Source organism: Prenolepis imparis, unplaced genomic scaffold (genome assembly GCF_030444845.1).
Source record: "Prenolepis imparis isolate NDT839.2.m4 unplaced genomic scaffold, iyPreImpa1.0 SCAF_154, whole genome shotgun sequence".
NCBI lineage: Eukaryota > Metazoa > Arthropoda > Insecta > Hymenoptera > Formicidae > Prenolepis > Prenolepis imparis.
This window is the reverse complement of record NW_028141312.1, coordinates 1-72,089: the sequence shown is the minus strand read 5'-3', so window position 1 is coordinate 72,089 and position 72,089 is coordinate 1. Positions and strand designations below refer to the sequence as shown.

The 72,089-nt window shown below is 31.2% G+C and overlaps 1 long non-coding RNA gene and 2 pseudogenes across 2 annotated transcripts; 1 reads left to right on the top strand and 2 right to left on the bottom strand.

Moving 5' to 3' along the window:
• Window positions 1–34,364: 34,364 nt before the first annotated feature.
• Window positions 34,365–39,182, bottom strand: LOC145947814 (uncharacterized). The gene is made up of 2 exons (XR_014427242.1): window positions 38,878–39,182; window positions 34,365–34,577 (listed from the first exon to the last, which is right to left on the bottom strand). It is a non-coding gene; the product is annotated as an uncharacterized LOC145947814 (long non-coding RNA).
• A 233-nt stretch (window positions 39,183–39,415) lies between these two features.
• On the top strand, window positions 39,416–45,822 carry LOC145947813 (uncharacterized; annotated as a pseudogene). Its single transcript, XR_014427241.1, has 9 exons — window positions 39,416–39,585; window positions 39,667–39,857; window positions 40,455–40,474; window positions 40,746–40,847; window positions 40,985–41,150; window positions 41,246–41,343; window positions 41,580–41,808; window positions 42,262–42,432; window positions 42,806–45,822. The product of XR_014427241.1 is annotated as an uncharacterized LOC145947813 (transcript).
• A 13,886-nt stretch (window positions 45,823–59,708) lies between these two features.
• Window positions 59,709–62,879, bottom strand: LOC145947815 (uncharacterized; annotated as a pseudogene).
• Between the last annotated feature and the right edge of the window lie 9,210 nt (window positions 62,880–72,089).

The window sequence follows — 72,089 nt, the reverse complement described above, 5'->3', positions numbered from 1 at the left end:
CAACGTAATTTTAGTAAACCAACAAGTTTTCAAAATAAAGAAAAAGATTTACAGTTAAAAAAGGGGTAAAATCGATGTTTTTTACTTTAAAAATTAAAAGTTTTGGAATTAATTTATAAGTTCTTGTTATTTATTTATGTTATATATATATATATATATATATTCTATTCTGCCATTTAAATTTCCAGAAAATAGAAAACACTGATATAGATTTAATTTCTACTACGACAAATATTGAAAAAGAAAATGAAATAAAGAAAGAAAATTGTTTTGTAGGAAAATTAGATTTTATTAAACAATCTATTTTATCTATAAAAGAAATTCTTTCAAAACAAAAATTAGGTTTAAGAATTATTACAGCTTATGAAGAACGAAATAACTTTACTGAAGCTGAAAGAAATAAAAAATATATGTGATATAATACTTACTTATATTGACGAAAGATTTTCAGAGTAAGTTTGTGCAACTCATTTTATTTTATTTATTTTATTTTATTTTATTTATTTTATTTATTTAATATTGTTAATATAATGGTGATTATATAATACATACTTTCACAGATTTCCAAATGATATAGCAAAATATGTTGCTGAAAAAATTTGTGAAGATTTTCCGACTGAAGTTTTAAAAACTTATTATATTTCTCCAGTAAAAAAGAAAAATTCAGCAGATAACAAATCTAAAGCATCTAAAGGTAAATTGGTATCAATGTGGAGAAATAAGAGAAGCAGGAATAAAAGATTTGGCAACATTACAAAAACAATGGAAGAAGTTGCGAATGATGTTCCAGATGGTAGCATTTTGCTTTTATTTAGTTATATATATATATATATATATATATATATATATATATTATATAAATATTTAAATTTAGCTGTTGCAAATTTTTTAAATTTTTTATAGAAAAAGTTGAGAAGGTTTTAGAAAGTGTAAAATGGTTAGAGGCTAATGAAGCTCCTTGGACTGAGGTTTTATTACATTGGTCTGCAACATATGATTTAAGAAAAAAAGATTTATATAATAATAAAGATAAAGATTTATCCAATATTTTCTTAAAATGGACACATTACAAACATCCACAAGGCTATAATCTTTATAATGCAAGATTTCAATAAAATGTCTCTCGCAAATGTTGTATTAAGCGAATCAAATTTTACACGTTTTTTCAATATTATTCTTCAAAATTTTTCGATTAATCCTAAGAATGATGATGGATATCAAATGCTCAATAACATAAAAAAAGAAAATTTGAATAATGGTAATACTTATTTTTTATTATTATTTATATGTTATTACACGAATATTAACATATCAGATAAAAAAATTTATTATATGTTTTAGATAAAAAAATATTAACAATGTTTAAACTTTTACCTCATCTAATACTTCCAAAAACAATGAAAAAAATAGATGGAGTTTGTACAAGGGCTTCTCTTTATGCTGCCGAAAAATGCATGATAAGGATTGTGAAAATATGTATTTAAGAAAATTGAATTTTTTCTATTCTGTTTAAATTATATTTGGCTGTAAATTTTTTTTTATTTAATCACATATTAGTAGTTTTGTAGTAAACCGAATTTTGTATATTTTAATTATATTTATTTTTTCGACTTTAAATATCGGAATCGATCGATGGACATTGCATATACGTAGAGAGCTAGAGATTAGAAAAGACAGCGATCACGCAAAGATGTTTTCAGTTGATTGCATGTTTTCACTTAATGTGCTGACGTTGGATGTTGTATGCGTAAAGAGAAAAAAAAACTAAATAAAAAAATATAGCAGGATCTACATGAAATATATATGTTTGTGTCGATGACATTTTATATAAAACAAATAGTGCTTTAGAAGCTATCGATGTCTTTTTTTAAAGCATTTCAAGTTTTTCATGTAAAATATCCATCAGCTTGCAAACACTTATAGTTACTAATTCAAAAAGATATTTACATGTTTGATACTATACAGGGTGTCCCATTTTAATCTCCCCAGGCAAACATCTCGAAAAATATGGAAGATACGGAAAAATGTTTCAGACAAAAGTTGTAGGACTTGAAGGGGAACAGATGATGAAAATATGGATTTGACCTTGAGTGACCTATTGAAGGTCAGGTCAAGGTCATCGATGTTTTCTTAAATGAAACCCCTATTTTTTATTGCATATTCTTGTAGCCCTTGTCGAGATGTTTTCAAAACACTACCTATTGATGTCTCTTACGCAAGCACACACACACACACATATACACACATACACACACAAAGTCTGCCCTTTTTAGGGCCACTTGATGTACAAATTTGACTGAACAACCTCCCCGCGGTGTATGTACATTGGATAATGCGAATGCCGATGATATGTTAATTTTGAAGTTTGGTATCTTGGGAACGGCTTGCGTAAGAGACATCAATAGGTAGTGTTTTGAAAACGTCTCGACAAGGGCTACAAGAATATGCAATAAAAAATAGGGGGTTCCATTTAAGAAAACATCGATGACCTTGACCTGACCTTCAATAGGTCACTCAAGGCCAAGTCCATATTTTCATCATCTGTCCCCCTTCAAGTCCTACAACTTTTGTCTGAAACATTTTTCCGTATCTTCCATATTTTTCGAGATGTTTGCCTGGGGAGATTAAAATGGGACACCCTGTAGCTCTGTATATGATAGAGAAATACCTCATATACAAAATGTATTGAGCAAAATTCTTAAGCCCGATGAAAAGAACACAGATATTTCTGATGCCTATGAATTATCAGATTAATGTTGAATTTTTAGTTTTTACATAAAGTTCCTTTAATTTATCTATTATTATTTAGTACGTATAATACTTAATTTCTAAGTGTTTTAAAATCTGATTTTTATTTCCTCTTTCAAAATAAATTGTTTTTTTTTGCGAAAAAGAATTTATAACCATGGACCTTGTCATGCAACATATAAAGTTAAAACATAAGTTTATGTTAAATTCTACTGTTACGTGTTAGTTTGATGATTGTAATGATCAGTTTACTAATGTATATTATTTACGGAGACACGTCCTCAATAAGCATTATATATCAGAAACAAAATTGGCTTCAAGTATAACTTCAAAGCGAATAAATGATACTGCTTTTGACACAAACAATTTTAAATTTTCTGCGATTTCAACTTCAACTGTTCTTAATTTTAATTCGAACAAATCTAATGAGTGTCAAGAAAAAATTTATAACATAATTGAAACGAATGATCCTGTAAATGATGAAAAGTTCGACATTGACGTTTACCAATCAACTGTTTTTAAATCGGCTCTTTCTTCTGTAATAAAAATGTATGCTGAGTTAACATTAAGTAGAGCAACAATATTTAAAATTGTTAAAATTATAAGTGAAACTTATTTGACAACGTGTATACAACGTGTTTACAGCAGTGTAAAGCTTACAAAAACAACAATAATTTGGATATTTCGTTAAACGTGATAAAAAATGGTTTTGCATTCCTTAAATCAGAGACAAAAACTTTTAAGTATTTACAACAAATAAATTGTCTTTTTTGGCCTAAAAATATAGTTGTTCGGACATATTTAACTTTCGGAAAAATCAGGAAAGTTTCTCAAACCAAAGTTTATTGCAGTAAATTAAGTTTCATTCCCTTAAAAATTGTTTTAAAACGTTTTTTGGAACTCCCCAATGTGCTTGATGCAATAGATTCATTTATTGTAAAATGTAGAACAAATAAAGATTTGCAATCAATTTTTCCAAGGGCAATTTCGGAAATCCGTGTTAACCGATTTCCGATTAACCGAAACAAATGAATATATTCTTCCTTTAATAATTTATTTTGATGACTTTGAAATCAATAATCCGTTGGGTTCTCGAAAATGTAAAAATAAACTTGGAGCAGTGTATTATTATATTCTATGTTTGCCACCTGAATACGCTAGTAAGTTGGAAAATATATTTTTATTCCAATTGCATAAATATGAGAATCATAAATTTTTGGGCAATAACAAAAGAACAATGCTGAAAAAGGGCCAAAATTTGCCTGTAAGGGAAATGTATGAAATCGGTATATCTTTATGTTTTTGGACCTGCTGAACTCGAAAATAAAGCTTAAAATTGTCCAAACACTGGCGAAAATAGTGAAAATGCAATTTTTCTACAGAAAAGCCGCGTTTTACAGCAAATGTTTTAATGAATAAGTGGCAATTGTGAACAAAAATAGTCTTTTTTTGTTGATATCGGAAAAATAGTCTTTTTTTGTTGATATCGTATGCAGAATGTGTTATCTGAACGTAATCAGTTCTCTAATACAATATATAATAATAGCTCATTTTTATTATTAATTTCTAATTTCGTAATTGTTATTTTTTATTTATTTATTTATTTATAATATATAAAAAAACGTAAAAAAAATTTTGTTTAGTACAAAATGATTAACATTTATGAATAATAACGAAAGAAAATGAAATGAGATACGTAAAAACTGAACATAAGAGAAAAAATAAAAAAGTAACCCAAATGTTTATAAATCTTCATCTTCCGATTCATCTAATTGTAGATTAGATTGAAAGACATCGTCTTTATGTATTCTTGGTTTATTAATATTTCGAAATTAGAGGACTGATTACGTTCAGATAACACATTCTGCATACGATTTTCTAATATCAACAAAAAAAAGACTATTTTTGTTCACAATTGCCACTTATTCATTAAAAAACATTTGTTGTAAAACGCGGCTTTTTTGTAGAAAAATTGCATTTTTACTATTTTCCCTGGTGTTTGGACAATTTTAAGCTTCATTTTCGAGTTCAGGGCCAAAAACATAAAGATATACCGATTTCATACATTTCCCTTACAGGCAAATTTTGGCCCTTTTTTAGCATTGTTCTTTTGTTAATATTATTAATGAAATTCGAGAGCTTGTAAGTAATGGAATTGTTGTAGATAAAAATGATAAAAAAAGAAAAATCTTTTTTAAATTATGTTACATAACAGGGAATAACTTAGGTTTAAATACCATTCTTGGATTCAGTAAAAGTTTTAATCAGTCGTATTGTTGCAGAATATGTGTAGCTACTAAAGAACAGATACAATGTATGACACTAAAAAATTCCAAAATATTAAGAACAGTTGATAATTATTCAGAACATGCTTCTAAGCATTTTTTTGGTGTATTAGAAAAATGCATTTTCAACGATATCCCTGGATATTATGTAATAAACAACGCGTCAGTCGATCCTATGCATGATATATTTGAAGGTATTTGCCGCTATGATATGGCTAAAGTTTTGAATAATCATTGATAAATATAAGTTCTTTACTATAGAAATATTAAATGAAAGAATTTGTACTATCAGTTCAAGTTGTGATAAAAATGTTACTCCCGTTTTAAAACATAAAGCAATAAAGAATAAAAAAATTATTTTAACTTCTTCGGAAATGCATTATCTTGTTGATAATTTGATTATTTTTGTGGGTGATTTAGTTCCTATAGGAAATCCAATATGGAAACTGTATATCTTATGATGCGTTAAATCACTAATATTGTTTTTTATTCGATATTATTTCTGATAAATTAATAAATTTTTTTTCATCCACCGTCTCGCAATATTTGAAGTTATACTTGGAACTTTTTGAGGATAAACTCCGGATGAAACATCATAACTTACTCCATTATGGTCAGCTTATGCGTAAATTTGGTCTATTAAAGTATATGTCTTCTATTCGTTTTGAAGGCAAGCATACAATGTTTAAAACTAATAGTAAAATAGTTACATCGCGCAAGAACCCATCCTATACTTTTGCCATTAGGCATCAGTTATATCTTTGTAATAGATTTATTCATGATGAAGGTTTTTCGTTACAAATGATTAAAGGACCGATACAATCAAAATTATTTTTAGTTGAAGATTTTGATAACATTAAGCAAATTGTTCCTTCTGAATTGTTTTATGATTATGATTCAGTTTCATGGGTTAGAGTCAATGGTACATTTTATACAATCAATAATATTATAAATATAAGTAACAATAATTTTCATTTTTTCTTTGCAAAAATTAAGTACATATTAATAAATTCTCTGAAAGAAATTTATTTTTTATGTCAAACATACTCAAATGTTTGTTATTGCGATCATTTTCAATCGTTTGAGGTAAAAGAAAATAATAACTGGATTATAATACAGCAAAACATACTCATAGACTATAAAGTTTATAATCATCATTTTTTGTCTAATGAAAGAAATTATATTCCATGCACATTTTTTTCTTGCCAATATGAGCAAAAGTAATTTTGAATTATACTATAATAATCTTGATTAATTATTCAAGTCGCTAGTAAATAAATAATACGAGTTTAGAATAATCGACCCAACTAGCTTGAAAATGATTTCTTAATATTCACAACGTTTCGACCATGTGGTTGTGGTCCTTTCACGAAGGAATATACTGAAATTTTACATATATAAGATCCCCTCTGTCCCCCCTAAAGAAATGTAGGCGAGAAAAATATAGATCCGAAAGTCGCTGAATCGGGAAACGAACCCGAGACCTTTCGCTTGCCGGGCGACTGCTCTCACCATCTGAGCTATTCAGACCCTTCGACTCTATATTTTTCTCTGCCTTGATAAACAACTATTTGTAAATAACGCCTTTTTTCCGCCGGCGTGAATTAAACACTAAGAATATAAAGGCTCGATATATAATAGATGTGTACACTCCATATCTAGGTCCAGGAGTGTGTCAAAATCTTGATTAATTATTCAAGTCTCTAGTAAATAAATAATACGAGTTTAGAATAATCGACCCAACTAGCTTGAAAATGATTTCTTAATATTCACAACGTTTCGACCATGTGGTTGTGAATATTAAGAAATCATTTTCAAGCTAGTTGGGTCGATTATTCTAAACTCGTATTATACTATAATAAGTTATAAAAATGTTAGTATATTTTTATGTTTTATATAAATGTTTATATATAAATTTGTACTTGAAAATATTAATAAATATAAAATAATTAGAAAATAAACACTAATTTATTTATTTCAAACTAATACCCTTTTTTCGTACTAATTTGATATAATATATTTATAGGATGAAATCTTTCTCTTCCTCTCTCTAAAAATATATAATCAATTTTAATTATTTTAGATAAATAATGTATTATATTTTAATAAATATTTAATAATTTATGAAATATTTATCAAAAATTATCTTATTTTTATGTCTAATGAAATAAACATTAATTTAGAAGAAAATAATGCTTTCCTTTTTTGAGATGCTAAATTCTGATTCTAAGCAAACATATAGTCCATTTGAAGTCTTTGAAAGAGTTTTTTTTATAAAACAATTATAGTTAAATTTCAGTTATTATTTTGGGATATTCTTCCGAATGGGACACTTCGAATTCGAAACAGCCCTTTAGCGTACTGAAAGTAGATACCAAAACAACGTAATATATAAAATTTCAGCTCGGCAAATCATTTTTTCAACAGTTTTTACCTAAAAGTAAAATCTCAATTAAACTCAATAACAGTATTAATACTTTATAATTATCAGTTTGTGTTTTTAGTTAAAGCAGAGAATACTTTATAATTATCAGTTTGTGTTTTTGGTTAAAGCAGAGAATACTTTGTAATTATCAGTTGCTTTAACCAAAAACACAAACTGATAATTATAAAATATTCTTTGCTTTAATAAAAATCACAAACTATTTTCTGTCGAAGTAGTAATATTAATATATTAATATCCAGGCATATAAAATTATAAAATATGAATTTAAATTTACATATATAATTTAAAAAAAAAAAAAAAAATTACAAACAAAAAAAATTAAAAAATATAAAATGTAAAAAAAAATACAAAAATACAAAAACAAAAAATAGAAAAAATATGGAACTAAAAACCTGCCACGTCCTCGTCGTTAGTTCCGGGTAATGCCAAGAGCAGGGATAAATAAATATCTGGGTGTTGTCCTGAATGGATTGTAATCCTTCAGGATTAGGTACATTATATCAATGTTAGGTGTAGAGTGAACTTCGTTTCATCTTGCAAAGTACATGCGTGGATGCAGTGAGTTCCGCCCTCCCCCCCCCTACGGAGGGGCTCCTCGCCATTGGACAGATCCACGCATATCAGAAACGTATGTATACACACACACACACACACACAGGGGGGTGCAAGGGGGGCCTTCGGCCCCCCTCCCGCACCCTCGCCGTCAGTAGGCAGCGCGTGGATCTTCGCACGTGCGATGTCCAATTTTTTTAAATAAAATTTTTTAAGAAAACTTTTTAAATAAAAACATTTGAAAAAATAATTTGCCGCGACTGAAATTTTATATAATACGTTATTTTGGTATCTACTTTCAGTACGCAAAAGGGCTGCCCTCAACTCGAAGTGTCCCATTTGGAAGAACAGCCCTATTTTGTTACCATAATAAGCATTTATTAAGGTTGAATTTGTAAATTGTTTAAATTGAACAATTGTTTATTAAAATCTAATAAATAATTACTAAATTTTATTAGCGCAACATTAAAAAATAATAATTAAAATTGTTATATAAATAATTATTTTCTGCATTTCACTTTATGTATCTCGATTATAATAAACAATTTATTACTTTTCAGCAAACACTAGATAGTGTTTTCTGAACAACATTTTAATTTGATTCCAATTAATTGGCCATTGGTACTATTCAACTAAATTAATTACTCAAAATAAGAATTTTTTTTAGATTGCATACATTTTTTTTCAGTGTACATATACAAAATTAGCACTCATCATAAATAACGTTCTTAACAAAATTTTTTTTTGTTTTTACGACTCAAGACGCGAACATGTCGTGCTCTCCGATTCGAGCTCTAAAGTACATCTATAAACAAAAGTTATCAAGATACCAGGAATCCGGACCGAAACAAAATTAGGGTTCGGTTTCGGTTACGGTTTAATAAAATATTTAATAACTGTTCCGGTTTTTTGATAAATAAAAAAAAACCGAAACCGTTTAAATTGCGATTTTTTTGGTTACAGTTCCGGTTTTTTAAAATTTTTACTTTTTGTTTTTCTAATTAAATTAATTTCTAAATTATATTACTTTAAAAAATTATTATTAATTTTTATGACATATAAATAAATACTTCATATTATACATGAAAATATATTTAGATATAAGTATATATAATATAAATACATATATAAATATATTTTCATATGTCATAAAAATTAATAATAATTTTTTAAAGTAATATAATTTATAAATTAGTTATGATCAGCTCGTGTTATAAATAATAGTTACGTGGTTTTAGGCCTTGACGAGCATATTAAATATTATTAGAATCACATGTATTTATTTAAATAAATCAATTTAAAATTTACAATAGTCATATTGGCGGGACGTTTCGACACTCACTTGTGTCTTTTCAGCCGCATTCATTTAATTCTACAATACAATAGTTAATAAATTGCTTTAGACTGTATATTTTTATTAACTTTCAGTGTTTTATGTTAATGTGTTGGGTATAAACCCTTGAGATGTCTGTACCTGTTGTCGTACGACGTCGTTATCTTCTTTCGTTATTTGTCCATAGATTCAATTGTTGTGAAATATATGATTTGTTACTAATCTTAAATTTCGGTGTGAGATAGATGTCCGCGTTAAAATATAATTTATATATACTTTATATATATATATATACATATATATATATATATATATATATATATATATATATATATATAACGGAAAACATAATATCCTCACAGTTATCATTATTGCGATAATACATATACGTTTCAGAACATTAAAAAAATAATTATAATTGTATTGCACTTCGAGGAGACAGTTATCATGACATTTCCGTCATTTGCGCAAAAACAGAAAAAAATACCGAAAATAATTTAACGGTCCGGTTATGGTTCCGGTGTTATAAATTTAATAGAATTTCAATACAGTTTACAGTTTCGGTTCTACTAAAAAAACGGTTATGGAACGGTTATCGGTTCTGGTTCCGGTTCGGTCCGGGTCCCTGCAAGATACAGAGTTTATTTAATCACGCGCCAGTTCTCTTTCGATGTCGGTTCTCAGTACTATCTATCTAATCAGTTTTGATATCGTATTCGCTTTGTGTATGAATGTGGAGGGGATTCGCGAAACGATTTAGGCGCTCATAGGGATTAGTTTGTAAAGTTAGCCTGAAACAGTAAAAATACACTAACCTTTTAATAAATTGGAAAAATGGAAAATAAACATATAATAAATAATATATATAATAATATATGAGCCGTTCGCTCGAAAAACGATTTAAGTCGACTTAAGTTTTTTGCACAGAAAATTGAATTAAAGATTTAATGATGTCATTCGAGTTATTAAACATTATACTCCTCAGCTTTTATATTTTTTAATATAGAAGTACACTATTTAGTAATGATTTATTACCATAAAAACAAAAAGGCAATAATTGTTTTCACCATGGATTACATAAAATATGACTTAAGTCGTTTTTCTGACGATTGACTACAACACATGTGAAACATCTTTGACGTCCGAAAAAACTATTATTAATATACAAAAGCTGCTTTTTAGCATTAATTTCAATTACACATAAAACAAAATATTAATTTAAAAGAAAACTGCAACAGTTGTAGATTAATATAATATAGAATAAAACATTTTCGTCCACCGAGATACTAAGTTTTCTTTTAAATTAATTAATGTTTTATTTTATGTCTAATTGAAATTGATGCTGAAAAGCAGCTTTTGTATATTAATAATACTTTTTTCGGACGTCCAAAGATGTTTTACATGTTGTAGTCGCTCGTCAGAAAAACGACTTAAATTATATTTAATGTAATCAATGGTGAGAACAATTATATTGCCTTAAATTTTGTTTTTATTAATAAATCATTACTAGATAGTATATTCCCCCTCCGGGGGAGGGCGGAACTCACAGCATCCACGCATGTACTTTGCAAGATGAAACGAAGTTCACTCTACACCTAACATTGATATAATGTACTTAATCCTGAAGGATTACAATCCATTCAGGACAACACTCAGATATTTATTTATCCCTGCTCTTGGCATTACCCGGAACTAACGACGAGGACGTGGCAGGTTTTTAGTTCCATATTTTTTCTATTTTTTGTTTTTGTATTTTTGTATTTTTTTTTACATTTTGTATTTTTTAATTTTTTCTGTTTGTAATTTTTTTTTTTTTTTTAAATTATATATGTAAATTTAAATTCATATTTTATAATTTTATATGCCTGGATATTAATATATTAATATTACTACTTCGACAGAAAATAGTTTGTGATTTTTATTAAAGCAAAGAATATTTTATAATTATCAGTTTGTGTTTTTGGTTAAAGCAGAGAATTATCTGCTTTAATCAAAAACACAAACTGATAATTACAAAGTATTCTCTGCTTTAACCAAAAACACAAACTGATAATTATAAAGTATTCTCTGCTTTAACCAAAAACACAAACTGATAATTATAAAGTATTAATACTGTTATTGAGTTTAATTGAGATTTTACTTTTAGGTAAAAACTGTTGAAAAAATGATTTGCCGCGGCTGAAATTTTATATATTACGTTGTTTTGGTATCTACTTTCAGTACGCTAAAGGGCTGTTTCGAACTCGAAGTGTCCCATTCGGAAGAATATCCAAAAATACTTTATTTACTCCCAAATAAATATAAATACTAAATAAATTTAAATACTTTTTATACTCCTCACGTGCCGGGTGATCGTGAATTTCTCCGTCGTCTCAGGCTCACCTTGGAACCTTGGTCCTCTAATCACTATCAACATTTACACTCGCGCTTGTCTTTCTTGACCGTCGCGTCGGTCTCGCGTTCGCGTCACACGCCACACGCTTCTTGAAGTCTGGTCTCTAAAAGACTGCTGAGCTGCTGACTCTCGACTCCCGCCGACCCCCGTTTTATATCGAGGTTCTCTGCTTGAGTCTCGGCCAATCGCGCTCATGTCTCCCTTCCGCGATCTCGCCGCTCAATCCCGTCGCTCGCGCCGCCGCGCCGCTCGTCGCTCAGACTATTAATTATTAAATTAATTAAAATATTCATCAACATAAAATTTATTCGCGTCGGCATCCTGGGTACGCTCGCTCGCACGTATTTCAATGCCCGCCTTCGCTTGCCCATTTCGGCAAGTCGCGGTTGTTTCGTATCGCTCTGTTGCCACTTCGTCGGATCATTTTTAATCATTGGAATTCGCTTCGTTTTCGGGTACGAACACAACACTATCGTTGCTTCGCGTTTCTTCCGTTCGTTCCAGTTCGTTCTTCGAGGATCTTCGAGTATTCTTTCTTTCCGGCTCTTGCTTTCCGCTCGCGCGCATTGAAATACACTCGTACGATTGTTACAAATTTCGTACGAACTCGGTTTGACTGATACCACGACGTGTTAACACAGACTTGTTTAAAGTTAAAATAAAAATTCTATAACGCTCGCATGTTACGTGGCCAAGTATATGTAGGTTCGAATGTACTGAAAATCAATCACGCCGTATCGATCGCTTCCAAGCTTTAATTTTGCGTTTTCCGCTTTTGATGTCATTTCGCGGTTTTTGCTGTTTATACATTCTTTCGTCGTCAAATAGTACGCATGTCGAACGCGTTCGAAAGTAATGATTTTCCATTACTCGCGTTTGCAAAAGTAAAATTCGTGTATTCGATCGTAAATATAAATTTCCTTTCGGCAGATTGCTTCTTCCAAACAATTGAATGTAAAACAATATGTATATTAAAAGGATAAATTTCGTTTTCTTTTTGTAATATACATATATTCCGTACTGAGTTTACCCGGAATCGCTTCACCTAACATAAAATATGTATCCGCGTATTTCTTTCGCAATATTAAACGTAAAACAATTTTATAATTAAATAAAATCCAAATATTTCTTTTAACTATATAAAATTTCAAAAAACGTAACGTAATTAATTATCGTCTCGTTAACAAAAAAAATAACGTACCCTCGTTTCTCTCGCGCAAATAAATAAGAATCAATTATCATTCATTAATTATTATTAATTGAAATAAAAGTATCTCTTTGTATTCTTAATGTTATGTTACTTTTCTTGTATTTTTCGTATTTAATTATTAATTCTGAATGTAAATTAATTAACGAATTTCTTATAATTAATATTATGTATTTACAGAGGTATTTACAATGACATTTCCGGTGTTCCAGTCTTCGCTGGTCAGATTTCCGCCAGTTGGTCTCGTCCCTCGATCGTCTGTGGAAGCTGCCGTTCGTCCGGGCCAGCGACCACCGCTGATTTGTCCGCTACGGATGAATCTGCGGTCGGTCGCAAGGTTGTGACTGAACATCCTTCGTGTTTATTACAATGTTGGATTACAAATTCTCCTACCTTGTTTCCTTACAATCGCCAATCTTATTTCCGCCAATACACAAGGATATACTTGCCTCTGCGCCTGAATGAATTCCTGCGCCTGAATGAATTCCTGCGCCTGATATGTTTGTATCTCATTGCGTATTCGATTTGTTGACTCTACCCACGACTCTACCCAACTCCGAGTCGAGTCGAGTCAAACTCAGGTCCATTCCGCCATGATAATTTAATTACAAATCAAACTTTCGATTCGACTCGACTCGACTCGGGTCGGGTAGAGTCGACAAATTGAATACGCTATCAGACTGCTCGCTTTATCTGCCTCCTCGGCTATCCCGACCATATAGACATATGAAACCGAGCATGAGCTGCTACAATAGGCAAGGAGGGGTCTGATTTTCGGGGCGAGAAGGGCACTCGTCTGATGGCATCGATTCTTTCTGGTAAGACTCGGTAACATTCGGCTCACATGCACATGACATATATACATATATTGTATTTGTTAGTGGCTATGGTTAATGAATCTTTACATATATAAAAGATATTGTTCTCGATCGGATTCTCCACCAATTAAATTCGCTGAAAGGAATCATTCATTAAAACAAGATTATAATAATAATTAGAATGAGCGCCCGGCTGCGGGGGCGTACGATCGCCCCTTACCCCATCGCGCCTTAAATAAACCAGCGCTCTCGTATAAAAGGTAAAGCTATAGATAAACGGCGCGGTCGCTTGAGAGGAAACAAAATATCAACAAAGCCTAGAGCCGTTATAATCGTTATGATGACTTAGTCTTTTCCTTAACGACCTTCCCGTTTTGACAACGCTCTAAAACAGTCGAGAACGTTCGAGAAAGCGATAGCTATATAAACCTCCCCTCGAGAGACCGCGAGGTTTTTATTCGACTTAGCTATCGAGGAGAACAGAGTGCGATTTTTTGATTGAGAAACGGATTGCTCGTCCTTCCTTTTCGCGTACCGTCGCTCGCGGAATTCTCAATTTATTACTCTCTTTGTTACTCTAAATTCTTTATTGTGTTGATTTGTGATTAATTGTTATAAATATAGTGGTGTTGACGTTGCTTGTCGCTTGACTCTGTTGCCCGCCAAACTCACTCCTTCGTTCCGTCGTTCACAGATATCTATAAGAAAATATTGCAAAAATGAGCATAAAACACTTTTGCGTTGTGATAAACCGTAAAAATCGACACAATAAAAAAAAACATGGAACAATTAAAGGTGAAAAGTACGCTGAATCGGAAAATTATAAATTATTAATATTAAAATTATAAATTATTATTGGAAGACTATAATATTTATTACTATATACAAGATATATTAAATACTATAAAATAACATAAAATAGCATTACAGTTTAATATTAGTTTGAAACATTTTTATGAATACAGTTAAATGAGAATTATTTATTACAATGGATATATACGTTCCACTTAACGCAACGCCTCGCGGACGTTAAGTGGAACGCGCCCAATATGACAGTTATGAAAAGCTGAACATATCCAAGTCGCGCTTACGAAAATAATCAAAGTCAGATGAGTGCCCCCCTTGCCGCAATTATCAGCACCTCCTCGTACAAAGGCTCGGTCTATGTGTTTCATATGTCTATGATTCCGACTCGTTCGCCTCTGGGTCGACTCGCGCAAAGCTCCTATTGGTCGAATCCCTGCATGGTCGGATCCCGCCCACTGTTCTTGCCCACGCCCCCAAGCTTTTTACTCGGCTGTACAAAATGTTTCGTATTAATTCTTGCTGTAATTAACTTTCCTCTTTTCCATTGTGTAACAATTTTCACGTGATTTCAACAATTTATTAACGTTTCTTGTAACTATCCGACAATCGTTCTTATTGTTCGACTCACTCGCGTATACAATATTTTCGCTATTTCCGTTATCCAAAATACTTTAGCGTATCGTGTATCTTATATCATGTTTGAATATATCATCGCTTCGCTTTTTGTTATTATTATACTTTTGCGTTAATTTATAAAACGATAATTACTAAATTTTAGATTACCTTATATTTAGTTAAACATTATTGCGTAATTCTTTAATTACTATAATTGTTATATAGTGTTTCCTTACATCTATGAGTAACATTATACATTTATGTAATATTGAAGAATTCAAGAAATTAAATAATTAATTTCTTCATAACTAGTGTAAAATCATAATCGCTACGTATATAAAGTAACGTATTTGTATATATTTAAAGCATAAAAGAATTAATATAGTGATGTTAAATCTCCGCAATGTGTCGTCCCATCGTCAATATTTTTATTTTATAATCATAACGTTTGCTATATAAGATAATTAATTTAGTTTGTAACGTGTGATATAATGATATTGTTGATATTACTGTATTGAACCTATATGTATAGTACAACATTATAGATGCGACGAATACCAAGCATCATTGGTCAAAAGCACTGTTGGTCAAAACGTGTATTGCGCAATGTTAATGTTATTAAACACGTAACGTTTCATTTAGTGACTATTGTCCTGCTTTCGCCATAATGTAAGTGTAATATGATTATCGATTATAAAACATATGTAGTGTGTGATGTAATACTATTGTTAAAATGTATTGTGTATTTCCATGCCCCTAATATATGGTTACTGCTACAATAAATGCGAAATATCATATCTGAATAATTAACAGCATATATGTATAATACTCAATGTAGTGCTATTATTAAATTTGCAATGTATCGATTTATTATATAGCCGATCCGATATCATGTGTGTATAATATAACAATTAATTCTAAAGCTTATAATACGCAATGTGATAGTATTATTAGGCACGTAATGTATTTTTTTTACATTTGATAATATTTTATAGCCGCTCGGTATGCAGAATTCCCTATCTAATTATTTAACCAATATACCATTACCGTATTTATGCTCATTCATTCGCTTACCGCGAATATCTGTTTCACCGCTTATCATTGTCGTCGTGTCCGCGTTAAACATCGCTAGAGCTTCGAATTAACTGCGCTATTGGTGGTCCTTACTCTCCTGCAAGCCGCCGGACCGCATCAGGCATCGTTTCACGCTTCACGCTTCTCATTTTCCGTAACTCGCCGGCCTCGTCCTGGGCATCCGACTGTACGGATAAATTAGAACTTTTACTGGCTAGGATTAGTTAGACAGTAACTGTTCAAAAACTGACCAAATAAATACTGACTATTGTTTCATGGCCAGTTACTGACCATAAACTAGGCTTGAAAAATGATGGGTAAATATTGGGCAATTTCTGTTTAGAAAAAACTCTGAAAATACTGAGCATAGTTTCTTGGCTAGTTCTTGGTTAGAAACTAAACATGAAAAATGATTGGTAAATTTTGGATAGTTTCTGCCCAACAAAAACTCTGAAAAAACTGGGCATAATTTTTTGGCTAGTTTTTAATCAGAAATTAGATATGAAAAATGATAGATAAATATTAGGCAGTTTCTGTCCAGTAAAAACTCGAAAAATAATGACCTGTGTTTCTTGATCAGTTTCTGACCAGAAACTGGCAAATAAAAATAGTAAGTAAATGTTGGGCAGTTTCTGTCCAGAAAAAAATTGGAAAACACTGGCTAGTGTTTCTTGGCCATTTCCTGATCAGAAACAAGAAAAAAATATGATAATAAATTTTGATAAGAAAGATTTATAATGATAAAAGCAGAAAATATAAGTTTAAGTAATAGATGTTTAGATTTTTTTTCAATATTAATCTTCCGTCTCATATAGGTTTTTAAGACATAAAAGTACTAAAGAGAGGTTTGCCCCGAGTAAATAAGTTATACATATTTTTGAAAATTGTATACATATATATAATTGCATTTATTTGTCTCAAATATTAAGGGAACAATAATATTAGAAACAATTATAATAAATAATAATTATTATTTTATATTATAACGCAATCAATTTAATTTAATTAATTTAATGTTAATTTAATTTATAATTTAATAATAATAATATATAATAATAATTAATAATATAATTTATAATTTAATTATTTTCTTCATTATAATTTAATAGTAAATTTAATAGTAAAAGTTAATTTAATAGTAAAAATAATATAGTTAATTATAGTTAAATAATAGTTAATTATAGTTAATTTAATTTATAATTTAATAATAATATAATAATTAATAATATAATTTATAATTTGATTATTTTCTTCATTATAATAATCTGCATTTTGCAGTTATTTAATAGTTCCTTCACCTACCGCTATGTGATGTATTTTCTCGCAATCAAATTTCTGTTAAAAATAGATATAAAGTCTGCAAGTCGTGGATAAAAGATCAAAAGTATATTTTTCTCAGTTTAATTTTTGATATCTGACAAGTCTAACATGAGAATATTAAACTTATTAGAATCAATAGGATATACATGAAAAATTATCCATTTACTTTCTATTTAAAGCATAAAGCAGAATTTAATTCTCATATAAATTATATCTTAAATTTTATAAATTATATAAATTTAATTATTTTTACAATTTATTTTATTAATTTAATTAATAGATTAAATTGAACATTTAATTGCTATGTGAGATATAACTACATACAATATAATATGTTATACATTAAATATCATATTTATGAAAAAAAAAATAAAATAAAGATTAAAAATTATAAAATTTTAATATAAATTATTACTTCGAATTAGTCAGAAACTATCTAGAAAACGATAAAATAACTAGTTATAATTAGTTAAAAACTGATCACAAACTGATAAAAAATTGCTTATAAAATAGTCAAAGATTGCTGAGAAAACTGGACAGAAACTGATAAAAAACTAACCAAAAAATTATCAGAAACTGGTTAGAAACTGATAAAAAACTAGCCAAAAAATTATCAGAAACTGGTTAGAAACTGATTTGTTTTACTGTCTAGTTATTGGCGAACCAAGCGTCGCCCAAACCTGTCAGTTTCTGGCCAGTTTGACTGGCCAAAAACTAGCTAGTAACCAGAATTCCTGGCCAGTTATTGGCTAGAAACTGGATGAATTTCTACTTGGGTAAAAGTGAATCTTACGGATAAAAAAAATTGTAACGAACTCTTTCCATATTATTTTGAAGTTATCATATTTAAACGCAAAAAATGGAAACAAAAATAAAAAAAAAAAATAAAAACAGAATAAAATGGCTCAAATTCCGAATAGCCTCTACTTCTGAATTTTATGAAACTTGTAGTAATTGTAGATCACTAGACACTAGAGAACACGTCCATACCATAAAGCATTTTTTACGGAAACGAATAGGAGCGGAAAAATTGGCGTCAACAATTCAAAACTTTTATGCAAATCTAGTAATCGAATTTTGATGAAATTTGAAACTTTCCACACAAAGCAAGGTTCAAACTTGTGTCTAGTTTCTTCATGCCCCTCTGTAGGGGGGCGAAACCTACTGCGTCTACGCATATATTTTACGCGCGAAGCAAAGTTCCACATGGGTTTACAATTTTCCACGCAAAGCGAGGTTCAACCAAAATTTATGTGTCTAGTTTCTTGGTAGTGGAGCCCCCCCGTAAGGAGGACGGAACCCACTGTCCCGACGCATATACTTTACGACGCGAAGCAAAGTTCCACATGGGTTTACAATTTTCCACTCCACATTGCCCCATGCTTTTGGTGCGAAACGAGATCTATTATTGTACGATTGCACATGGATTTCCAACTTTCCATGCAGTGAAGTCTACTCCATACACAGAGAGAATTTTCTCTTAGAATTTATCCTGAAAATCATTAGTAATCGTGAGACAATGTGGTATAAAAACTATTTTATGAGAATTTCTCTGATTAATATTTATCACAATAAAAAATAATAATGTCAATCACACACAGTTGAAAAATTTGTGTTTCCTTGTTAAAAAAAATGCCCGTTAAAATTTTTGTGTTAAATATTTAACACATTCATGTGTTAATTTAACATATTGCTGTTCTGTTAATTAAACTCAATTGTTAAATTATCAGAACAACTGAAAAAAAATGTAAAAATAACACACTGTGCATCTATTTTTAATATTACACAATAAATATGTTCCATATTATTAGTAACAAGATTTATTTGTTAAAATTTACAGAAAAAAAATGTTAATTTTACTTTATAATATAAGTGGGGATGATAAAATGTACCCGTGTGGAAAATTGTCTCATGAAACTGAGGCAAAGCTTGTGGCTAGCTATTCTAAACTATATTGAATATCTAGCTAGTAATATTATTATCACTTGCCAGATTTTTCGATGTATGTCATACTTTAAATGCTTAGTCAGTGAGTACATAGTTATTTGGAGTTAACCATGATATCGTATTCAATTACAAAAATTATATAGTTATTAGATAGCTACTAGCTAAATACTAGTCAGTTTTAAGTAAAAAAAAATCATGTTTCTCATAATACATATCCAATTTCTACCTATATATTATCTAGTTATTCTGAGTTATAGATGGCGTTATTTAAAACTTATCTAATTATTACCTCATACTTGTCTAGCAAAAAACTTTAATTAAAAATGAAAATCATTTTGTATACCATTTAAACTTTTTATATACATAAGTAACAAATTTACTGAATGTATCAATTCGAATTTGGCGCAGTGAATAACGCGCACAGATCATAATGTGAAGATTCCAGGATCGAATCTTCGAAGGTACCGAGATTTTTCAGCGATTGCAAAGGTAAAGTTAAAAAATATAATATCAATATATTAATAATTAACCACAAGCATTACAATTCTATCTGATTATTAGCTAATATAACTAGACAGTTGTAGGATACTGATGATTTTTATTTTCCACACGGGTAAAATTAACTATTTTTTTAAGTTAATTTTTACATTAAAATTATGTTAATTTTACATAAAATTTATTTCAAATTAGTTGGAGTTTGCATTTATTTTGTGTTAAAATATTAACACAGTAAAGTATTAACACAGTCGTGTCATCATTTAACATATCCGTATTATGTTAAATTAACACAAAAATTTCTGTGGACCGTTTGGGACAGGTGATATCTGTTAAATTTAACAGAAATTTTTCAACTGTGCAATAAAATATAAAATATGTTTGATTAATTTTACTAAAAGTATAGTAATATTTAAAAGTATGGTAAAATTAATAAAACATATTTTTAAAATTCTTTCCATACCATATTGTCCCATGATTGTCAGATTTTCAGGGTAAATTCTAAAAAAAAATTCTCTCTGTGTGTAGTGTTAGCGAAATAATAAAACTTTTAATCTCATGAAGTAGTCGTTTGCGCAAGTTGATACTTGTGTTATTCAACTTTATTTAGCACGTATTACATGCCTATAAAAATTTAACAAAATTGCAGACGGATTGTGTATAAAACTTATTTTTTGTATTGGTTTTTTTTTTCAATTTCTCTGATTCTATTCGTTTTCGCAGAAAATCCTTTACGATGTAGATGTGTTATCTAATAATCTATAATTGCTGCAAATTACATCAAATTCGGAAGTATAATAGGGGCTACTCGGAATTCTTATCAGCACCGGCTCGTTATTTCTTTTTATCTTAGAACAATTAGTAATTTGTCATTTGACTTCGTCATCTAACTTACATCTTTCCGTTATGTATTTAAAAGAGTTCAAGATATTGATTTTTTCATTTTTATGTTATTTTAATCTTCGATGTTTCGAGAATAATCTCTGAAGATTTCAAATCAAGTCAATTTATTGCGAAAGAGATATTTGTAAATAAAGATGTTTGTAAATTAAGTTCGCGCACTTTCCTTCGTACATCTGTTTATTTGAATATCATTCGTTTTTTGTAAGATAGTTGTCTCGCAAATCACAAGAAAAATTTGAAAATTTAATTATATGTAATAAATGTGATATTTACATGTTTGTACAATTTAAAAACAATTGATCGCGTCGAACGTGAGATAATTGCTATCAAAAATTGCATTTTTTCTATATGTATGTTTGCATACACGAAACGTAATAAAAATCTCGTATTTTGAATTTTAATAATTAGAACGAACAACAAAAAAGGCATGGAAATCGCATATTGTGGTAAAAAGATACTTTAGGAGTACTTGTAAAAAAATTCGAAATTTTGCTACATTATTATAACTGGTGATGAACTAGCCAAATGGCAAAGGCACGAGGTGATTCTGTTACGCAGAAATAACCTAATAGTGGCTGTCTAGTGAAACGAACCTGTCCCATGTGTCCTGGGCTCAGGCCAGGCTTTTTTAATGGGAGTGGGTCCGGCTATTTTTACCACCTTATTCTAGGGTTTTACAATAGTAATTATGTTGGTTAATATTTTATATATATATTTTTTTGTAAATTAATTTTAATTATTTATTAATATAAATCTTAAGATTAATAAAAGGCTAATAATTATATTGGATAATTTAGATTAATAAAAGATTAATAATTAGGCAACTTCTTCATTTGCAATGTCATCTTCATGATCACTTGTATTCTTTTTTGTTCTTCTTATACGATGTTGGTCCCAATCCTTTGAATTTGTTAAGACTGTGCATATCACCTCTGCCTCTGTTTTTTTTTGTGTGGTGAGTTCAGGACTTCTGTAAAGATAGAAATTGTATTCTCTCAGATTCACATATGACGTTAGTTAAAGCGAACCAACTTTAGTCACCTTTGAGGCAATTAAAAAACATAGGAATGTTCATTTTCATGACGTATTTATTTTCCATCTTCTTCGTTGCCGTGTATTGCGTTGCTGTGTTTCTCAACAAAAATTTTTTTAAGATATACAAAGCATTTTTTGTTAATTTCTCTTTGTCGACCAACATCTTCATGGACACGATCTGAAAATTTAACGCATAAATATTATTATATAGTTTATTATCAATTAAAAAGAATACGTTATGTGTAATAAGCATTGTTGTAAGAAATACCATGTCGTTCCTGCAATTTTCATTTTCGCTTAATTTATTTTCAAAATTTATAAGATCCAAGGGAATTTCAAGAGGGAGTTTTATGTCGTATTTGTCTGGCAATGCCATTTCTGCTGACAGTAACGATTGTTTCAAATACATCATTTGAAATATTTGTTCAACTCTTGTTGAAATTTGTTTATTCTTCTTCTATGGAGATTATTTTTTCCAACAAAGTATAAAATTCTGAAACATAGATAACATATTTTGTTGCTCAGAGATAATAAGATATAACAAAAGAAAATTCTTCAAAAAAATCATAATGAATAGAAATTATTACCAATCTTAGATATGAGCACTTTTTGCTCACTGGGTTTCGGTTTAGGCGCCAAGCGAATTATCATTTTTGTTAAACTTTCGTATTGCGTCAGCAATTAATAATGATATCTGCATTGTTCGAAACAACGTGAAATATTGTAATTAGCTGTACTAATTATGTAATGGCAATATCATCAACATCAATAACTATTTGTTACTATTAATTCTTATGTATTGAATTTGATTTTCGTGTTAAACTTGCGTAAAGTTTTTAATTTTATTTCATGAATATTTCCGTTTTATTAGGAATTTTATTAGGGAGAAGTATATAATAGAAGATTTCTAGTAGATCGAGAAGTATATAAAATATGATATTGGTTGAATTTTGATACTGGAATATCACAGTTTTCTGATGAAGTTAATTAAAATATCGACGAAACATTGGAATCAAATAAAAGATTCTTGCGGTTCTCGGTAATTAAATATGCACACCACGAAAGCTTCAAATATCTTATTTGTGTTTATGATGTGTTTATGATAATATTAAAAAGGTAAGTGTTTAAAAATGGAGTTTAAAAGCTATGTCCATGAAATTACGAGCGTATAGTCAGCGCTCGAAAGCAGCTGTTGCTAGGCGAACGCATTATAAACAACACATGTATATGTATTCAAATATAAATTAAGAAATATTTTTATCGGCTCTCAGTATTTAATAATGAATTTAAGAATCACATTTAGTATTCAAATATCTTTATAGAAAATCAATATTATTTTTAATTAGAAACCGTAAAATAATCAATAACCGAAAGTTTCAGTTACTATGAATATTTCACAATTTTCTAGAAGGACAGTTGACGAAAAAGGAGAAATAGCAAAATCCGCATTCCGTGACACAGTCTCCGTCGTGTATGTACATACGAGTACGTATCGCCGATCTTTTTTCCGTTGCTCGCGGAGTCATCTAATCTCTAATCCGTTGCTCGTGGAATCTTCTTGTTCTCTGCTCGAGAAATCGTTCACTTACGTTAATTTCAGTTTATGTTAAAGTTCAAAAAGTTAGTATATTTTGTATTGAGTTTATATATACATATATATATATATATATATATATATATATATATATAAAGAATTATATTTTGATTATTGACATTTTTTTCGTATTTTTTGTTATTCTGAAATTTACATTCACGCGCTAATTCTTGTTTCGTATTCAGTAAGTAGTACTTATTAATATATAGGTACGATTAATATTACGTATGTGGCAAAAATGTTTATTAATAATTTTGTAGACACTCAAATGAATAAATATATTATTTATATATATATTAGATTGAGAGTAATGATATATTTATTTATGCTGTAATAGAATTTTCTAAAGATCTTTGAATAATTAAATATTTCATGTTAAAGTAAATAATAAAAATCAGTTTAAAAAGTATTGTATAATCTGATAAAGAATATAATATTAATTCTTGCGGCACACAGAATATATGTGGTTAAGAATTCAAAGCGTATGATGAAAGATCTATTTACACAAATTTGCATAACATATTGCACAAAGAAATCAAACAATGTCTAATAAATAGATCGTAGTAATTTGGTATTCTTTATATTAAACACATGATAAACACATAATTGATCGAATGCTTGATGTATATTGATTAGTGAATCTACCCTAAAGGTCATTACACGTCCAAAAATTTTAATCAATTGTAAGGCTGTATAAAAATTGACTAATCAATTTTGATAATAGACCTATAGGCCCGGGCGCGCAATATTAATGTATACGTTACTGATTGTGAGTAGTATGCCACGCTTTCCCCATTTTACTCGCCTATGCGCAGAACGTTCTCCCGTTACAGTGTATACGTTTCTCTCTCTCTTATTCTCAGTCAAAGATTACGTAGTCTGTAAACAGTTGCCGCGTGCATTTCAGTTAGGATAGAATTTTTGCAATTGTGTTTGCGTGATAATTGTCCTTCCTGAGAACACTGGTGCTAGTATCACATTTGAAGAAAATATTTTGCACAGTAAAAAATGTTTGCATTATGTACGTTATGATGATAAAAAGTTTATTTATTTGCCAAAAGGTGATTTGTGCTTTGATGTATTATTTAATCAACTTGTTAACATTATATTCATTTTTTACTTTTTTCAATGAAAATTTGTATTAAAAAAAATATTAGGAAATTATAAGCAAAGAAAAATTATAGACACTATTAAAAAAATAATTTAATAGAGATCGATACCATAATCAACGGAACTAATTGTATATGACAGACTATCAAAATTGAAACAAAAGAAAGCAAGTGAATTTATCTGCTGTACATCATGCAAAGGATATTTTACAAAAAATAATATTCGGCAACTTGCTGTTACTTGTTCCAATCAACGAGGCAAAAGATATGTGTACACGTGCTTGGTAGAAAAGTTAGTGGTAGGATTCATAGAAGCATCAAATATATCAAAAGAAATAAAATATTTTCAATATTAAGAGATGACGAAGTAACTCGAGTTATAAGATACGATAATGTTATATTATATAGAAACAAAATGAGTATAAAATATCGCCAACAATATCAAGAAGATATTATTCGCGCTCGTGTAAGGCTCATAAGACGTTTTTAATAACGTTAAAAAAAATTCAACCTGCTATTACCTATTTCTCATCATTATATAATCCTCGTTTCTACGATTATTGTATATCCGCTGTACGCATGATTGCACATTACAATACAGAAAACAATACGTTCGATGCATCGACTGTAGCAGCAGGATTAGGAACGCTCTTGAAATCGGCAACATATTAATCACAGATTGTATCAAGAAACATATGCTGGAGAAAAAAAGAAAAATGTTGAAGATTTTATAACACTATAAGCGAAGATATTATACAAGTATAAATAAAGCTGTTGAAGAGACTATTACTAAAAATAGATGACCGAAAGAAGTCTTACTAAGTTTGAAAGATATACAAGTGTTGGATTATTTTTACATGAGTACCTGTTACAAGAAAGAATATCTAGTTACGAAAAAGTGCAAAGAAGCTTTTCATATAACGACTGGGTTAAATTAGCTAAAAGTATTCTTCTATCTATTCTTTTATTTAATAGAAGAAGACCAGGTGAGTTGGAGCACGTTCTTATCGAAGATTTTGAAAAATATGAGAGCTTAAATGGAAATAATTATCATGATTTATTTAATACTCTTACAATGAAAAAATGAAGTTATTAGCAAAAAAGTATGTGAGATTTGCAATAAGAGGTAAATTCGGAAGATCTGTGAATGTCTTTTTATCAGCTAGTTTAGTATACAAATGATATTAAATCTTCGAAAATATGCTGTGCCTGAAAAAAATCCATATATTTTTGGCATTCCTTCAGTATAGTTAATAATAGTTATAAATATTTTTTTTAAGAGCTTGTGACTTGATGCGAGAATATTCATCAGCATGTGGAGTATGTGTACCTTACAGTTTACGAAGTAGTCAATTGCGTAAACATATTGCCACGCAATGTAGAATTTTGGATATATCTGAATCTCGAACATTGCTTTTGGTTGATCATATGGGACATGATGTAGCAATCCATAAAAAACACTACAGACAATCATGTTTTAACAAAGAAATTTTACAGCTATCGAAGTTATTGGAGAAAGCATCGGGCAACGATATAAAAGATAATAACAAAAAAGACGAGGCAAAAGATTATCATGTACTTGTTGTACTTGATATAATACCTATTAATATAATATCTACTAATGAACAAAATAAAATTGAAAATATAAGCTCTGATTCAGAAGATGAGTCTGAATATGAAGTTGAGATGCAAAAAATCACAAAGACGAAGACAAAGCAGTAAGAACAAACATCCTTCTTGGTGCGACGATAAATAAAAGTGGGCCCACTACAAAGCCTCGTCGAACGAGATAAACGATATACCTAAGCGACGTCTTTGTTTTGCCGCGCTAGAGATAACGCTGAGTATAAGCCTCGAGAATGCGAGCTCGACAAATCAGACCATACGCAATAATACTTATTGTACTTGATACAATACCTATTAATATAGTATCTACTAATGAACAAAATAAAATTAAAAATATAAGCTCTGATTCAGAAGATGAGTTTAAATATAAAGTTAAAATGCAAAAAAAATCACAAACAAGACGAAGCAGTAAGTACAAACATCTTTTTTCTATGTAAAAATAGAATTTTTTTTTCTTATGTAAAAGTTTTTTTTACTTATGTAAAAATAATTCTATTTTTACATAAAATAATTATCTCGTATAATTAAACTTAAAATAAAAATATGTAATTTATCTTTTATTTTATAATATAACATCTCCATGTGGGTATATAATAAAACGAGTTCGGTGGAATGAGAAGAAGAGCGAAGTACAGCGCTGAAAGCATTTAATGAAGAAATTAAAAAATCACAATACGTGATAAAAAAGAACGTCATATTATCAACTTCATAATCCTTCTTGCGGAATAAGAAATATTTTCTATATACAAAGATGTATGTACATAGATGGATATAAAACAAGGAAATAAATGTAAACTAAATTAAAAAATAAAACAAGTATATTTAATAATATGATATTTTAATTATATATTCAGATTAAGTAAGGTAGTTGTCACGGCAATTATCTTTCAAACTGATTTTGAAAGCCTAGTTAACATATTATGTTATATGTATGCCGAACTCTTCATTTGTATTAGACTAATGATGTATGAAAGACATAGAAAAATTTATATATGCACTCTTATATAAAAATCTTATTATATGTTACAAGGTTTTCAAAAAAGAATGTCATATTATCAACTTCATAATCCTTCTTGCGGAATAAGAAATATTATTTTCTATACACATACATGCGTATATAAATTAAATTAAATATAAAACAAAAAAATAAATGTAAACTAAATTAAAAAATAAAACAAATATATTTAATGTGGAATGGAGCTTCCTAATAAACACATGATGGTATATACGTTTATTATACGTTTAAATAAAGTATTTACGGGAGGTCTAAATGTGATAGATTTAACCTATATCAGTTGCGTATAATTTTAGTTGTGATGTCCGACTGATATACGTTGTCATAAACTATATTTATTCGTTTTTTAATACTATTCTCCAACCACTTAAAATCGTATTTGATAAACAAATAAACTACGTTTTATAAATACATAATTTTTACGAATTACGATTATCTAATATATAAACGTATTACAATGACTATTTAAAATGTGTATTGTAATGTGTAACGAAACGCATTAAAAAACCGAAAGAAAAGAATTCGGCGTGGGCACAATCAAGTACGGCAGTGAGAGGCGCCTCGCGAAGGATCGATACTAGATCCTTCGCTGGTTCTCACGCAATCACGTCATTTAAAAGGGCGCACGCGTCGAACGCGAATCGGAGCATTGCGCAACGCGCGACACGCGCAAAGCGCGATTCCGGCGAATTTAGCCTAACGCGCAACGCGATAATTCGCGAGAATCAATCAGCAATCAGCACGTATGGGCTCGACCCTCTCCCGCACAACGGGGCCTAGCGGAAACGACTCTCCTCGTGAAAAAACGGGGGAGCTTCACTTCCGTTCTGCACTCAGCAAAGGAATAACGTCTCGCGAGTTCTTACAACAAAATTGTCTACTCCGATCATTATTATCGCGGACTGCATCACAGTTGTTCGTCGCGTCAATTTTGTAGGAGTGCCAGTACCTATCGCTCAACGAGCAACAGCGAGAAGCCGGCGAGAAGCTGATAGCAAGCGTCGTGCTCAGTGCGCAGTGATTCAACACGCGGTCACCGGCATCCGCGCCATAAGACCGCGATCACGCCAACGCCGCCTGTAACATAGCCAGATTTTCGAAGACTCCTGGTGATCGCCGGGGTGGAATATTCTGTGCCATTGTGTACTCATTATTGTGACAATAAAAACTATTTGTGCAAAACTGTAACAAAACTGTCTTCCGACTAGCGCTTGAGTCTAGGTGCGTTCGCAAAGAAGAAAAAGATCCACTCCAACTTCCGGTGACGTCCGCAATATCCGCCTATACGCTTGCTTCGAACCCTGATCAGGGCAAGCCCGGCAACGATCCGAAGAAACAATAATTCGGAAGCAAACATAATGACTATTTAAAATACGTATTGCAATGTGTATTGCAATGACTATTTAAGATACGTTATTTATATTATCTTTTTAAATGATTTTTGTTAAAAAAAAACGTATTATATACAATTATACAATGTCTCATTTTAACTTATACAACAAAATATCTCGAAGATTATCGCTTATATAGCTTCATCGAAAAAAATGTTTCAAACAAAAGTTGTAGAATTTAAAAATATCTATATATTGATCTTATCACTTTGACCTTGGATAGGGTAATCAGTTTACATAAAAAAAATATGATTCCATTTAAAAATTCAAGATAATTTTGCCCTGATCTTGACAACCCTATCCAAGATCAAAGTGAAATAAGTAAAAAGATATTTTAAAACACTATAACTTTTGTTTGAAACATTTTTGTCGATAAATTTTAGTTTCCGAAATATTGTGCTGTGTAAGTTAAAATGAGACACGTACCTTGTATAGCTACAATAATAATAAAAGTAATGAGATTTTGTACAAAGAATATATGTCACTAAATATAAAATGAAATAATAACAAATTTTAATCGTAATTTATTTTTATTTTTTAGAAGATGTTATTTAATTAATAAAAAAGTTGGTATTATTATAAACTAATTTACTTCAAAACTTTATTATTATAATATAATAAGTAATTATATAATAAGAAAAAATATATAATATAAAATATATAATAAGAAAAAATTTGTTTCCTCTTTAATTTCTTTTTGCGTTTGCATTATACACATGGCGACTTTTGGCCAACTTTAGCCACGATTGTATGGCATCTTTAATGCATTGATCGGAAGAATTGTTTCCCTTAAATTGTATTTTAGCAGCATCTGAAATAAAAATTTTTATATATAAAAAATATACGTATTTTAAAAAGAAATTAATAAAGATTACATTTAAATAATATGTGTTTCTTGTAGGACTTTTCACACTAAAAAAGAATAAAAACAAAGAATGCTTTTTAAAAAATTCCATCAATTTTTATAATCTCCGACTTAAGTTTTTTATGTAATAACGCAAATTCATAATATATGTAATAACTATAAAAAATTTAAATATTTTTTTGGAATACATAAAAATAAATGTGATAATATATAAAGCTCTTTTTATTGTTTATGTATACAAAATTTAAAATAATATATATATTATAAATAAATTTTAAAATAATATATTTTAAATTTTGTACAATTTATTGGGCAATATTTAAAGTCAAAAAAATGTATGTGTGTGTGTATGTACTATGGATCTATATACCGGGTGTTCAAAATAAAACGTTACAAATTTTTATCTCCAAAAATATTGTTTCTAGAAAAGAATATTTCAAATAAAAGTTGCAGTATTTCAAGGGGAAAATAAGTTAATGTTATAGAAATGTTTGTAGGAGATGGTTTTCAAGGTTATTTTAAAGTCAACTTGATTTTTTAAAATGGAATTATCCTACATATTTTATGTAAATAGATTTCTTGTAATATTTGTCTCCAAAACTTTTGAATAACTTTCACAGGACAAAATTTTTTTTATATAATTGGAACTAGGCTAGGTATTTTTATTACATGTAATTTTATATACTATATTCCTGCGAAAATCCTGGATATTGTATCTTTGTGTCCGTGGATAAAGAAATTGAGCTTTACCTAATACAAGCTCGAATAGACCAGTTTTCGTAGTAAACCAGTTTTCGGTAAATGCGATTAATACTGCATTAAAAATATTCATGTGATTATGTTTCGCAGCATATAACATCAGATCTGGTTATCGGTCCGTTAAAAGTCAACCGCCCGAATGCGTTGTCATATAGGTATATCCATAAAAAAACTTACATTTTCAAAAAAAGGTAAAAAAAAAGCGCCAAGTTTACGCGCCATGTGAAAAAGTGTTATAGAAAAAACAGTGTTCTTTAAAGTACTGTAAACTTGTGTTGTAAAATTAATATTTCTAAAAAAAATAATGATATCAAAAAGTTGCGCCAAATAAATAAAAAGTTATACAAAAAAATTGAAAATTAAAAACTTATGCGAAAATTCAAAATTAATACAAATTATAAAAAAATTAAAAAATTTTAGTTAAAAAAACTTGGCGCTGCTAAATTAAACAATATGCTAATAATATTAACGTACTCTGTACATTTATGTTCCAGTTAATTATTCCATTAATATTTCAGTTATTATGATGTAATGTTTAAAGTAAATTAATTATTTGTTACTAATAAAGTATAAGGTTTATCTAGAATTAATTATTTGTTTTAACTTTAAGATACATTGCAATAATTAATTAAACACTATGCTAATGTCAAACTCCGTGCATTTACATTGTAAATATTTCTGTATTTTTTTAAATTAAATTAATTATTTTAAGATATATAAATACATTGCAGGAAATTAATTATTTGTTATGTTAAAATATGTAACGATGCACCCCCATCGTTCCCGACCGTCCACCCGTCGGAAGGCTGCGCCCGGCGACCACCCGCCGGGCACGGCAGCAGGCGCTGAACGCCCCGTTTAAAACTTTACCGTTAAACACGGTACCGAACTCGGGGAACGGGCCCGGCTACGAAGGCGCCCGACGTACGCCGGAAAATACCGAACACGACCGCACCATCTTTTCTGTTTCGCGGATTCCCGATACTCCGATTCCGTATATAAAAACCCGAGCGCGACAACGAGTTTCAGATTCCTCTCCGGCTCCGCTACCGATAAGGTACCGCAGAGCCTTTCCGACCGGAAATCACAGTTCGAGGTAGACGGGTTTCGCTGCCTCTACGGAGACTATCTCCGTCCGCCAAATTCCGGCTTCCGAAATCCCACCCCTGCGTCTCGGAGGTAGACGGATACGCTACCTCTCCCGAGATTATCGCGAAAGACACAGAGTCCGACCCTGACCATCACCAAACACGCGACGGTCTCAGTTAGGTGAAGCTCCGCCATCTTCGTCGAGTTTTCTCGACAACCGCCGCGTTCCCGGATCCCAGACATTATACCCGCCGATTGCATCGTGGACTCACGCGCGCGTCCCGATACACGAATTCTCGCGCCGAACTATCGCGCCGCGCGCTGTCTTCGATATATCGAAGAGAGCGGCCGCTCTCACGCGGCCCGTTGTCGGCTGCGTTAGCCGCGCGCCGGTCGCCGATCTCTCATCGCACCGACCCCGCGCCAAACGACATGCGTACACCGCGACGCGTCAATACGCAATACACGCACACACCGACACAAACATTGTATACACACATTCCGGCGAATTTAAAGTCCGCCTGCGACATCTCTATAACGAAGGCCTTTTAAATACATGTAACGCGACTCTCTCTCACACACATACTTACGCACACCCACACATACGCACATAGTTTTTTTTTATGTAGCCACAATCAAAATAAATAAGTTCTTTTTTTTAATAAACCACGCGTTCGTGTCTTACGCCTTTCTCGAGCCCTGATCCCGACTGCGTTATCCCGAGCTCGCGAAAGCGACCCGTTACAAATATATTGCAGTAAATTAATTATTTGTTACTTTAAAATACATTACAGTAATTTTGAAATTTAGCAGCGCCAAGTTATTTTAACTAAAATTTTTTTATTTTTTTATAATTTGTATTAATTTTTAATTTTTGCATAAGTTTTAAATTTTCAATTTTTTTGTATAAATTTTTATTTATTTGGCGCAACTTTTTGATATTATTTTTTTTTTAGAAATATTAATTTTGCAACACAAGTTTACAGTACTTTAAAACACACTGTTCTTTCTATAACACTTTTTCACATGGCGCATAAACTTCGCTTTTTTTTACCTTTTTTTAAAAAGATAAGTTTTTTTTATGGATATTATTCTTTTTTGTAATATATATTTATTTACACATTTTATAAAATAAAGAAGCAAAAAAGTATTGAAAATTTGATAACTTATAGCACTATTATGAGTGCTTTGAGCTATCAAAAATGTATATATTATTTATAATTTTTTCTTTACATTTTATTTATTATATATTATTAGCTTTTATTCACTTCCTTATTTTATATCAATAATTATAAACTTATGAAGAAATAGTATGATAGAAGCGTAACAAGAAAAGTTGTTACAAAAAAAATCACATATATATGTTATCGCATATCATATGTATATAGTATAGTATTGCAAACTAGATTTAAAAGAAATAACAGGATTTTACAATACTATACTACATACATGTAATATGCAATACTACATATATTATGTGTGATAAATTATATTTTTTTTATAATAATAACTTTTCTGTTACGTACCATCCTACTATAATAATTACTTTCTTATTGCGCTACCATCTTCCTAATTCTTCTTCATAAGTATATTATTGTTGATATAAAATAAAAACTTGAATCTCTATCAAAAATGCATATTATTTAACTTTCCTCTTTACGTTATTTATTATATATTATTAGCTTTTATTCAATTCCTTATTTTATATCAACAATTATATACTTGTGAAGAAATAGTAGGATGATAGCATGTAGCATGACAAGAAAGCAATTTATATTTCTTTTATAACTATCACTCTATTATTTCTTCATAAGTACATATATAATTGTTGATATAAAATAAGAAAATAAATGAAAGCTAATAATATAATAAATAATATAAAGAGAATAGCTTATAGCATTTGTAATTGTGCTATGAGTTATCAAATTCTTACTGACCTTTTTTTACGTTATTTTTTATTTAGTATTAATTTTTATTCACGTTTAACTTTTGTATTATACACAATTATTTTTTTTACACACAATTACAAGTTTCTTTTACTTTCTTTCAATCAATTGATTAATGCATTAATCAAACATAATGAATTAACCTACATTAAAACTGAACCTATGTGTCAAAACTAATAACCTAATGACATATATTATTCATGGAGCGACATCAACGCTGTCTTGCAATGAATGCTCGAACTGGACATTTTCTGGTACATGCGTATTGAGAAGGTCGATGACGACCAAAACTTGAATCAATTTTCTATAAAAACAAACTTTACATTATAATATCACCGTTTATAAAGCATATAGAGAAAAAATAAAGGCACTTTTATTATATAATTTGAACTCAATCTATCGATTGAACGTAGTAAAAACTCGATCGCTTCAGCCGTTATTGCGTATCTGAAATATATGATACTCTCAACTGTTCGACTCGCGTATAGATACACGGCATGCCTCGCGGTCGCTACGCAAAGCTACGCTTATTAAACTTGGCGCGAGACACTGCCGTGTCTCTTGATATTGTTATAGCTCGAACTATAACCAATATTAAAATAGTATTAGAACTAAGAATTTATTATAAAGCATTATAGAATAAAAGAGTGCTCTCGCCAAACGCTCGTCGCGCGAAAACGCTAACGCAGCGAGACACGCGCGAAGCACCGGAAATCGCGAGATGCAAGCGAAGACCTGCGACTTCGACCTGCTTCGCTTGCACTTAGACCAAAAACGCGTGAATACTATTAACCAATCAGAGACCTGTTTCCAAGGGCCTCTCCCGAAAGAAATCCAAGAAACAAAGAATATATAAGACCGAGAGTCAGCCCCCGAGGGCAGTTGCTAACAGGAATCTAAAAGACTAAGACGAAGAATCGCTAGGAAAGACCTACGCTTGTTAATTAATCGCCGATTGTTATATATCTATCTAACTGGAAAGAAGGACCAATAAAGTGTAAACCTGTTCAACTAAAATAAAAGTGTATTTTAAAAGAAAGAGAAGAGTTCAACACTCCTAACTTCCTATGAAGTCCTGCACGACCCGAGGATACCTATCCTTAAATTCGGCGCAACCCCAGTGCCGTGGAGCGGCACAACAAAATTGGTGGCAGCGGTGGGATTGCGCCGACGGACCGCCAGGACCAGCAGGAACCTGAAGACCTGAAAACAATACAAAAGTATTAGAAAAATCAGGCACGTCGAAATAATCGACGAACAACATAGAAAGCAGTATATTAAAAATTAAGACCGGCAATACACACACATACACAACGTGTGGAAGCAGGCATACCAGTTAGAAAAAACAGCTGACGGAAATAAGCAGAAGCCACAGTACAGTGAGAGAGAAGGACGGACAACGCAAGCAGTACGAAGAGCGATAAGCAAACAGCTGAGAGTCGAGTAGGATCGCCAACGTCCCAAGGACAACGCCGACCTGCGACAATCTCACGGACAACGCGTCATCACCGAGCGACGACCTGTCGTATCAAGCACGAGCACCGAGCCGCTAGCCGTTACCAGCCCACGAGCGATCGAGTTGCAGCAGCAGCAGCCAAGCCGTACCGAGCGATAAAGATGATGCGAGCCGTAATACTGTAAGTCCGATCCTTATAATATTTCTGCGTGAATGTCGGAAGGACACGAACCCCCCCCCCCCCCGACAACCGATATTAAACAAATCGTGGTTACATAGCGATTCCGCGAAGCGAGCGATTCAAGCGTTACCAATAACTTTGGAAAATCTCGAGCGAGTTCGTAGAAAATTAGAGAGCGAATATTCAAACGAAAGCGAAGTTGAATTACCCGCGAACGTCACCGTTAAACGCGAGTTCCCCTTCGATAGCTTTGACGAAAGCGTACTAAAGGCACGAACTGACAGTGGGTGCGAAACTAACTATTATAAAATACTCTTGTAAAGGAGAATCAACCCCTCTAGCGTCGAGAAATAAGCCCGAGGTTATTCAATGTCGAAACGACCGAAAAAACGCGTCTCATTTAAACCACGATTCTGGAGTGGACCAGCTCGACTTAATCGTAGATTCGGTTCCGTAACGCCCATACAAGTAGCCGAGGAAGCGGTACGCGACATTCGCGATAACGTACGCGCAAATTTAGATAGACGTTACTCAGGCGCTAGCTCGCCAGAATCAGAAGCCGAACCGATCGAGGAAAACGTACGTCCTTCTAATATAGACGAAAGAAGACGTCTTTCGGATCGCGCGTCTTCCGAGCGAAATTCGGTTAGGAAAAACTATTCTCCCGTATCAGTCGACGATAGCGTCTTAGGCACGCAAAGCGAGGACGATATGAGACGAAAGACCCTCCGACGCGGAATGCTCCCTCTGAAGATGTGTAATGCCGCCGCGTGTTATGCAGACACCGGACATCCAGTATTCGACCCGAATAACGCCCTACTCACTGAACTCGTAAAAGGATTTCGGGAAATGAGAACCGAATTAGATTCCTTACGCGACCAAATACACGATCGCCCTGCAAATACGAGAGAAGTTCGACAGACGCGAAACGGGTACCGCCCCGAGGGCAACCGATACACGGATCGCCGCGAAACATACAACAACGACCCCAACGCAACGTACACGTACGGAAGATCCGAAAATGATATTAGGAACGTAATACCTCTTCGCAATATTTAACCTTAAAAGAAGCAAGGACAATGATCCCAGACTTCGACGGAACTTCGCAACAAAAACTCCAAAAGTTTTTAAACGCGTGCACATATGCCATGCAAAACATAAATCCCGCGGATGAAAAGTCATTAATTCAAGCAATACTATACACAAAATTAGACGGAAAGGCCATGCAAGATTTCGAAACGCATGATATTCAAATTTACGAAGAAATCAAACAACAATTAGAAGCATCCCTGCTTAAAAAATCCGATAAAAAACGATAAAAACAGATTCAAATTTGATTGAAATTTAATATAAATTAGTCGTAAGCTATCGTTTCAATCGGACTCATGTTTCTGATGAGATATAAAAGCTATCTATTTCTATCGCTTTCAATATCTAATTAAATAATATCTTCTTTAAACATTTAAATATTTATCAGAACGTATATGTTTTTTTCATATATAAACTATCGATTTATCTAATTCAATCAACCAATTACGAGACTTGATATTTATATGAATGCATATATATCTTTTTCTATCGTTTAGTGCATCTATATTATTCAATACACGTTATCCGAAAGGCTAACTATCGTTCTTTATACGACATATTCATACATAAATAGTTTAATGAATTTATTCGTATATTTATTATTTAGATTATATCGTTTTCTATCGTCTAGCGCATCTATATTGTTCTATATATACCTTATCCGAAAGGCTGGCTATCGTTTTTTATACGGCATATTCATACATAAATAACTTGATGAAATTAATCGTATATTTATTATTTAGACTGTATCGTTTTTTGTTGTCTAGCGCATCTATATTGTTCTATATATACCTTATCCGAAAGGCTGGCTATCGTTCTTTATACGGCATATTCATACATAAATAGTTTGATGAATTTAATCGTATATTTATTATTTAGACTATATCGTTTTCTGTCGTCTAGCGCATCTATATTGTTCTATATACCTTATCCGAAAGGCTAACTATCGTTCTTTATACGACATATTCATACATAAATAGTTTGATGAATTTATTCATATATTTATTATTTAGATTATATCGTTTCTTTTCGTTAGTTTGTAAAAGAATATAAACACTTTGCACTAACAATAAAAAAGATTGTAAAAATATATTTTCAAGAACTCCACACAGCATGGATAACTATAAAATAACAACCAAGATCGCCATTCTGTAGCCTTCCATTTTGCCTTTGACATTAAATCTCGCGGAAGTCTGTGAATTTCATGAGGTGGTTTTATCGCTATTAACCGTTTATTAATAATAGAACGCTTTTTTGCTGTTAAAGAGAATTTATGACCATGTGTAATCCAAATGTTCCACATTTGTTTAGTAACACCTAAAAGAATTCTGTGCATATAATCTACAGGATAACCCCAAATACTATCAAATAACGGCATTTTTATTAATTCAGATTCGCCTTTTACACCTCTATTTCCTGTAATTTTGTTGTTTCATGAACATCATCTATATGAGATTCATGCGATCTCAATTCTACTGGATTTACTTTATTTAACATTGGATAACGCATAGCACCTTTCTAATAACGACCGTATGCATAGCACCAACTACATCCTTGAAATGCATTATATTGCATTCGGTTTTGCATAATAGATCGTGCGACAGAATCTACTGATGCGCAAAGTAATACAAATTTAAATTTAATTAACTGATTTTGATTATTAATTGTTATGCCAGATTTCAAAAGTTTTTCAGCCGACTTTACAAGTGTTGACAAATATAAATTCATAAATGCAGATTTGGGTTCTGATTCTGAAATCCATAATGCAGCAAGTATAATATTTTTGAATCGCAATTCAACGGGAAATTCATTTATAATTAATTGTAGTGGCCAGACGGGCGTCTTTGAACTATTAAATAATGCTGCACCATCAGTATTAAAGTTACATGTTAATATTTTGGATTGAGAAGATTTAATATCATACAGGTTTTTATTATATAGTTCACTATCATAAATGTCACATATTGAAAAACTTTCTTTTGTTGAATTTATATTATTATTAAATAACTCTAAATTTGCTAATAATTTTGATAGAATATTTTTATCTTGTAATATATAACATTTTAATTTGATATGAAATATCAATGCATACAAAATAATTTGGGGATTGCATTGAAAGTTTATATTGAATATTACATTTATCGCAAAGCGCCCGAGTTTGCTTTTGGAAATTATTTTTTGTTATAGGTTTCATTAATTCCGTGTAATATTTAGAACAATAAAATATGTATGAAACTTTATCATCTGGTGGACTACATTGTTTTAACAGACTGTAATGACTAACATTCCATTTAACAAATTTTGATCCAGATAATATTTTGATAACTGAAGTATTGCTTGTTTTTTGATAAATTGTATCGAAAACAGACACCAGTTATCATTATGAATACGTCAGAAATTGTAAGGCCGGCAGCTTCGAACATAATTGTATTATTTCTCTCATTAGACAAATTTTCATAAGAATAATCTTCTAAAAATGTCTCATTGTCAGACATATCGCTATCATAATTTTGAAAATGATCAGATCTTTTTAAAAGTCCATCTTTTGAAGTATCATTTGTATCAGATGTAGCGGTATCAGATGTAGAGGTATGAACAAATGTATTGTCTTTATTATGTAAAGAATTGACGTTTTTGTTAGATGAGAGATCGTTAGGCATGTTATCTCCTATAATTTAAAAATAAATTTATATAAAAATATTAAATTTAAACATATTTTCTATAAAAAATATATTATTATTTGCACATTATAACGTTATAATTGAAGAAAATAATACCTAATTCGTTGATGTTATTTATATCCATCGTACTTCGAATATTTCTCCATCGTTTATCAGTCCGAGGATCCACTTGTGATTTTTTATACGTAGGATCCAGAAAAGATTTATATATCCTTTTTTCGCGTCTTAAAGGATCCATTTTATCTTTACTGTATAAATTATAAGTCAGAAATCAAAATATACTTTTTATATAACTTATACGATATTGCGAACACTTGCAATTTGTGATCAGAACTTATAGCCGCTTTTACGCGCATGTATAGCGATGGGTACAATATCAGTAACGTGCCTATAAGTTAAATAAAAAAAATGATTAGAGCTTTCTACTTGTTCCAACTTCTGAAAAATGATTTGTTTTTTGTAATGCAGAGAATTTAGATATTAAATAATATTAATATTAATTTATATATTACATTTTTTAATTACTTTAATTAGTTTTTTAGTCCATTATTTTGCCAAAAAACTTATGCATCCATTTTATATTACGTCCCTGAATTTTCTCGGCGCTACCGCGCAGACATGCGCAGACAGCGCAACATGCAGCATGCGCGGTGAGCTGGCAGGAGCCGAGGTCGGGAGCATATAGCGTGCACGTGTAATACGTATGATAAACAAAAGAAAAGTAATATATTTCTTTTCTTTTGTTTTGGATATAACTCTGTGTCTTTGTTTGCGGTCAATACCTATTGTGAAAAGTGAAAAGTAGTAAGAAAAGTGTTACCTGCAACATATCGTTTCTCCAAAGTTTATACATAAAAGTTTGTATAAATTCAAGGTTATGAAAAGTTTTATTGCAGAAGCAAAAGTGTCTGATGCAAGTGATGTGAAATTTGCGTATGTTAAATATTCCACTGGAGAGAAGGAGATCGTTTCGATAGATCGGATCAAAAGTTTCAACGCTAAAAATATAAATTATGTAAAAAAATATAAAATTTTGTGGAATGACTATTATGACGGCGTAATTATTTTTGTCGCAGGTAAATATAAATTATTTATTTTTATGCTTTTATGAAATATGTAAAACAATGATTTACATGTAGAGTGAACTATAAAAAATATTGTCAAGAGATTACTTTATATATTAAAATGTATAATGTTATGTATAATGGGTAATGTAATATAGTGAAGTTCAGAAGTTTTTCTAATTATTTTTATATTCTTTTGATTCATATATTTTATAAGAAAAGAGATTATAGAAAACAATTTTTTATTAATATTTTGTATATATATATATATATATATATAATACATATCATACATACATCATACATATGTACATATACATAAATGTATACATATGTATATGTATGTATGTATATGTACAATAAACGTTCCTAGCCAAAAATTTGTTATAATAAACCTATTTTCAATTTATTAATATAAATTACATTAATTTATACATTAATTTATTAATATAATATAATATTAATATATAATGTTACAATAAATAATTTTCTATAGTTATTATTACTAAAAAAGATTTTTATATTACATTTCAGCTTATTTACTACAGAAACTATGCTTTAAGTGTATTTAAAATGTATTAATTCTGTTGTATTTTTTGTTGTTATTAGAATCAGAAGAAGCATTAGAGGTAAAAATTAAAAAAAATAGATCACGATTGCGTCCTATGGAGTTATACATGTCTGCATCAGAAAGCGATACAGGATGCAAAGATTTATTACAAGAAATAAGATTATTAGATTTGTTATACATATCTACGTTTAGGCATTACATATATTTTTAATCAAATATTTTTATTTTTATTATTATAATAAATTATTTATATGTGTATATATATAAATGTGTTTATATGGATAATTAAAATATTATTTTTTATACATTAATTCGAAATTTTTTTTCAGAATAATAATAATATAAGCACACAAAAATCCAAGACTGAAAAAGAATTGTTGTTAGCAAAGAAACTACAGAATATATCAAGTCAAAAATCATACGCTACAACTGTATGTTTCATTTTTAATATTATTACATTTTATGCTCTAAATAATTTTAATAATTTTTTTATTTTTAAATATTTCGTATAAAGTACATATTTTGCATGATTACGATTTACATGATTGTGATTTTTATTTATTTATAGAATGACAAAGAAGTAGGAAGATTTAAAAAAGAGATAGAAAATTTAAAAAAACGTATAGCAGAACTAAAGCTTTCTTTACAAAAGAAAGATACTCTTGCAGAAGATTATCTCAAAAATACTTTGGCTTTACAGAAAGATATGTTTGAAGAAATAAAAGATCTAAAAAGTATGGCTAATAAATACTGTTATGATGTAACACACACACACACACACACACGCACGCATGCACGCACGCTTTACTAACGTAATGACATTTTATAGATATGTTCATTGAACAGCAATCAAATAAGGAAAAAACCCGAGGACAACATGACGAAACACTTTTCTCTGTTGGTCATAAACGAGAAACTGATAATAATGTATGTCCTTTTGTTTTTATAAAATCTGTTATATACTTTAATATAGTAATATCTAGTATTCTAGTGCGTAATATATTATCTTTTTAAAAATTTTTTTACAAAATCTATTTATATCTATATTGTCTATCTGTCCATTTTATTAATATATTCTTATATTTTATATAAAATCTGTTTAGTACACAAACGCGCGCGCGCGCATGTGTGCATGTGCGCCTTTATATCTCAATTATGTTTAGATCCACGTGGGTTAAAATATTTGGATTTCATCCCAAATTTATGACAGTGCGATATGCATTAGTAAATCACCAAGTGTATTCATCAAAAATATGGCTCTTGCTATATTCGGCGCTAAAGTATTAAAAGAAAGTAGTGTCACAGGAACTGTTTCAAATCGAATAAGAGGAAAAAATACTTCGTTAGTACCTAGACCAATGTTAGATCCACAGCGATTTTTAGCATTAAAAGGTTTTTTTCCTTTTCTTTTTTCACATTATTTCTCAGAACCATTTATGAAATTTTTATTCATCTGTGGCGATCATATCGTCACATATTCCCCGGATTACAAAGACATACACCAGACGAAAACAAAAAGCGAGACGCGAGAGAAAATAAACACGTAGCAAACATAACGGACGAGACAGGTAGATAAAAATAAAAATACGAAACGAGACAAGACAATAACCTTTCGCGAAGAATCTTCGAGAGATTCGACCGTCTGCCGTTGTCGAGTACAGACGTGCGAGCGCGATTGTAAACGCTGGACTTTTTCTAGATAATTAAAGTATCAAAATTACCGCTCACCAAAAGACTCGATTCTTTTCACATTATACATGTGTACGATCGTAACATCCCGCACCGACGAATTAACGCGATATAGCCAAACATCTACTAGTATTATAATTTTTGATTTTTTTGTAGATATTGTACGTTATTGGTTACATACGGTAAAAAAATATGATGAGATGGCTGTCGATTTGGAAGTAAATCTGGTTGGCAAGCATGTCAGTCAAAAAATTTACGAATTAAACAGAGAGAAAAAAAATGGAAATCAAAATATAGAAAAAACGCAAAGCCAATCAACTGTAGAAGGTATATAATTTAAATATATATGTTTCATTTATGTATATGTACATATATACATAAAAAATAATTTATCAAATTATAAAGAATTTTCATATTATTCCTTGTTATTATATTTTATTTGTGTTTTACATAAAATACGCTATACATATAACAAATCAACACTCTATATAAGTACATATATATGTCATAAAAGTAATTAATTAGACTCTGATTTATTGAATCGTAATAATTGTATTTCTTTAATATTTAGTATATTAAAATATTTTAATATAAAAAAATTATATTTAATTATATTGAATTATATGTTAAATATAAAAAAATTATATCAGATATCTGTCAAATGTCAAAAGAATGTACATACACAGTTTTTAAATTGCAGTGTCTGTTACGAGGGAAGAAACTGATGTTACGGATGATAATTCAGTCTGCAATGAGAATATTTCCAATGATACTAGTCTGGATGAAAATAAGGAATTATAATTACAAACTCCACAAGTAGAGTAATTAATTTTGCAAAATAAGAAAAATGTTAATAACATATTATACCATTGCCTTCCGAGAGGAGAACGAGCGAATATAATTTTTGGTCTTACCGGGAATCGAACCCGGGACCCTTGGCTCTATAGATCATGCTCGCACTCTATAGACCACGCTCGCCCTCAATTAATAATCAAAATCAATTAATTAAATTTAAATTTGTATTATTTTGCGCATTAGTAGATTCTGTCGCACGATCTATTATGCAAATTTTTATATAGTTCACCATTATAAATGTCACTATTGAAAGACTTTCTTTCATCTGGTGGATTACATTGTATTTTAATATACTGTACAATTAGTAACATTTCATTTAATTTTGGTCTGGCTAATATTTTAATCAACTAAAGTATTGCTTGTTTTGCAGAATTTGAAATGTATACATTTGTTCATACCTCTACATCTCTGATACAATTGATACTTCAAAAGGTAGACATTTAAAATGATCTGATCATTTTCAAGATTATGATAGCAATATGTCTGACAATGTTTTTAGAAGATTATTTTTATGAAAATTTGTCTAATGAGAGAAATAATACAATTATGTTTGAAGCTGCCGGCCTCACAATTTCTGACGTATTAATAATGATAACTGGTGTCTGCCTTCGATACAATTTATCAAATTCTGCAAAACAAGCAATACTTCCAATTACAAAAATGAATGCATATAAGTTTTGACAAAATATAACGGACTGAAAAAACAAATTAAAATAATTGAAAAATATAATATATATAAGTTAATATGGATAAAGTTCCGAATAGGTGAACCCTCCGATTTTTTTGAAACTACACTATTTTTTGTATTTTTGAACGCTGATTACGAATATGATAATGAAAATTTGCGACAAGGTCATTTTCAAGGTCAAAACTCAAAAAAACTGAAAAAATATAACTTTTTAGACATTATTTCAATAAATATTGATGTAACAAAAAAATGTTTCAAATAAAAGTTGCAGTTCTTATAAAAATACATCATTTATGTTCTATAAATTTTTTGCGTAAAACTGATAGTTTTCGAAAAAAATTAGATAAGAAGAACCCTCTCAAACATCAATATATTCTTCGTTCTCAGCCGAACCCGGAGTCAACGACAAGGACGTGACGAAGAACTGACTCCATTTTTCTTTTTATAATTTTTATATTTTTTTATAATTTGTTTATATTTTTAATATTTTTTAATACTTCGCGTGGAAAAGTGTATGCGTGGAAACAGTGGGTTCCGCCCCCCTGCGGGGGGCTCCACTACCGAAAAACTAGACAAATAGGTTTGCGTGGAACCTCGCTCTGCGTGGAAAGTTGCAAACCAATGTGGAACCTCGCTTCGCGTGGAAAAGTGTATGCATGGAAACAGTGGGTTCCGCCCCCCTGCGGGGGGCTCCACTACCGAAAAACTAGACAAATAGATTTGCGTGGAACCTCGCTCTGCGTGGAAAGTTGCAAACCCATGTGGAACCTCGCTTCGCGTGGAAAAGTGTATGCGTGGAAACAGTGGGTTCCACCCCCCTGCGGGGGGCTCCACTACCGAAAAATTAGACAAATAGGTTTGCGTGGAACCTCGCTCTGCGTGGAAAGTTGCAAACCCATGTGGAACCTCGCTTCGCGTGGAAAAGTGTATGCGTGGAAACAGTGGGTTCCGCCCCCCTGCGGGGGGCTCCACTACCGAAAAACTAGACAAATAGATTTGCGTGGAACCTCGCTCTGCGTGGAAAGTTGCAAACCCATGTGGAACCTCGCTTCGCGTGGAAAAGTGTATGCGTGGAAACAGTGGGTTCCACCCCCCTGCGGGGGGCTCCACTACCGAAAAATTAGACAAATAGGTTTGCGTGGAACCTCGCTCTGCGTGGAAAGTTGCAAACCCATGTGGAACCTCGCTTCGCGTGGAAAAGTGTATGCGTGGAAACAGTGGGTTCTGCCCCCCTGCGAGGGGCTCCACTACCGAAAAACTAGACAAATAGGTTTGCGTGGAACCTCGCTCTACGTGGAAAGTTGTAAACCCATGTGGAATCGTATATGTACTGCAAAGTACATGCTTAGATGGGAGAACAGATATAAGATTTAGATTCCATCGTTTTTGTTGAAAACTATCACTCGTACGGTAAAAATTAATAGGACATAAAATGTTTTTCTTTGTAAGATCTAAAATTTTTATGGGTTTTTCATGATTTTCACTATGAAAATGAGAGATGCGCCAATTTTCACTATGATATTCGTAATCAGTGCATCAAAATACGTAAGAATACTGAGTTTCAAAAAAATCAGAGGTGAGCACTTTTCGGAACTTCACCCGCCGTTTTTAGTCTTTAACATCGATTTTTTCGAAAACTTTCAGTTTTACGCAAAAAATGTATAGATCATAAATGATGTATTTTTACAAGAACTACAACTTTTATTTGAAACATTTTTTTCTTACATCAATATTTATCGAAATAATATCTAAAAAGTTATATTTTTTCAGTTTTTTTGAGTTTTGACCTTGAAAATGACCTTGTCGCAAATTTTCATTATCATATTCGTAATCAGCGTTCAAAAATACAAAAAATAGTGTAGTTTCAAAAAAATCGGAGGGTTCACCTATTCGGAACTCCACCCATCGTTTTTAATTAATGTTTATCTGACCGTGTTTTTATCGAAATTTATAGTATCCTATCGTATTTTTAGTTCGTAAATATCAGATTCCTTATCTAATATGTTTGATAAGTTTTCTATCATTTTCTATATTATTTAGCATATAATTGATTTATCGTTTTCAATCAATGTTTATCTGATCGTGTTTTTATCGAAATTTATAGTATCCTATCGCATTTTTAGTTCGTAAATATCAGATTCCTTATCTAATATGTTTGATAAGTTTTCTATCATTTTCTATATTATTTAGCATATAATCGATTTATCGTTTTCAATCAATGTTTATCTGATCGTGTTTTTATCGAAATTTATAGTATCCTATCGTATTTTTAGTTCGTAAATATTAGATTCCTTATCTAATATGTTTGATAAGTTTTCTATAATTTTTTATATTATTTAGCATATAATCGATTTATCGTTTTCAATTAATGTTTATCTGACCGTGTTTTTATCGAAATTGATAATACTCTATCGTGTTTTCGATTCGTAAATATTAGATTATTTATCTGATATGTTTAATAAGTTTTCTATCATTTCCTATATTACTTAGCATATAATCTATTTATTGTTTTTAATCAATGTTTATCTGACCTCACTAAATATATTTATATGTAGAATAATATAGAAAATGATAGAAAATTTATCAAACATATTAGATAGGGAATCCGATTTTCACGAACCAAAAACACGATTCAATTAGATACTTCTCTTTTATCTGATCCTATCGAATTTTTTAAGCAGGGATGTTATCAAACGAAACAGAGCACGACGCATCTATACAATTAGAATTCAACTCGTTAAAACAAAAAACGAACGAAAACGCGCATGATTTCGGCCAACGCGTCGACCTACTAGCCATGAAATTATACAATTCAATGATTGAAGGGGAAGCCCCCCCCCCCATGTTTAAACGCGCTATTCACCAAACAATTAAAAAACAAGCATTGATTAATTTTCGAATCGAACTAAGAAACGATCTCAAAATTCTCGTTCGAGAGCAACGAAACAATTTATCTATCCAATGACATCTAGCGGAACAATAATAATATTAATTATAATATCCACTATAATATTTTGGATAATAATACGGCGAAGAAATAAAAACAAAAGACGATCATTAGATTGGATAGTCGATGACTTTGACATACCAAGATCAATATTAACTAGTAATGCGGAAAAAACAATTGCGCGAAGCCAATCCCCTCATAAAGTAACTAATACGTTCTGTTGTGAATTCTCGCCAGGTGGGAGAAAAAAGGTGGAAAAAAAACTGTTGTCACTTTAATATTTTCATATGCCGAAAACCTGAGCTCGCTAGGATTTTCCTGAGCCGAGAACGAGCCGTTTTAAAAATACGAAGAAGAAATTATGAAAAACATAAGAGGGGATTAAAAAGAAGTCAAAGTACTAGATTTTAGGAATAAGAAACGATTATAGTACTATAGTGTAAACGGGAATTATAACTGTACGTAGCATTAGCAAATAATCTTAACGAAAAATAAGAAAGAAAGCGAAAAACTTCGTACCTCCGTTTTTCTTTTTTAACGGGAAAGGGATGTTATAGCCTGAACTATAACCAATATTAAAATAGTATTAGAACTAAGAATTTATTATAAAGCATTATAGAATAAAAGAGTGCTCTCGCCAAACGCTCGTCGCGCGAAAACGCTAACGCAGCGAGACACGCGCGAAGCACCGGAAATCGCGAGATGCAAGCGAAGACCTGCGACTTCGACCTGCTTCGCTTGCACTTAGACCAAAAACGCGTGAATACTATTAACCAATCAGAGACCTGTTTCCAAGGGCCTCTCCCGAAAGAAATCCAAGAAACAAAGAATATATAAGATCGAGAGTCAGCCCGCGAAGGCAGTTGCTAACAGGAATCTAAAAGACTAAGACGAAGAATCGCTAGGAAAGACCTACGCTTGTTAATTAATCGCCGATTGTTATATATCTATCTAACTGGAAAGGACTAATAAAGTGTAAACCTGTTCAACTCAAATAAAAGTGTATTTAAAAAAAAAGAGAAGAGTACAACACTCCTAACTTCCTACGAAGTCCTGCACGACCCGAGGATCCCTATCCTTAAGGCATGGAGCGGCACAACAATATACAGGCATACACACACTAATTTTTTAACATTAAAAATTGCCCCAATCAATTTTATAATTTTAAAATATATTATTTTAAATTTTGCATACACACTGTGTTACAAACTATTTATCTCTTATAATATATTTTATTATTATATTATAAATCAATTATTGTATTATTTAAAATTTTTTTATATACATATCTAACATATACATAGTGTAACTGAACAAACATATACGGAGCACCATCAAATTCTCTGGCCAATTTAGAGACGATTTTTTTTCAATGAAAATGTCGAGGCACCAATAATTTTCAAGTTATCAATGATTGAAAAAGAAAAGCTTCTTTCAAATTAAAGTAGAATTAAAATATTAACAAAACTACATTCTTCAGTTAATTATTTCAGGTAAAGTTTACTTTAATAGAATTTTAATTTAAAGCTTTGTTACAAAGATAGAAGATGGCAAAAATTGAGAACATGCAAAAAGTAATGACCTTCTTCGACATTTTTGCTGAGAAAAAATTGTTTCCAAATTAGCTAGAAAATTTGATAGTGTGCTCCATATATTTTTTTTCAGTTACACCCTGTATACATACATACATATATACATATATACCTATACATACACGTGTATACATATAATATATGTATATTATATTACAATTTTTTAAAGAGTCATTGTGATAAAAAAAATAAAATATATAATAATTGATTTATAAGAAATAAATAGAGATAAATACAAGTTTGTAATAGTGTTATAATATGAACTTAATTTCAATCCATTAAAAAGACTGCATTATATGTACCTGTAATAACTTCCCGTAATTTTGTGGTTTCGAAACTTCTTTTCTTTTGTCCTTTCCAGTTATACGTCATTGCTAACTCGTTTGTGATTACAAATTTCAATATATTCATTACGCTGGCTCTTTGATCAGCACCTCCAATAGTAAAAAGACGTCCTTTCTATGAAAAATTATAACTGCACATTAATCAAGTTTAATTGTTTTAAAATTACAAAAGCAGACGTAATTTTTAGTAGAATTTTAAACCAAACCAGATAGGTATAAGCAGGTCCGGGTATTTCTCGATCTCCATCTACTGTTTTTATAGATAACAATTTTTCTAACTTTTTAAAATCATCATCGTTTTTCAATGGTAATTCAGGCAATCCATCCGGTTTTTGATGTAGAATTTAAGGATGTCATCATAGTTTGTAAAAGTCGATTTATACAGGCATTGTTCTGCTCACATAAAATTGTTATCTTCTCCATTCGCTCTATTACGTATTTTTGAAATTGTTGTTGTGACATTGTTGTTCCTACACCTATTTCAAGTCTTGACGATGTATGCCCATTAAATTCAACGTCGTTTTGCGTGTTTTTTGATATCGAACCTATAAAACAATATCAGTTTATAATAGAGAATAAATATTTTATTGAAATTTTTAGAAAGAAATATTATTTTATATACAGTTGGTTTTACGAATCTTGATTTATCAGTTTATCAGTATATCTGTCGTATAACTTTGTAATAGAATTATATTTAATAATGACTTGATAGGCAATTGTATTCGAAGTATATATGCGTAGATAACTCATATATAAATACTATACAAATTTATATATCTCTTAAATAATATATGTACAAACTCTTAAATATATATATATACACACACGCGCGCGCGCACGCACACACACACACACACACACACACACACACACACACATATATATATATATATATATATAAACTATATATCTAACTCAATCTACATTAAATCAATATTGATATACTTTACTACTAGATAGATAGATATATTTATTCTTCCCCTTGGGGATTAAAGGCGCTTTTCAGAGGAGCGTACCCGAACCTCTCACAAACAGTACATTTATAACAATTCAGCTACAATTCTCTCGATAGACAAACTTAACCTTTCACACTTCTATAATATAAGTCCGCCTTTTTACACAATGAGATCGCCGCTTACTTAAATTAACTTACATCTACCGCTTTACCGCCTTACCGCTATCTTATTACTAATTTATCTAACTGTCTAACCTATCAAGAGAGAGAGATAGCTATGCCTAACTTACCCTACGGCTTCCGATTCCATCACACACTCTTTTCACTCCACGTTCATCCTTCTACCTTTCCGTCATCCTCCTCTACCCTTCCTCTACCTTTCCTCCCCACCCTTACCATCCCTTTTCCCCTCAAACTCCATCATCCACCCTTCTCCTCCCCCCCCTGCTCCAGAATCTCCCTCAATCTCTCCCACCAGTTTCCTATCTCCCCCCCCCATACACTCTTCCAACACATGTTCCCATTTCTCTTCTCCTCCCCCACAAATCCTACACACCCTTTTTTCCTCTTCTTCCCAATACCTTGCTCCTCTCATCTCATTGTTCAGCTTGAATCTAATCACCCTTCTCCATCTGTTTTCACTCCATTCTTTCCTTAGGTACGCCGGCATTCCTTCCTCCTTTATTTCTCTATACTATTTATTGTAACTCGACTTCCTAATTTGTTCCCATCTCTCTTCCCTTTGCAATTCCCTGTCCCGTTGCTCCCACCCTTCATACACTTCCTCTCCTCTCCTTCTCCTTTCCTCCATCTCCCTCACTTCTTTTCCCCTGTTTTCAAAAAACGTTTTCCTTTCCTCTTCCCACTTTGATAGATCCCTTCCCTCCCCTATCCTTCTTTTCAACTCCTCAAAACATTTCCTTGCCAAAATTCCACCCCTCCCCTCTTCCAATTTCCTTTCGAATCCTACTGCTCTCTTTCCTGCCCCCATTCTAAATTTATCCTTCCCTATCTCCTCCCTCACCATGTATCCTGGCGTACACCAGTCCACTCCTAACGTCCACTTAACCCACCTTTCCTGCATCGCTTCCACTTCCTTCCTCTCCTTCCAACCCCATATTTCTGCCCCGAACTCCATTACCGTCCCTACCAGCCTTTCACACAGCCATATTCTCCTTTCCCAATCTCCCGCAAACCTCCTTTTACCTATCCCCCATACCTGTCTTATTATCGCCCCCGCCTTTCTTACTCTGTCCCTTACGTGCGCTTCCTGCCTCCCGTTCTTCTTCAGTCTGTATCCCAGGTAGGTAAACTCCTTCACCTCTTCCAAAAGCTTCCCCTTCCATCTCCATTTCACACTCTTCATCTTCCCCCCTCCCTTTCTGAACCTCATTACCTTAGTCTTTCCAACATTAATTTCCAGCTTCTTCCTATCCAAATATCCCTCTAGCTTCCCTAACATGTGCTTCATTCCTTCCTCATTCTCCGCTAACAAAACTATATCATCTGCATACGCCAGACAATACACTTTTTCCTCTCCCAATTTCACTTCCCCCCATCCCCCCTTCCTCATCACCATCAACACGTCTGCCAGTACCAGATTAAATAGGTGAGGGCTCATAGGACACCCCTGTCTTACCCTTCTCGCCGTCAAAAAACTCTCTCACAGCGTCCCCACCCTCCCACACTCTACTATTTGTTTCTCTGTATACCTCTTCAATCCTATTCCTTAACCCTTTTCTAACTCCTCTTTCCCTCATAGCCTCCATTAATACCTAGTAGGGATACTATGCCAATTCTAACCCATGGGGCTCCGAAGGGGGTGCGGGGCGCGGGGGCATCTCGTGGCGCGGGGGCTGACGTCATGCGGGGCGGGGGGGATCTTGGTGGCGCCGGGGCTGACGTCTCACGGGTGGAGGGGATGTTTCGACAAAGAAGGGGGAGTTTTCAGAGTGCAATATTTGTAGATGGTATCTTTACGACTTTTTTATGAGGGATCTTAGACATTTTCCCAAAAAGGTATAGAACAAGCGCCGATGATTGACAATTTTGTACCCTCGTTAGTATAATTTTATTACGGAAGCGCCGATGTCCGGCTGCCGATGTCGAACTTGTCAACGGAGCATTCTAGAATCCATAAAACTATGTTTTTTTCATTTTTATGGACAAAATGTCCATTAAATGTCCATAAAATCATTAGGATATTATGGAAAGAAATGAAGATTTTAGAGCCGACGCTGCGACGAACATGTCAAAACATTATTTATAGGTGCAAATGTAAAAGCGTTGACATTCGGCAGCTTTGTACCCTCGCGGAAAATCGGTCGTAAACGAGAGCGAAACATCTTCCTTAATATTTTTAAGGAAGAATTACAATAATTTTGAGAGGAATGGGGGTTGAAACTTATGGAGAGTGGGTCTCCGCGTCAAAAAGTCTTCAGCATTCGACGAGTTAAAGTGTCCTATGCGAAGTGTCAAAATTGTGCAGTAATGTGTAAAAATGGAAAATAATAATTTCGAGGCAATATTAGACGAGTCGTCTGATGAAGATCACGAGTTGTCGGATAACAGTGTAGACGAATCTGACGAAGATCACGCGTTGTCGAGTGACAGTAATTATATTAGTAATTGCAGTGAGGACCTTACGGATATTCACGACAAGGTAGTGTCTAATTCACAAATCCTTGCGCTAAACGGACGTACAAAAGTTTGCGCCATATACTTTTATTATTCTACGGGTGGTGCTCTTGCTTTATGTATTTCGTGTATGATCTCTATTCAAGATGTCGGGCACATGTATGCTGTTAGAAAGCATGTGATTCAATTACACGACGCAGTGGATGGTCGATAGACAATTTAAAATTGTGTAATTCTGCCTCGTCTTCGGATGACCTTTTATGGGAAGATGGCTGCATGATTTTGAAAGACTACCAAACAATTTCCAGCAATTAGAAGTAGCCCTACATCGAATATGGTTCGAAATTTTGCAAGCCACAATTAGAGCCTGCATTAATATGCGTGAGTGCCTGCAAGAGGTCATCCGAAGTCGAGGCAGAAATATACAATTTTAAATATGAACACATATATCCCTGCCCCAACACACACACACACACACACACACACACACACACACACACACACACACACACACACACACACGATGGGCAAAATCCGACCAGCAACCTCCCCGTAGTGCCCATCGGATAATGCTAATGTTGGCGGTAATTGAATATATAGGCAAAAATGCATAGGTAACTTTGATACGCCGTAATTTCGCAAAAAAATCGTACGGTATTCAATTTTTTTAAAAATTTGTAGAGAAAAGTCTATATTTTACGATAGTTATGATGATATTTGCGAAAAAAATTTAGTACACTCCGTAGAGTTCGTCAAACTGTGCAATTTTTTGAAAAAAAACCACGTCCCTCCTTTTAAAGGGATGGAGAAAGGGGGAGAGAATAAAATCAAAATCGAACGAAAGTTTCTTAAAATAGAGACTTTACCTTTTAAAACAAAAAAAAAATTTTTGAAATACAATTTTTCGCGGAGATACGCTTATTTGAATTTATGCTAAATTTTGATATTAATTACGTGTTGCGATAATTTTTTTGACGAGTGTATTATCAAAATAATTGCATGTTTAACATATTTAATTGTCTTTATATTTGCAAAAGTAAATCATGTGATAAATCACAGATATACAACGTGTTTCATAATTGGCGTTCATGAATTATATAGTTCATTATCTTAATGAAAAATTAAAAATTTTGAACGATTTTTGTTAATGCTTAACAAAGAAAAAATTATTAAATAAATATTATTTCACCAGCTCTATTTTTTACATAGACATACATCTATAAAACATGCCCCAGATATGTAACACGGAAACTATCAAACTTGCAGCTAACAGATATATATGTCCTTCTAATGAACAATGTTGATTAAATAAATTTTATTATATAATTTTTCTTAAGCTTCACAAAAAATATAATTCAAAATTTCTCGACTTATTTTTCATTCACAACTTGCATTATATAATTTAAATTATGAAGCATCCTGTATACCAATTAATTTAGAAATCAAAAAAGTCCGTATATTTATTACAGCGCATGATCTCAACGCAACATTGCTTATATTTTTATAGTAAAATAAGATAGACGAAGAAACTAATATTTTTCGATATTTTTTACGAAAAAAATATTCCATGATTTTTCACCTTTGACTTTATAATTCAATACAATTAAAAGACCACGATCTTTAAGTAACAGAATATATACATATATTGAACAAAAATGTAATATTGTTCGTCATACTTTCCTCTTAAACTATCACAGTAATTAAGTTATAATCTTGACACATTTTTTTACATTTAGTTATTTGTTATTATTTAGTCATTTATATAATAATCGCGAGAATTTTAATAGAATCAATCATCAAGAGTCACTCCATCGCAATTGATGCTAGTATTTATAACAGTGAAATTCTGATCCCTTAATTGTGCCGAAATGTCTATGATTTCGTCGTTTGTAATGCTCGGTGGTAGCAGAATGTATACATATCGAGCTCCAAAACCTGTAAGCTTTTCCGCGAATCCAAATATCGTTTGCAGTTGCAAAAATATGATCGAATGCCTCATTCGACAAATCATATCTTCTCAATAATAGTTAAGTCCTTCTAATGCAATGCTGCAAAACATGAAAAATGTTAGTTATAAATATATATATAATAAAATAATAACATTATTAGATAAAAACAAAAATGATACCTGTAATTTATTATAATAATATTGTTGCTCTTGACGTAAATTGGGATCTCGAATAGTATTACTTATTAAATTGAGCCACATATACATAAGTATTGCTAATCTATTTAATCTATTTAATATAGTATCAAACGTGAGAGGATCTTCAGATTTCAGCTGTGCCATTTGTTCTGCTTGATTACACTTTTTCTGGCGAATATCTGAATCGATCAATCGAATCTTCATTCTTGCCATATCTCCGGAGTCCATATCAATATTTATGTGATCAACAAGTCGACTTTTTACTGTTTTGCTATATACACAAACGTTGGTATCGACATCGACCCACGCACAACCATGGTTTTGTATACTTTCCTCGCAGCATTTAGCGTAATATCTAACACTCTCCAAAAAGTCATTATCAAATTCAATATCATAACCACTTTGTAGACGTTTCCAATGAAAAAAGCACGCTGCGAGACATACAACGAATGATGAAGAACTGCCAAGACCAGCGTCGATGGGTATATTCGTGGACACGCGTATGCGAAAAGATGTTATGTCAAGACTCTTCTTGCTAGCGATAGTATATAGCAAAAAAAAAATATTTGTAAACTAAATCTCTGTTCGCGTATCCTCCACATACTGTTTATGGTTATCAAAGATTTCACGTATTTAAGCACAAAGTTTTGTTCTAATTTTTTGTTTTCATCTTCAGAAAGAAAGCTTTGAACTTCTTCTAAAGGTATATTAAATTGTAGATTAACATTAGGGAAGTTTATTTGAATTTGTTGTCTCATCAGGTAATACACAAAATTTGAGTTCGGTACGAAGATCTAAGCCGGCCGCGACAATATGTTTCCTATACATCGCCGAATGTTCTCCGGCTAAGACGATTCTGCCCAGTGCGGAAATTTTGATCTCAACCATCTTTTTTATTCGATAAAAAATATCTCTTCTTCACAGAATTGATGTAACGTTGAACAGTAAAGAGTTGATAATTAGAAAGCTGAAGAAAAGTCACTAATAAGAATTTGAAACGTTCGTTATCGCTTATCGCACACAAGACAGTGTTTATATTTCCTGTTCACTTTCGCGTCTCAATTGTGACTGATATATCGTCTCGAAACATATAATAACATTACTCCAAAATCATGACTTTAAATACGAACTACAAACATTTCAATATTTTAAAAAGAAATCGCTAGAACACCTTGTATGCCTATATATAATCCAATAATAATATATTATTTTCACCAAAACTTATGTCATTTCAACAAAAACTTGTCATTTTAGTGCCCCGACCCGGGCACGCCAAGTTTTTGTTCGTCATTTTAATTGTTTTAATACCGGGTCTAAATCGTTTTGACTGTGCAGATGCATCATTCTTAAAAATACAAACATGATTCTGTGATAAATTTTATATCAGATCAGATAATAATCTGCAAAGTACACATTTATATTTGAGTAACTTTTTTTAAATATTTAAAATAATAAAACAAATTAATTTTTTATAAAACATAAATTTTTATTTATTTGGCGCAATTTTTTTATATCATTATTTTTTTTAGAAATATTAAGTTTTTTTACAATAATTTAAAAACACTGTTTTTTGTATAACACTTTTTCACATGGCGTGTGGACTTGGCGCCCTTTTTTTACCTTTTTTTAAAAAGGTAAATTTTTTTAATGATATTCATTTTTGTAGTATATATTTATTTATACATTTTAAAACAAAGAAGCAAAGATATGAGTTATTATCAAATTCGTATGATTTTTTCTTTACGTTTTTTATTTTACTAGACCAAAACAAGCGCGCGTTACGCGCTTACAATTATACATTCAAAAGAGTTATATTTTCAAAAAAATAATATAAAGTTTGTTGATAGAAATCAGTTGATAACCGTCAAAAAAATTAACCGAGTTTGAAATATTATAACATGTATACTATTTAAAATATATTATTTTAATTTTTATAACACATTATTTCAAAACTTAATTAGGAATTAACGTTTTAATCAACTGATTTCTGTCGAAAATATTAATAAAACGTTAATTTGCTAATTAAATTATAACATAATAATACGTTAAAAATATAAAATTAGTTATATGTTGTATATAATATGTTTGTTCCGGAAAATTCTAAATGTATGCGGTAGTTTCGTTCATCGTATTTGTAATTATCAGAATCTTCTAAAGCCAACACGTTCGGTGTACGACAAAGGTCGATTCTCTCGATTTGTTTTTCTGACCTCTCGGTGTGCGAAAATAATACCTTCGAGTCAGACCACGGTGACCGAGCAAATAAAGCCATCGAACGATTTATGTCCTTATTTGGATATGAGACTCTCGCCCGATTATTCTCTCGTGTTTTTCGAGAGCATTCTTCGAGTAGAAGTCACCGAGAACAGACGTATCGGATTTTGTCGCTCCGAGACTTGTATCGCGAACCCTTATACCGCGAATAATAAACTTAGTCGGACGGCCCAATAGGCAGCAAATTCAATAAAGTTATACTGATTGTTTCTGAAGTAGATTTTCTATTCTTTAAAGTGTCTCGTATCAGCCTTGTGTTTTGTTTCAATTAATGTGACGTGAAGATCGAGGACGCGTCAACAATGTTATAACATTTTATCTTTGATTATAATAATTTTTGACAGAAATTAAGAAGGCAAATATTCTAAGACTTATAGTTTTATACATTTTAGAATTTCAATTTTGAAAGTTATTCGCAAAAATTAATTAAAATATAAGTGGTAAAGCAATGGGCATGGGCGGGTTTTGAAGGTTTTTTCAAGGTCTACAAAACGAGCCCACAAAAAATGTTCTAGGCTTTATAAAGGCCTACATTTTCGCGAAAAACGTTTAAACTTTAATTGCAAAAATTAAAACGCGCCTACAGAAAATGTTGTACGACTTACACAGGCCTTAATTTTTGAATTCAAAGTTTCAACTTTTATAACAAAATAAATCAACATCTTAAAATAAGCACAATAATTAGACAATTTCAAGGATATTAAGCAAAATTCACGTCTCACGGCGGACATCTTATTGTTAGATTTGTGACAGCTGTCAAACAGTGCGTGTTTGAGACAGCTCCGTTTTTTATAACGCGGTATAAATCGGAAATAATAAAAGTTAGTGTTTATCAAGAGGTTTCCTCGCGCGATTATTCGACATCGGGAGAATCAGTCAACATCACGGATAAAGCGGTGACACGATCTTCGATATATGCGAGTATCGAGTTTATATCTTCTTTTTAATAATGGATTATTCATTTTTAATAACGTTTTTATTTTATATTATAAACAATTATTTTTTTCATATCATACACATTTACAAGAAATTTCTACTCTCTTTTAATCAATTAATTAATGAATCAATCAAACTTAATCTACATCAAAATTTAACCTATGTGTCAAACTATGTCAAAATATGTCAAAACTGATAACCTAATGACATTCAAGCGACATCATAGCGACATCAACGCTGTCTTGCAATGAATGCTCGAACTGGACAATTTCTGGTACATGCGCATTGAGAAGATCGATGACCTAACCAAAACTTGAATCAATTTTTTAGAAAATTAAACTTTACATTATAATATTTCCGTTTACAAAGCACATAGAGAAAAAGTAAAGACACTTTCATTATATAATTTGAACTCAATGTATCGATTGAGCGTAATAAGAACTCGATCGCTTCAGCCGTTATTGCGTATCAAAAATATATGATACTCTCAACTGTCCGACTCGCGTATAATACACACGGCATGCCTCGCAGTCGCTGCGCAAAGCTACGCTCAGGTGACTTGGCGCGAGACACTACCGTGTCTCTTGATATCTTTTTAATTCAATATATATATTTTTTCAGGAAATGCTGAGGATTATAGTACATCTATTATGAAAAATAATAAAACTCAAAAATTTAAGCTAAATTTTAATGCGACTAATGCATTTAAATATGATTTATCTGATGCTGATAAAGATTTAAATAAAGTATAATACTAGATACAGATAAACAGATGGCAGATGAGGTTGAAGAAAATTAAAGTCACTAGATATATAAAGTACCGCAATTCATAATGCTTTTTTTTTAGCACGTTAAGGGGATGCCGGAGTGACGGCCGAACTCCGACGGATTTGCGCCCTCATCTGAGTGGAACTAAAATTGTCGATAATTACCGACAATTTTAATTCCGCTATTATCGGCAGTAATCCATATGTTAATATTTACATGCATGTCAAAAAAACAATTTAGAATTGTGTTCAACATATTGAAATCAGACAACATAATATATTTTTACTGTTGAATCATCTCGCACACGCGTTTAGCGTGTCAATGACAGTAAAACATACATATATAAATGTGTCTATCTTTATGACATAGTTTGAACACAATTTTGCTTATATATTTTGACGTGCATATTTTCATGTATTTTTCACAGGGAATATATAGTCTACTATATATATATATAGATATATATACAAGGTGGTTCAAAAGTCTGGCAACGGCCAATTATGTCCAAGAAATAGCGGTCTTATGAACAAAATATAAAAGTTGTAGGGTTCAACCCGGGAAAAAATTTTTTTATATATAATTATATATAAATAATTATATAATTATACATAATTATATGTGAAATATGTCCATTTTTATATATAATTATATAAATTTATATATAAATTTTATAAGGTTTCATGTACAATCATGTCAAATTATATATGAAACATTATATTTATATATATGAAAAAATACTTATTTATTATATATGTATATAAATTTATATAATTATATATAAAAAGCACTGTTATCTAATTATGTATGGACATATTTCATATAATTTTGCGATTATATGTATAATTTTATATATTTCTATATAATTTTATATTGTTATATATAACAAATTTTTTCTAGGGAAAATAAGGCACTTGATGGTGACTTTGACCTAGGGGTCAAATTTAGAGGTCATTTCAAGGTCAACTTATGCATGGATATATACGTCTATACATGTGTATATATGTATATATTTCTTACATATATAAATGCATGCATAGATGCATACATATATACAAATACATATACACATACATGTGTATGGTATATATATTGATATTACCTGTAATTTTCTATAAATTACAATGTATGCAGTACGCACAATTCGCTTTTCTTCTCTTATCAATAATTGAGAAAGTAGCAAATGTATTCAAACAACCAGCTTACGAATAGCGATCGCCTCTGGAATATATTTTTTAAACTAGATTAAATGTAATATCATATAACAGAATATTATTTAATAATATACAATATATTTTTATGAAATGGGCCCCTCCATCGCCCATTTCCGTGAGAACGCAACCATAATGTATGTATTTTTTTCGTCTCTCCGATTTTAATTGTAAATGAGACATTTGCATTAGACACTTTTTTGCAACGATATTTATTAGAATTTCACATTTCTAATATAATGATAAATTTTTATTACTTAGGAAAAGGCGACAATTTATTTTCTGCTACAATTTTTAAAAAATGTTGCCTCATACGTTTAACATCAGTTGAATATGTCTCATTACAAGGATTTCCTCCTAAAGCTATAGTTGTAACGAATGCTGCAGCATAGATTCCACAACATATGCCATCAGGTTGTACTTGAACCTTTTCAAATATTATAATATTTATTTGTGGATAACGGCGATGAATGTAATTTTTTTCTTTAGACACCAATTTATTGTATGTACAATTGGGCAGACTATCGTATACTCGAAGCTTGGTGCCGTCAAAAGAAATACATCGCCAGTGATCACTACAATTTCCTCCAATAATTTGTAAGCTTTTGTCGCTACAACTTGCTTCAATTATATGAGGATATTCCAAATATAGCACACTTTGTGTTTCAAAACAAGAATTATCTCTTATGTCGCGCAAAAATCGGTCCAATGATTCGTCATTTATTTTACTATATAAAGGTAATACATTTTCCTTTACTAAATAAAAAGGAGCAACCGAATTATCTAAAAATTCTTTTTGCTTTGCCATATCGTGTTCTGTTAGTTCTTCTGTATTTTTTGAGTAACTAACTACGATGCAATCATCATCTTGTTCTACATTCAAAGCAGTTATAGTTGCTTCCATTGATACAATATTTGATTCGATACATTTATTTTTTTTGGCAATGTTTTCATCTTCTACATTACACTGTGGAAGACTTGTTCGTTTAATTCTTTTTTTAGCTACTTCTTGTTGAGCTTCTACTATATAGCTTGGATTTCTAATTGGCATATGTCGATTATGCCGACTATCCAAGATTTCCGGAAGCATGCAATCGTAATAGAAACGTGTTAAAAAGGGCAGCATTTGATTACTCCAAAATGCATTGTCCCTATTAACACGTACTATTTTCAAGCTTTTTGGCGTCCACACAGCGAAAATACAATAATCTCGCTGCGTTATATTTAACTGGCCTTGAATTTGATAGAAAAATCGATGATTTTGATTCATCTTATCTGGATTTTTCTTATCAAAGATGCCTTTCAGTTGGGACAATGTTTTTATGGCCTCTTCTGCTGTTAAATGCTCAGCTGATAAGGACATTTTATTTCTACCAGACCACTTTATCTATGAGTCCGTCAGGAGAAGCACCCAAGCATGGATTTTTAATATCAATAAATAATCCGCTAGTTTTTATCTCTTTCTTTAATGTTACGGCCAATTCTTTTCTCGCAATTTTTTCCATTTCGCGACCATATTTCATAGCCGCAGTATCGATAGAGGGAGGAAATAAAATGTTTTTTACAGTCGCGGCGCAAGACGTTGTCGGTCTCATGCGACATACGATTCCAAAATTAGACGCCGTCAACAGTTCCTGTCTCAATGAATGCCACAAATCTGAATCACTTTGCTCTATTGTATTACGTTCGATTTGTCTCCAATTTTTCCCATTTTCAAACAACTTTTCCAAATGATTTTGTCGAAGTTGTTCAAAAACATCGGGTAGAAGATCAGGTTTTTGTGATTGCGGACCGTAATGACAATCTGTTCCTGACTCCCTTTTACATTTTTGCCGTCCATTCACTTTCCGAGATTCTCTAGTTCTTGCAATTTTTGTTTGTCGTCGCTTTTCCAGAATCTCGACAATAGGAGGAATATTTTTATTCATGCTATTATGCACTTCCGTGAGAACTTGTTGCGTATTAAATTGCACAACTGCCCCCACAACTCTAGCATTGTAAGAGCCTCGATTACCAAAATTAATGCGCTTACCACCAATTTCTTTGCAGATTATCGAATTGAACGACTCTGCAGGATTGTTGGTGAATTTGAACAACAAACTGTCGGAATAAGCGCTTAAATATATGATGGCCTTCTCTACTCTTTGGTAAAGATCGTGTAACTTGAGAAACGGTACATAATTTTTCTTCGTTTCATCAAGGTCACATATACGACCGCGTTCCTTACATCGTTTATGTTCACTAAATATATGACTAGGAATATTTAATATGTCTTTTTGTAATTCTCTAGCTTTATCATGGTGAGGTTGCTCTTGTTTTTTTCGTAAATCAATTGCTTCTATCACTTCTTTTCGTATGTTCAAAATGTTGCTCTTTACGACATTTCGTAGCTGGACGAAACCGCGCTTTCTATGCGTTTTTTGCTGAGTTGTCTCTGCTACCGCCTGCAGCTTTTTGCATAGATTGCGAAGCAAATGATTGGTACATTCTATTTTTTTCACGGTCACCATTTGTTCTCGATATGGTCTGCTATCAATGATGGCCTGATAAACGCTGCTATCACCATCGGCAATAACTGTTCTAAAAATTAATCCATGCATTTCCAGACTACTTTTAAAGCCTTCTGCAATGGCGTCGCTCTCCATCTTTGTGGAGCTTGCGTTACGATCGAAATTTTTATAGCATTTATGGTCTCTTGGTTCGATTCCGTTTCGTTCCGCAACATTGCATATCGTACAATATTTATTGCGGACACCGACAAAGAGAATCTTTTTTGTGTGGTAACCAATTATAGCACCAACATCGGAAAGAGAATCGTAGGCCTTGCCATACGAACTTTTCATCCAACTACCATCCGCTATTACAGTTATGTACGGAATACCGTTTATAACATCGTTCCTTTCGAGAGCGAGTTGCTTTTCAATTTGGCCAGCCATTTTCATATTTTCCATGGCTGTTTTCTCAAAATCATCTACTAACATATCTCGATTTTTAATATAAGTTTTATCGGACATCGAATATTTATGGCTGCACACAGCTCTTCCAACTGGGCATAGCCAATTCCCACTGTAATAGTTCCTGCTACAGCAGCCTTATTAATGTCCAATATTTTTGGATCTTCGGGTTCTGACCAAATATCTGCTTCAGTATTGCACATTTGGCACTTGAAGAACAAATGCGTTCTGAACCCTTTGGTTTCAGTTTTTTCGACTTTCCAATCTTTAAATTGGCATTCTATTCCTGCTATATGATCATAATATGTTCTGTGGATTTCATTCCACATATGAGAAATGTCGACAATGCGACGTCCTTGAGGCATGCTTTCCTGAATACGATTTATATCCAGAGGGCTATTCTCGATAACAAAATGATTGTTATCTTCGCAAAGTTCAACATTTTCATTACACATATCTGTTTCTGAAATTGACTCCAGGCATTGCACTTTTTGAATACTAACGTTAGAATCCATCGTATCGGAGAATAATTCTCCCGATTTTTGAAAATCGATGGATTCATTGCTAGTATCCTTATATGTGCTATCCCTAGAGTCATTTTCCTCTTGGCCTTTGGTTTGAGTCTTTATGATTTTCCAATCTTTAAATTGGCACTCTATTCTTTTCATATGATTATTGAATGATCTCTGGAGTTCATTCAACATATGAGAAAAGTCGACAATGCGACGGCCTTGAGGCATGCTTTCTTGGATACGATTTATATCCAGAGGGCCATTCTCGATAACAAAATAATTGTTATCTTCGCAAAGTTCGACATTTTCATTACAAACATCTGTTTCAGAAATTGACTCCAGGCATTGCACTTTTTGAATACTAACATTAGAATCCATCGTATCGGAGAATAATTCCCCTGATTTTTGAAAATCGATGGATTCATTGCCAGTATCCTTACATGTCCTATTCCTAGAGTCATTTTCCTCTTGGGTTTTGGTTAGAGTTTTCATGAGTTTCCAATCTTTCAATTGGCACTCTATTCCTTTCATATAATTATTGAATGATCTCTGGAGTTCATTCAACATATAAGAAATATCGACAATGCGACGGCCTTGAAGCATGCTTTCCTGGATACGATATGTATCCGGAGGGCCATTCTCGATAACAAAATAATTGTTATCTTCGCAAAGTTCGACATTTTCTTTAAACATACCTGTTTCTGAATCTGATTTCTGGCATTGCATTGTTTCAGTACTAACTTCTGAATCCATCGTTTCGGAAATTGATTGAACTGATTTCTGAAAGTCGATGGATTCATTGTCAGTACTAATTTTTGCGCTCCTGGAGTAATTTGCCTCTTGCGCATTGCTGGACTTCAATAACTGTTGTCGCCTGCAAAGAAAAATAAATGGATTAATATTTAGTGAAATATTACTACAAAAAGAAGAAATAATTTTATTACTTTATAATAAAAAAAATAACTGCAGTCTTTTGTTTATAAATCTATCTAATACAGAAAATTAACTATTTTATACTACAAAAAATATTTTGAAAATAAATGTTTATATTTTATAGTAAACAGAGCACACACAGATGCAAACTGCTTTTTATATAAAATATTACCAGCACACGAATAGAACGCCTCTGGATTTTTTTAAATAACCAGCACACGAATTGATCGCCTCTGGATTCTTTTTAATAACCAGCACACGAATTGATCGCCTCTGGATTCTTTTTAATAACCAGCACACGAATTGATCGCCTCTGGATTTTTTTAAATAACCAGCACACGAATTGATCGCCTCTGGATTCTTTTTAATAACCAGCACACGAATTGATCGCCTCTGGATTCTTTTTAATAACCAGCACACGAATTGATCGCCTCTGGATTCTTTTAAATAATCAGCACACGAATTGATCGCCTCTGAATTCTTTTAAATAACCAGCACACGAATTGATCGCCTCTGGATTCTTTTACATAACCAGCACACGAATAGATCGCCTCTGGACTTTTTAAAATAAGCAGCACACGAATAGATCGCCTCTGGATTATTTTAAATAACTAGCACACGAATAGATCGCCTCTGGATTTTTTAAAATAACCAGCACACGAATAGATCGCCTCTGATAGGAAGTAATAACCAGAGCGCACATGCAAAGCGCATCTGGTGTTACAGCCAGCTCACGAATAGATCGCCTCTGGCACTAACTACTATAAAATACAATAAATTTTTTGATATAAATATAAACAAAAACTGCGTTATCGTTCAAAAATTTTTATCAATTTTATATATACATATATACATATACAAGGTGTTCTATTGCACACAAATATCTCTTAAAATATGCACGATACGAAAAAACATTTCAAATAAAGTTATATTATTTGATCCAAAAGGGGACATAAGATGGTGCCATTAATTTTACCTTGGATAGTCATAAAGGTCACGCGAAAGTAACCTTCAATTTCAATGAAACTACCTATTTTTCTTTACATATTCTTGTAGCGTATCTCGAGAGCTTTCCAAAACACTAAAATAAAGTATTTTTTCATGTACTTTTTCACAGTTATAAGGTTTGAAGTTTACAATTTTAGACGTAAAATTTAAAATATCATGTAACATACTTATTTTTCGATCATCTTTTCACTTTTATACACGGAATAATGAGACTAATTAGTTGGTGCAAAGAAAACATAGTTACTTTTAAAAAAAATAGGCAGTTGCATGTACCAATTTACATATTTTATTTAAAAACAATTATCTGTTTGCTTTACACCAATTAATTGTTTTCATTATCCTACGAATAAAAGTATTAGGGTAAGACTTGAAAAATGAATATTTGCAATGAATATTTTCATTTTACGTCAAAAATTATAAACTTCAAACCTTATAACTCTAAAAGTACATGAAAAAATATTTTATCATGTTTTCGAAAGCTCTGGAGATAAGCTACAAGAATATGAAATGAAAAATAGGTAGTTTCATTTAAATTGAAGGTTACTTTCACGTGACCTTTATGACTATCCAAGGTAAAATAAGTGGCACCATCTTATGGTCTCCTTTGAATCAAATCATATAACTTTATTTGAAACGTTTTTCCGTATCGTGCATATTTTAAGAGATATTTGCGTGCGTCATAAATAGGACACTCTGTATGTATATTATATATACATATATATATATATATATATATATATGGGTCATTGCATCAAATAAAAATTATTTTTGGGCGTCACTGTCGCCGATCTTCTTGAAACTCCGTAAGTTTATTATTGATATCGAAAAACAACCTGTGCAAATTAAAAATTTTTTGAGCTATTAGTTTTCCCACAATTATATGGGGAATATTTATCGATTTTTCAATTTTTTTTACTTTTATTGATTTCAGTATGCTTCTAAATTGATCGAATAATAAAAAATAGTATTTTTTGCGTAAAAAAATCTCAGCTTTTCGATAAAAATATTCATTTTCCATTTAGAATATCAGAATGCTATTATTTTGCGATTAGTGAAAAAACTCATTTTTTCGTTACTGCCCAATTTTTTTTATAGTTTACCCAGCTTGAAAAGGACTTATTTTATGTAAAAAATTCTCAGCTTTCTGAAAAAAATATCAAATTCAACCGAAAAAATAGAGCAATAACGAAAACATGAGTTTTTTTACTTCAATCGTAATTTTAATAGCATTCTGATATTCTAAATGGAAAATGAATATTTTTATCGAAAAGCTGAGATTTTTTTACGTAAAAAACACTATTTTTATTATTAGATCTATTTAGAAGCATACTGAAATCAATAAAAGTAAAAAAAATTGAAAAATCGATAAATATTCCCCATATAATTGTGGGAAAACTAATTGCTCAAAAAATTTTTAATTTGCACAGGTTGTTTTTCGATATCAATAATAAACTTACGGAGTTTCAAAAAGATCGGCGACAGTGACGCCCAAAAATAATTTTTATTTGATGCAATGACCCATATATATGTATGTATATATATATATATATATATAAGTATAAGTCATGAAAAAAATATATGTACATACAGGGTCCGCCAAAAGTACCGGGACCTCAATATTTCGAAAACTAATAGCGTTATCGAATAAAGCAGGTTTGATCGATCCGAGAGCGATGACATCATTGACCAATCACAGCCATTTATTCTTGAGAGAAATGGCTGTGATTGGTCAAGAACTCTCGGATCGATGAAACCTGCTTCATTCGAATACGCTATAAGCATTTTAGAAAAAATTTGGAATGAAACTTATAGGGCTCAAAATAAGGCATTTGATGGTGACCTTGACGTAGGGGTCAAATTTAGAGTTAATTTCAAGGTCAACTTAATTTTTTTAAATGGGACCCACTATTTTTTATGACATATTCTTGTAGCTTATCTCAAAAGCTTTCCAAAACAATAATAAAATTATTTTTTGTTTTTTCTAGTTATAAGATTTGAAAGTAAAAAATTTTTTGACATAAAATGTACTACATTTTGTTAAATATTCAGTTTTTGGTAATTTTACCATAATATTTTTATGCACCAAATATTGAGAAGAATAGATTGGTGTAAAGAAAACATAGCTGCTTTTTTCCGCAGTTGTCAGTTACAAATTACATACTTTTTTTTAAAACAATTATCTGTTTTCTTTACACCAATAGATTGGTCTCATTATTTCAAGCATAAAAGTATTAGGGTAAAATTACCAAAAACTGAATATTTTATAAAATGTACATTTTATGTTAAAAAAATGTTAATTTTCAAACCTTATAACTCGAAAAAACAAAAAATAATTTTATTAGTGTTTTAGAAAGCTCTCGAGATAAGCTACAAGAATATGTCATAAAAAATAGTGGATTCCATTTCAAAAAGTTAAGTTGACCTTGAAATAAACTCGAAATTTGACCCCTAGATCGTCACTATCAAATGCCTTATTTTGAGCCCGAGAAGTTTCATTCCAACTTTTTTCAAAATGTTTAGTTTTCGAAATATTCAGGGGTATTTTTGGCGGATCTTGTACATTGAAAGTATAAAAGTATATACAGGATATATATGTAACAGGTATAAGGCGTTTTTGGAGGAAAATACGTATTTTCTTGAAAAATGTTTTATTACCAAAGTTGTAAGAGTTACTTATTATTACATAGTAGTATTAGCATGATTTTGAATAGCATTATCAAAGTTACTTCGTAGTATAAAGATCATTTTGAAATATTTCTATGAAAACCCTCATTTTTTATTGCATATACGTGTAGCTTACTTCGATAGCTTTTTAAAATAATAAAGTGTATTTTTCATTCTGTGTTCTTCGCATAAAAATAGTTAATTTGACAAAAAACAAAATATGTAGTGAAACATTCCGTTTTCAATAATCTTCTTATTTTTATGCATAAAATGATTAGACAAATCAATTGATGTAAATAAAACGCATTGTTATTTTTAAAAATGTATATAATGTGCAATGTTTTCCAATTATGCGTTTTCTTTATATTGATTGGTCTCATTATTCTGTGCATAAAAGTAGTAATACTGAAAACGAAATGTTTCATAAAATATTTTGTATTTTGTCTAAATACTGTAACTATTTTTATGCAAAAAGCACAGAATGAAAAATACTCTTTATTATTTTGAAAAGCTATCGAAGTAAGCTACACGTACATGCAATAAAAAATGAGGGTTTCCATTATTTCAAAATGATCTTTATGTGACTTTGGTAATGCTATTCAAAATCATACTAATACTACTGTGTAATGATAAGTAACCCTTACCACTTTAGTAATACAACATTTTTCAAGAAAATACGTATTTTCCTCCAAAAACGCTTGATATGATCGTTGTTACACCCTGTATATAATTTATATAATATTTTTTATGAGAAGTTGTGTGTGTGTGTGTGTGTGTGTGTGTGTGTGTGTGTGTGTGTGTGTGTGTGTGTGTGTGTGTGTGTGTGTGTGTGTGTGTGTGTGAATAAGATTGGAATAGATTATTTTATTATTTCATGTTTCTATCAAATATTTTTCATCTCTGATAAATGTAGCTTTTTTAAATTATATTTATGAAATAAAATTTTCATGAAAATCTATTTAAACAAAATTTAGATTTCATAAATATTTAAATTTATACGAATATATTCTTTTAGATATTTTATATTTTATCTATTAACTATTTATTATTTGTTCAATAAAATCAATTTTATTATGAAAAAAATAAATATAGATAAAATAATGTAAAACATATTAGCCTAATTGTAAAATTAAAAATATTTTGATAAATTAAAAATATTTGGAGAAATTTGGATTTACAGAAAAAATTTATTTCAGATATTTAAAAAAAGCTGCATTTATAGTACAGAAACATGAAGTAATAACATTTTATCTATTCCAATCTTCTCAACACACATACAAATGCAAATTATACATGATACACATACAACACAATACAAGCATGTAAAGACAGACAAGAATGGGGAAAGAAAAGGAAAATATAAGTCAGCGTAAAATCTGTACACAAGCTGTGTCACAAAGCGATATATAATTGATTATTGAGTATTTTATGTGATCAATGCAATCAATTAATATATCGCTTTACGGCACAGCCAGTTGCTCGTTCACTCACTCAAACATTCTTTTTCATTTTCTTTGCCCATTTTGTCTGTCTATTTGTTTATTATATGCGTTGTATATGCATCATACATAATCTGATGTGTATGCATATTTGGACATGTAATAATAATTCCTAAAAATAAACATACCTTTTCATCCAGCCTTTTTTAAAGGAAACTCTGCGGCGAGTGAGCGGCAAATGTTTGGCATCATGCTTTCTTCCCATTTTATGTAGATAACTTTATAAAAGTACTATCACACTATCACTATATCACACTATCACAGTATCACACTATATCACAGTATCACACTATTCACTTATTCACGTTTTGGAATAACGGTCGACTTATCCACTACTTTCGCGTATCAGCTGTATAAGCGATATGTACCGCGCGACAGCGCATCTGTACGCGCAATGATATATATCACCGTACATGCGTGTAATGTATATGTGAGTCGCGGCTTACTGCAAGAGACAGAGATATCATGTAAACGTATATAAAACTGACTACATATATAATACGACGATTCTTTTACAATTTTGTCTTACTTTTTAAATTATGAATAATAAATGTAAAATAATTATTTACCGAACTCATGCTAGTAATTATTTGTTAATAACATGTGCCTATAAACTTTATATAAAGTTCACAACTATTTTTTAACATTCAAAATATCAAATTATAGAATATCAAATTATAGAATAGAATATAATAATATAAAATTTTCGAAATACTGACATATATATGTAATTAATAATAAGAATGATTACTTATACTGATATTATTATTGTAAAATTATTGTGTGTGTGTGAACATTGATATTGTCAATTATATTCTCTTTTCGGAAAGAAATAAATTTTATATATAAAAATATATATAATCACATACAGAACATGCTTTCATAATTATATATGTATTTGTCATATCTCTCATAATTATTATATTCTTTCGTTTTTATGGCTTTTATTCGTTTTGTTCTTGTCTATAAAAAAAAAAATAATTTATATATTTTCATATTATAATATACATAAAAAACAAGTTACTTTCTCTTTCTATTTTGCCATTTTATTCTCTAAATATGTACACCTATATAATATAATCTATATATATTTTTACATTTGCTATAAAAATAATCTTTATGACGATTGAATATTATTTACAGCTCTTTATAAAATAAATGGAAAAAAGAAAGCTGACATATTTTATTCAAACATGTATATGTATAAAAGGACAAAGAAATAAAATATTTTTTTCTTGTAAACGTTTACATATTTGCATATTATTACTAATAAGAATAATTTGACGAATTAATACCAACCTAATCTTTCTTCAGCTTTCTTTTCTCCATTCATAAATTAAAAAGTTGTAAATAATATTCAATCGTCATAAAGATTATTTTTATAGCAAATGTAAAAATATATATAGATTATATTATATAGGTGTATATATTTAGAGAATAAAATAGCAAAATAGAAAGAGAAAGTAACTTATTTTTTATGTATATTATAATATGAAAATATATAAATTATTTTTTTTTTTATATAGACAAGAACAAAACGAATAAAAGCCATATAAACGAAAGAATATAATAATTATGAGAGATATGACAAATATATAATTATGAAAGCATGTTCTGTATGTGATTATATATATTTTTATAAATAAAATTTATTTCTTTCCGAAAAGAGAATATAATTGACAATATCAGTGTTCAGTACTCTGCGTTGATACCACTGCTTACACCACACACACACACACACACACACACACCACCACACACACACACACACACACACACACACAATAATTTTACAATAATAATATCAGTATAAGAAATCGTTCTTATTATCAATTACGTATATATGCCAATATTTCGAAATTTTTATATTATAAATATTATATTCTATTATAATTTGATATTCTATAAATAAAAAATTGTTGTGAACTTTATATAAAGATTATAGGCACATGTTATTAGCAAATAATTACTAGCATGAGTTCGGTAAATAATTATTTTACATTTATTATTCATAATTTAAAAATTTAAAATAATGCAAAAGAAACGATTCCCTGGCGTATTATCCTGTTACTGCGGGGACGTATTTGTACGGACGGTGAGGAACACACCTCCGGGGTCCGCTGCTGGCAGAGTTTCGCATTATGCGAAAAAAAAACTGTAAAACGCTGCTCGGATTTGAACCCGAGTTCGTACCATGAGAAGCCGAAGCACTTCCAGGACGCCACTGAATTATGATATCCTTTAGTGTATCGATATGAATATTTATGGTACACTTGTAAAAAAAAGAATTATTTGAATTATGTCGTGTTTAGTGTCATTTTAATCCAAAAATGTCAATGTAAATTATTTTTGAATAAAAAAATGCAAAATAAATTTTATTTTTTATAATAACAACATATATAGATAAAAGGCTGTGGATAAAGAAAACCACGCGCGAGAGATCGAATTTCTTTGTTGATACGTTTCGCTTGCTCTTGATCGTTCTCGCTCTCGCTTTCAACGATATCATAATACATGTCGCTCGATTCTTATCTGCGAAAAACAAGTGACCGTGTGACATTCGGAGAATCGGCCAGAAAATCATCATTCGCACGTGAGCCGTTATTCAGAGAAGAACGAAAAACAGAGCGAACAAAATTACAGCGAAGATGCCAAGATGTAAGTACTCAAATGTATAATCTCTCTCTCTCTCTCTCTCTCTCTCTCTCTCTAGTACTCTGCGTTGATACCACTGCTTCTCTGTCTCTGTCTCTGTCTCTGTCTCTGTCTCTGTCTCTGTCTCTGTCTCTGTCTCTGTCTCTGTCTCTGTCTCTGTCTCTGTCTCTGTCTCTGTCTCTGTCTCTGTCTCTGTCTCTGTCTCTGTCTCTGTCTCTGTCTCTGTCTCTGTCTCTGTCTCTGTCTCTGTCTCTGTCTCTGTCTCTGTCTCTGTCTCTGTCTCTGTCTCTGTCTCTGTCTCTGTCTCTGTCTCTGTCTCTGTCTCTGTCTCTGTCTCTGTCTCTGTCTCTGTCTCTGTCTCTGTCTCTGTCTCTGTCTCTGTCAGTACTCTGCGTTGATACCACTGCTT